Source organism: Dasypus novemcinctus, chromosome 6 (genome assembly GCF_030445035.2).
Source record: "Dasypus novemcinctus isolate mDasNov1 chromosome 6, mDasNov1.1.hap2, whole genome shotgun sequence".
In the NCBI taxonomy this organism is placed as follows: Eukaryota; Metazoa; Chordata; class Mammalia; order Cingulata; family Dasypodidae; genus Dasypus; species Dasypus novemcinctus.
Genome location: NC_080678.1, coordinates 18,323,270 through 18,394,600, shown reverse-complemented (window position 1 = coordinate 18,394,600; position 71,331 = coordinate 18,323,270). Strand labels below are relative to the sequence as shown.

The 71,331-nt window shown below is 47.1% G+C and overlaps 1 protein-coding gene across 2 annotated transcripts; it reads left to right on the top strand.

Annotated features, from left to right (window-relative positions):
• Positions 1-44,379: 44,379 nt before the first annotated feature.
• Positions 44,380-65,006, top strand: BAG3 (BAG cochaperone 3). 2 transcript variants are annotated; one of them, XM_004447720.5, is made up of 4 exons: positions 44,380-44,908; positions 58,643-58,972; positions 60,365-60,769; positions 63,645-65,006. In XM_004447720.5, the coding sequence occupies exons 1-4, from the start codon at positions 44,735-44,737 to the stop codon at positions 64,455-64,457; spliced, it is 1,722 nt and encodes a 573-aa protein (XP_004447777.2). In that variant the 5' UTR covers positions 44,380-44,734; the 3' UTR covers positions 64,458-65,006. The 2 variants fall into 2 exon arrangements, with proteins under 2 accessions (XP_004447777.2, XP_004447776.2); XM_004447719.5 differs by having other exon boundaries at positions 63,642-65,006.
• Positions 65,007-71,331: the final 6,325 nt, after the last annotated feature.

Below are 71,331 nucleotides of genomic sequence, written 5' to 3'. Positions count from 1 at the left end.
CCAACACCAACTACAATTCCAGTAAAGTAAGATGAAAGTCTTATGAAAAGAGATCCCATCTGAGTCCAGTTCCATCATGCAGAAACACCAGCTCCAAAGAAGGGCCATCTGACATGGCAGTGAACCCCGTCTGCCATGACCATAGAACCCATGGGTCTCTTTAGCCCTCAAAGGAACCAACACCTGGGGATTGCATCCACTCCATCTGTCTCCCAGACTCTGCTCAGCTGTGCACAGGGGCAATCCTTCTGACAGCCTCCAGACTCTTTTTTAGAGACTCGTAGCCACATAAACTCATTTCTGCTTTCCATTTCCCCCTTACATTAGGTCAAACAGCATTTTAAGGTCATGTTATTATATGTAGACAGGGATATTCTGCTGATCCGCATTGAATCTTTAATTCAAGGTCATTTTCTAGTTCCATCTTCAGCTGGTATTTGGTAGTGATCCCTCGGTGCCAGGGAGGCTCATCCCCGGGTGTCATGTCCCACGCTGGGGGGAATGCACTGCATCTACATGCTGAGTTTGGCTTCGAGACTGGCCACATTTGAGTAACATGAAGGCTGTCAGGAGGAAATTCCCAGGCACAGTGCTGCTCTAGGCTTTGTTCTTATTTCAGGCATATAGGCTCACAAGCATAGTCATTAGTATCATGCTCTCCCTGTTGGACCCTCATTCCTTCCTGGTCCTTACCGTTGCACCTGGGGGATTGCCGCTGTTCCCCTAGGGACCACAACAGAGCACCTCCGGCCAGGAACTCAGTACCCCCCCAGCTGTAGTTTTTAATTGTTGCCACGATGAGTATCTCCAAACATTACCATGCACCCTGGACATATGCCCTGTACAGCTCCCTGTCAGCCATATATCACCTGTCAATAGTATCCTATACCAGTATTCCTCCGCTGCCATTGTTGAATCACTTGTTCAGTGTCTTCTTGGTGTCATTTATCTCTTTAGCCATATTGTCTTTCAAATCATTAATTTGATTTTGGAAATTTGTGTGCATCTCACTAATTCTTTCAAGTTCTGCATCTCCTCTGAGACTTTGATATATTCCTTTTCCTGGACCATATCTTTTATTTTCTTAGTATGGCTTGTAATTTTTTGCTGATGTCTAGGCATCTGATTAGGATGTAATTTACTCATATACTCAATTTCTTCCTCCTTTGTAGGGATTTAGTGGCAGAAACTGTGTTACCACTGCTCTTTGATTCTTGGCTCAACCTGGATTGTTAGGATTGTCCCTGCTAGTTGCTCAAAACTGGGCTCTGGACCCAGTAATTGGTTGTAGACCTGCTTTCTAGGGCCTTCGTGAGGGAGGCTAGAGCCTGGAAAAAGCTTCTTTACTTATTTTTAATTTTCTCACATGCACTGCCTTAGTCTGCCAGCAGATGGCACTCTTTGACAGCCCTCTCATTTCAATGCCTGGTCAGGGTGTATTTGTTACTACACAGACTGGATCAATGTGGTAGAGCTTCCTGCCTGGAGGCTAAGAGCCTGGTAATTCAAACTTTCTCAGAGACAGTTGTCCAGCCTTCTCTGGCAGTTCCTTTGCCTTTCCCTTCCTGGTAGGAAATACCTTCACCCTGCTCTGAGTCCTCAACAATTAATCCAGGTCAGGAGAGGAGATGATTGGGAAGGTCAGATCTCTTTAACCCCTTGCCAGCTCAGAGGCTAACAATGGTGCTGCCCCACCCAGCCTGGAAGGGCTCCCCGGACACAGCAGACCAAATTTTGGTCAAAAGCTTAGCCAACCTTAGGCTGTGTCCCTCCCCTCCCCTTTCCTGGAGAGGTGTGTCCGCCACAACAGTCCCACCTAGAAGAGAGGGTGACAGTGAGCGTGGGATTTCTCCAGTCCTGGGCTGGTTTCCAGCACAAACCAGTGTGTGGTCCCACCCAGCCTGGAAGGGCTCCTGGGACACAGCAGACCAAATCTGTGGGTCAGAAGCTGAGTCAGCCTAGGCCGTGTCCCTCTCTCTCCCCATGCACCTTTGTCGGTAGCTGAGGCCCAGAGGCCTGAGAATTCTGAAGTGTCTTTAGTGTGGGGAGGGTGCCAGCAGCAGCAGTGACTGGTTTCAGCTCACTGTTCTGTTGTCACGATGCCCCTCCTTTGTCCCTCTGTCCTCTGGGTGTCCAGCCTTCGCCTGGTGCCCTAAACCCTAGAAGATCTTTTTCCAGACTGTTTCAGCCTGTCCTCTAACTTTTTCTGGAGGAGAAGGGAGTCCTTTGTCTTTCTAGTCTGCCATCTTCTGGAAGTTATGTGCTGCTTCGAGAAGGCTCATTGTTTTTCGCTCGTTGTCTGCTTGCTTCTTCTTTAGGAGGCATTGGAAACTCAACCCGGGACCTCCTTGGGGGAGGTGAGCACCCAACTGCTTGAGCCACATCTGCCCCCTGCACATTTTTTTTTGTTTTTGTTTGCCCATCTGCTTGTTTTGTCTGTTGTCTGCCCATTGTTTTTTCTTTGTTGTCTGCTCTGTTCTCCTCGTTGTTTGTTTATCTTCTTTAGGAGGCACCAGGAACCAAACCTGGGACCCCTCCATTTGGGAGGCAGGCACCCAACTGCCAGAGCCACATCTGCTCCCTAAACAATTTTTTCAAATCTCCATATGCTGGCAGTGAACCAGCCCAGCAAGCAGAGTGGCCACCTCTGCCCTGTGTAGTCAAAACTCAAGTTCCTCTGGCTAGAAGGTTGGTAGACATTCCCCAGGCAACAGGGCAGTGGAGCACTGGGTGCCTTATTGTCTCTAATAAATATTTTTTCCATGTAGCACCCAAACATCCCTCAAAACAACGAGGACATCAGATTCATCAGCCAGAGGCGTGGTTACCTGTGTGCCCAGCAGCGCTCTTGAGGTTTGCCTTCAGGTATGAAGGGAGCAGAGTTTTTGAGGCCAAATGAACCTGCATGGAAATATTTCTGGGCCTCATGTGGCACCTTCCTGTGGCTGCTCAGGAGGACAGCAAGGCAGGGAAGTCTCTGCCAATTAAGAAGGTCTCCTAAGGAGGCCAGCGCCTGAAGAGAGCCATGGACACCTCTCTGTGGGCCCCCGAACTCAGCCCCAAGAATCAGCCCCCGTCTCCTGCTGAGGCAGGCTAGAACAGGGACCTGAGGGGGAAAAAGTGTGCCCTGGGAGAGCACTAGGGCAGTGGGGGCAAGGCAGTGGGTTCACCCAAATGTGCCTGCACCTATCCCATGCTGTGAAGAGACAAAGAGTTACCAATAGGGTTGGAAAATCCCGCTCCCAGGGAAGGAGCCAATAGCCTGAAGACAATAGATAACGAGAAGCCCATTCCTACCCCCTCCCCTGACACCCACTTAGGCAGGCAGACAACAGAACCAATGAAAACGTTGTGTTTCCAATCCTTCTTTTGCATCCTCAGAGCCAGATGAGAAGGTTGCAACTCATAAGTCTTCATTTACAAGGGGGAAGGGCTCAGTAAGACCCCAGCCCCAGCGCTGCCTCCCCTTGAGCACGCCTGTGCTCCCGTCTCCAGTGTGTACCTTTGCTTTCCATTAAACTCTTCACTTGCTTGCTTGAACTGTGGCAGGTCCTTGAATTCTTTCTCGCCCTGGGGCTGAGGACCTGGAAGGCCTCCCGGCAACACTGCCCTGCAGTCGCCTCTGTTTGTGGAGCTCTGAAATTAGCTAACCAATGATTTAAAGGGTATTTCTGCAGTCATTCACCAGCCCCCTCCTCAGGGCGGTGATTGTATTTGAGGTTATTTAAAAATCTTATTTTATCTAAATAGAGTTTACATCAGCAGACAGCAGTGATGAGTAATGCTGCCATCCTTGGTGTTTCTAAATTGTGCTGTAAACTTCCTGGTGAGTTGTTAAAAACGGCTGCTCGGACAGCGAGTCTCTGCCCTCCGCTCGGAACAAGCAAGCCTCAGAGAGGGCAAGTGTTAAAAGCAACTTGTGGCTGGAAGCCCGGTTGACCTCTGGTTTAGAACAGACTGTTTTCAGAAGAGGTTCTCCTCTTCCCCAAATTAATTCCATGATTGGAAATAAAAGATATAATCAAGGGGAATTTGTAGCATGACCAGGAGCATGAGCAAAACAAACTGTACTTGTCACCTATTAAGCACCTTGGAAGACACATCGTCTACAGAACAGCACACAGCTCTGTTGAGTTGACTATTAACCAGAACTTTGACTTCTCTTTGTAAAGAAAATGTGTGATGTATTCTTGTAATGCGTCACTTATTCCCTGTTCCTACCACTGTGAAACTTAGAGGCACAAGGCACAATATGTATCTTAAATGTTAACCAGAGCAGAAAAATTAGAAAAGCTCCCCAAACCTCCTTCCAAGATGGCATGGCTGTGATTAATTTTTATTTTTCCAAATCAGGTCTATGATTAATTCTCTTTGTTTCAAACCTTATAAAAGCTGTAAAAACAAAACAAAAACAAAAACCTTGACGGGGACCAGATTTGAGATTGATTAGATCTCTGTCCTCTACTGGCTAATAAAGGCCCTTTTCCTCCCCCACACCTCAAAAAAAGGAGAGGTTCTCCTCTAATCAATCGCCATCTTGGGACATGAACTACCTCTTCCTTATCTTCACTTCAGAAGAAAATATTCAAACGCCAATCTTGGGCTGCCTTTCTTTCTCACCTTATTTGGAGACGTTAGATGGAGACAGTTAAAAGCATTGGGACGGCTTAATGAACCTCTCCAAGCCTCCATTGCTTTTTCTGTAAAATGGGGTTGATGTTTTAGTGCTCGCTTGTCAGGCAGCGTCCCAAGTGTTTTACAGGACTTAACGCAAGTTATCTTCCCCATGATTTGATGAGATTCTGTTATTAGGTACTATTCTCATCCTCATTTTTCAGGTCAGAAAACTGAGTCTCAAAGATGTTAATTAACTTCTCTAAGATCACATCCAGCCATGGGTGGGACCCAAATCCAGGAAACTGATTCCAGAACCTGAAGACTATTCTGCTTTTCTCCCCATAAGTTTGTTACTATAAAGATACAAAAAGGCTGTTAGTTATCTATTGCCGTGTAACATATTACCCCAAATTTTAGTGCCTTAAAACAAAGGCAGGGGGAATCAGATGTGGCTCAAACAATTGGGCTCCCATCTACTATATAGGAGGTCCAGGCTTTGATACCCAGGGCCTCCTGGTGAAAGGCAAAGCTAGCCCATGTGGCGAGCTAGCCCATGTAGAGTACTGGCCTGCATGGAGTGTTGGCCCACGCAGGAGTGCTGGCGCACATGGAGAGCTGACGCAGCAAGATGATGCAATAAAAAGAGACACAGAGGAGAGACAATAAGAGATGCAGCAGTTCAGGGAGCTGAGGTAGCACAAGAGAATGATCGCCTCTCTCCCACTCCAGAAGGTCTCAGGATCGGTTCCTGGAGCTGCCTAGTGAGAAGACAAGCAGACACAGAAGACCACACAGTGAATTGACACAGAGAGCAGACAAGGGAGGGGGGAAGAAATAAATAAACACATCTTTTAAAATAAAAAACAAAGGTAGGGGAGTGGGTGTAGCTCAGTGGTTGAGCGCCTGCTTCCCATGTAGAAGGTCCTGGGTTCAATCCCCAGTACCGCCTAAAAAAAAAGCAAAACAAAACAAAGGCAAACATTTATTACCTCACAAAGTTATGGTCAGGAATATGGGGTGGCCTAACCGGGTGGTTCGATCTCAGTCTCTCACGCACTTGAGATGGCAGCCAAGTCTGCGGTTATCCAAAGGCTTGAGCGGGGCTGCCGGATCCACTTCCATGCTGGCAAGTTGGTGCTGCTTGTTGGCAAGAGACCTCGGTTCCTCCCCACGTGAACCTGAGTGTCTTCACGATAGGGTGGCTCACTTCCCCCAGAGGGAGCAACGCCAGCAACCAAGACAGCATCTGCCACGCTTTCATGCTCTAACCTTGGAAGTCATATACTGTCATTTCTATAATAGCTAATTGGTCACACAGATCAGCGCTATCCACTGTGGGAGGGGACTCCACAGGGGTGCAAATACCAAGAGGCAAGCATCACAGGGGCCACCTGTAGACTGGCTCCCATGAAGGGGAAGTAGTTCTCAGAAATCAAGAGCAGTGGCCACAGCCCAAGCAGGCCTCTCAGAGACAAGAACCGGAGGCAACTCGGGAGCCAGCGGTGCTGGGCACTTCCACAGCAGCCGTCTTGGGTCTCCGCTCCTGTTCATCCTTTACGTGACTCAGCCACACCTGCCAGTTCTTCCCATGTTTACTGGTTCACACTCCTAAGAGCAGAGTCTGATTGCCCCAGGTCATCACAGGTCACTCACCAGCCTTTGGGTTGGCTTCCAAGGGTCCACCCCTAGCCCAGACACTAGGGAGAGGGCGAAGGGGAGGGACAGGTTCACATGGTGCAGACCATGGACACCTCAGCACACAACTGTGGTCAGGACGTCTCCCTAAGGCGAGACAGAAGGCGAGACAGAGCTTAGGAAGTGTAGCCTGTCCAACCTGGCTACTGCTCACCAGGATTGTGCTAGATGGAAGGTCCGCAGGCAGGAGAAGGAAGAAATATAAAGATAAATAAATTGATCCCTGCTCTTAAGGAGCTTGCAATTCAGAGAGAAAGACACCTGTGATATATGGAATTATGCAACCCAATTTAGACATATTTGTAATCTTAATCCACAGTCCTATGGGTGTGAACCCATTGTATTGAGGTTTTCAAATTCTTCCTTGTGCTCACTTAGTGTCTTCTTTATATCCTTTATCTCTTTAGCCAGACTCTCTTTCAACTCATGAATTTGATTTTGGAAATTTGTGTGAATCTCGTTGATTAGTTGTCTCAAATCCTGTGTCTCATCTAGGGCTTTGATATATTCCTTTGCTTGGGCCGTTTCTTCCACTTTCTTAATATGGCTTGTAATTTTTTGCTGATATCTAGGCATCTGATTAGGATGGTGAGTTTACTTTGATGCTCAATTTCTCTCTCTTTCATAGGGACTTAATGGTGGGAGGCTGTTACTGCCATTCTTTGATATTTTTTTAAATTTTTTTGTCTTTGTTTTTTTAATGTTACATTCAAAAAATTTGAGGTCCCCATATACCCCCTCACCCCCCTAACCCCACTCCTCCCCCCATAACAACAACCTCCTCCATCATCATGAGACATTTGTTGCATTTGGTGAATACATCTCTGAGCACTGCTGTACCTCATGGTCAATGGTCCACACCATAGCCCCCACACTCTCCCACAGTCCACCCAGTGGGCCATGGGAGGACATAAAATGTCCGGTAACTGTCCCTGCAGTACCACCCAGGACAACTCCAAGTCCCGAAAACGCCCCCACATCACATCTCTTCCTCCCACTCCCTACCCCCAGCAGCCACCATGGCCACTTTCTCCACACCAATGCCACATTTTCTTCAATTAATCACAATAGTTCATGAATAGAATATCAGTAAGTTCACTCTAATCCATACTCTATTCCTCCATCCTGTGGACCCTGGAATGGTTGTGTCCACTCCACATCTATAACAAGAAGGGGCTTAGATTCCACATGGATGCTGGATGCAGTCCTCCTGCTTTCAGTAGTAGGCACTCTTGGCTCCCTGGTGTGGTGGTTGACCTTCTTCACCTCCATGTTAGCTGAGTGGGATAAGTTCCATAAACCAGAGTGTAGGAATTATAAGTCTGTTGAGGCTCAGGGCCTGGCTGTCACATGGTCAGTCCAGAGATTCAGGTCCCCTGGGTATACGCTAAACCCCAGCACCAACTACAGTTCTGGTAAAAGTAACTGGAGAGGCTTGTGGACAAAGATCACATCTGAGTCCAGCTCCATCGCACAGAAACACAAACTCCAAAGTAGGGGCAACATACGAACATAGGAGATTGTCAGGTATTTGGTTGAGAGTATAATGCTGAGAAAACTTTTTCAAAAATATAATAAGGAAGGTTACCTGTTTAAGATGCTTAAAGGGGATAATCTGATGCAGGACAGGCTCCTAGGGAGTGTGTGAGTGCTCATTTTGCCATAGTGGCTTATATCATTGGATAGAGACCCATACAATGAGAGTGAAGGTATACCCACATCCTGGGGAAGACTGATGTTCTCAAATAGAGGGAATTGTATCTCTCAAGAGAAATGGTGGCTCCCAATGCATTAGGGCAGTTGAGTATGTCAAACCCTCAACACTGTTGCAAGTATCTGTGAACATGGCCCTTCAAGCAATGAAGATTGACTGTCACTGTGGGCCCTAAGGGGAGGGGGAAATAGATATTGAATAGATGGAACCAATGTAACTGTGTGGGCAATAGAAGGGTCCACAAGATTACGCAAGGAAGGATATAAGACATGTTAAATTACACCAAAAATGTATAGGGGCTGATAGGCTAAAATGTAAATCATAATGTAAAACATAAGCTAACCAAAATTTTAGAAAATTGTGTAGTCTAAAATATAAACCACAATGTAAACCCAAATGTTACCTTGTTTGAAAACTATTCTCTCAATATGTGTACATCAGTTTCAGTAAATATAGTATGAATATGTAAAAAGATTATTGTTGTGGAAGGGAAAAGGTTTTATGTTGGATATGTGGGAGTACTGTATATTGTATATATGAATTACTGTGATCTAAAACTTTTGTGAAGATAAGCTTAATAATTAGGAAAAAAAAAAAAAAGAAAGGACGCAGACATACTTTGATTCTTGATTCAGCCTCTTCTAGGTGTTGAGGATTGTCCCTGTTAGTTGCTCAAATCTGGGCCCTGGACCCAGTAATGGGTTCAATACCCACTTCCAAGGGCCTTGGGGAGGGAGGCTGGGAAGGCCAGGAAAAGCCTCTCAATTACTTCTCATTTCCCCACATGCACTTCCTTGGTCTGCCAGCAGATGGCTCTCCGCGGCAGGCCCCTCAGTTCAAAGCCTGGTGGTAGCGTGTTCACTGCGACGTGAACCAGATCAATGTGACAGAGGTTCCGGCCTGGAGACTGAGAGCCTCACAATTCAAACTTTCTACGAGGCTGTTCTCCAAACTTTGCTGGCAGCCTCCTCCCTTTTCCTGGGTAGGAAGCAATTCCACTCCCCTCTGCATCCTCAACAACCCGCCCGGTCAGTAGGGAGGGTGATTGAGAGGGCCCATCTCACAACCCCTCCCAGCCTGGAAGGGCTCCTGGGACACAGCACACCAAATTTGTGGGCCAAAAGCTGAGTCAGCCTTAGGCTGCGTCCCTCTCTCTCTGCTTTCCTGGGGGGGTCGGGTGGGGGGTGGGTAGATCTCTGTGGCCCCCTTTGTCTGTAGCCTCCAACCTGAGACCAGAGAATTCAAAATTGCCTGTTAGTAGGGTGGGGTAAGTGGCCGGCTGCTCCAGTTGCAGCTTCCACTCACAGTCCTTCAGTTGAGAATCTCTCCTGTGCCCCTCTCACTTCTGGGCAGTGTCCAGCCTTCCCTGGTGTCCTAATCCCTAGGAGATTTTTTTCCTGGTCGTTTCTTCCTGTCTCCTAGCTGTTTTTCTGTGAGAGAGTCTTGTCTTTCTAATCTGCCGTCTTCCTGGGAAGTTGGAACCCGCTGTAAAAAGGACTTCTTGAAGGTGCTATTTTTAGTTAGGGCATGGCCCAATTGAATGGGGGCAGGTCTTAATCTGGATTACTGGAAGTAACAGAAGCCAGAAAGGGGAGGACACCACCGTGTAGCGGGAGGCAGAGATACAAGCCAAGGTCCCCAAGGATTGGAGGCAGCACCAGAATACTTCTGTCTTCAGGAAGGAAGGAATCTTCCTTTTACTGATTTTGGGTTTCTTCTAGCCTCAAAACCATGAGCTCATTAATGCTTGTTGTTTAAATCAACCTTGTGCGGTATTCGTCACAGTAGCCTGGCAAACTGAGAAAACACACAGCCAAATAATTATAACTTGTACGTTAATGAAGCTATACTAGAAGCACACCCATGGCTCTTTGGGAGCACAGAGGTGAGGATGATTCTCTCTACCAGGGGCAGAGGGGGACAACTCTCCAAGAGGACACCTGCCAGGGTTTTGAAGGATGAGATGGGGTTTACCGGATGAAGACAAGAGGGAATGACATTTCCGGCAGGAAGGAACCTACGTAGGGTATTCAGGAGAAGAAGAGAAGCTACAGGGGCACTGGAGGGCAGGGCAGATAGAAAAACTGGCAGGGTGGGCTGGGTGACACTGTCCCGGGCTTGGTGGACTCAGCCAAGGAGTTTGGGCTCTTGCCAAGAGCAGCCTTGAAGGATCTGAAACAGGAATGAGGGCAGTGGGTGGCTCCAGGGATGGACCCAACAGACACTCGGGGTGGAGGCTGGGGATCGAGGCTCCCTTTGAAGGCTGTTTAAATCTCAAGCCTCCTTCTCCCTTCTGGTTCTAGTTCATGAGGGGTTGCTCGTGATTTGACGAAAGCCATCTTCTCCATTACAAAAGGACATCCGTGCTTTTGAGGAGTTGCTGACTCCTCCCCCCTGGCTTCCTCTTAATAGCAGTCCCTCCAGATATAATTCCACGGGCATCCAAATTGAGCAAAGCTTTATCAAGCACCGAGAAGGCCACATCTGTGTGTAATGAAAAGATTTAATTGGAAGGCTGAGAAAAACCTACCGACTCCTCATTAAGTAACTCCCCATTCTCCTACAAATAACCTCCCAACCAATTCAGAAAATAAGGTTGGGTAAAGAAACCCCTTTTTGCATTTCAGCTCCCAAGAAGCAGCCTGCAGCAGACTTGGGTTTCCAACAGAAGGGAGTGAAGTCAGAGTGTGCCAGCTTGTGGACTTTATTATTTTAATGACCTAGGGCCGATTTTGTGTCTCATTGGCCATGCTTATAGAGTGCCTTAAGAGGCAAAAGCAAGCTCCTGGCTTTTGCTCAGAGAAATGGGTGTCTCTGGTGAGGCCTGGTGTTCAGTGGGGAGACCATTAGGTTGAGAAGTCCCTGGTAGCTGCATGGTCTGCGGTTAGAAGTCTACCCTCTGCAGCCAGGCTACCTGGATTTATACGCTGGCTCTGACACTTCCTGCTGTGACCTTGGACCTTGAGAGCTTGTTTGGAGGTTCTAGCGGGCGATCACAGCTACTCGTGTACCCTTGACCAAACAACGGTCCTCCTCTGGCGGGGAAGGTCATCCTCTTCGACCGAGCACACAGCTTCAGGAGGGACACACACGGAACGGTGAGGGAGGAAGGGGACATCTGCCTAGCCAGCCAGATCAGCCGAATCGACCCTGGCCATCAATGGGGTGACAGATGTTGCAGCCGGCTCGCCCCCACATCCATCCTACTGTGACCTTGGGCAAGTACTTGAGCTCTCTGCACCTCTGCTCCCTTATCTGTGAAATGGGCATGATAACAATAGCACTTTCCCTCACAGGGTTTTTGTGAGGGTTAAGAATTAATACACATAATGCACTTAGAAGAGTGCCTGGCACAAAGAAAGCTCTGGGTGTGTGTTTGCTACTATTATTACTTTAGGGTAGATTGGTTGATTGGTTGATCTACAACTTTACTCTCATTAAGCTGCACTGAAACCAGGTTTTCATTTTAGGTTAGCTGTCCCAATCATAATAAGTGGCACCAGCCTCCCAGTTGGATGAAACCATCCAGTCTATCACGAGGGTTCTGGGGCTCCTCACTCCCAGGTACGTTTTGAGTCTAACTCCTTCTCTCCCGTCTAGGAGGTAAGTAAGCCTGTGGGCTTGGGACCCAAAGTCCCTGGGTTCAAATCCTGCCTCCCCCACTCACTACCTGGAATATCATCCCCTTTCGAGTCCCAGCCACCATCACCCTCACCTGTCTGTGCAAGCCTCTTCACTAGTCTTTTTACTTCCAATCTTGCCCTCTTGCAAGGCCTTCTCCATGCAGCAGGCCAACGATTTTCCCAAAACACAAATCCGATCATGTCACTCTCCGGCTTACACCTCTGCAGAGGATTCCCATCACTCTTGGGATAAAATCCCAAAGGCTGCACAAGCTTCCCTGGACCAGCCTACTTCGCCAGGCAGGGCCCTGACCACCGTTCTCCCTCCTCCCATCTCCGTAAAGATCCCTTCTCGCCTGCCACGCAAGGGTTTCTCCCCACGCCCTTCTGCTCACTGACTCCTACTCGGCTTATGTGATGTCTTCAAAGACACCTTCCCTGCTTTCGGGGCTGGGAGAGGTCCCTCCATGATTCATGTCTCAAAGCATTTTATACTCTTCTTTCTTGGTGTTAACAATTGAGATTAAATTCTTGTTGGAATAACTTGAATGTCTATGTAGGAACTGGTCTAGAGTCTGCATTGTTCACAGAATATCTCCAGAGGTTGGTATGACAGCCCACAATAGGCCCTCCGTGAATATGTAAAGAATGTGTAGATAAGTGAATGAAGGAATGAACAAATGAACAAATGAATAAATGAAGGACGAGATGTGGAACCCTTCTGGGAAACAGCCTCTGCTGCAAATGCAGCAAATGTTTCATTTACCTACCTCTGCTCTGTGGGGGCAGCAGTGGAGGCAAAAGGTGTGATGTTTACAACCCGGGAGACTGAGGATAGGCTGCCTCGGCCCAAAAAAAACAGAGCAGGAAGGCATTTTAGAGGCTGATCATCCAGTCCTCTTGCTGTTAACACCACCTGTGACGGGGAACTCACTCCTTATTGTTAGTATGATCTTCCCAATATCGGCCTTAATCCTGGCTCCTTAAAAATCCTCACCTATTGGTGAGATTTTTCTTTTGTGACTTCTATGCTATCCGTCTTTTAGAGAGTGCTTTTGTGATTGGAGAGAAAACAATGCATTTTAAAAAATTTTAGCCACGGAAGCCAGTTCTGCCCTTCATATAACTAGGAAGGAAAAGAGATTCAAACCTAATCACTGGCCTTGCCTCCAGCATTAAGCCGGTGACCGAGTCCAGCCCAAGCACATTTTTGCCTACAGTTTTCTTTAGGGTCTGCCTGTTATTTGGGTGGACAGTGAGCTGCCTGCCACTCGCCAGCAAATGCTTCTTCCCGATGACCAAAATGCCTCTTCCGCAGCCTGGTGTGTGGGCTCCCAGGAGGCCCCCAGGCCTGTGCTGGCGGGTGCAGGCTGCCTGTCCAGCTCGTGGGCAGGGGCAGAGAGCCGCCTGCTCCCATTCACAGCAGGCCTCAGCACCCTGTGGCCAGGCAGCCGCCCAGGGTGGCGGGAGGGGTGAGCCAGGCATTCAGCATGAGGTGAACCCGGGAAACAGAGGGGCTTTCAGATAAGATCCAGGGGTTCCTCAGGTGCAGGTGGGGTCAGCCCCAGACCTGGACCTTTTAAGCACAGCCCCGAAGAATGCAGAGGAAGGCCAAATGGAGACTTGTTGGGTGAAGGGCTTCGTTTAGACGTGTATTTAAAATTTAAAAGACATTTTCAAGAAAGGTTACACTTTATATTAATTTTTTATATATTTGAAAAGTATTAATATTAAGAAAATCCAAACGTAAACTAGAGAAGTGGTGCTGAAATTTTCCTCTCTACTTACTAAGAACAATGCTTCTTTTTATAAATGAGAAGTGATGAAACTAAACCAGTTTGGGCTATCAGGATGAATGCCCAGTAAAAGAAGGTGCTCCTTAAACAAAAACAACAGCCGAAAGAAACATTAACCTCAGAAGGCTGAGTTTCCAGAGGTATCTAAGGGAAGGAATGAACAGAGCCCTCCAAGTTTAACAACCCATTTTCTGTAAAGTGCAAATGGCTTCGGAGAAATGTTCTGAGAGGTTTGTTCACCACTGCCTTGGAAGGGGACAGCATAAAGCACATTCAAGCACAAAGACAACAAAAGATTGTGTGTCCAGCAGCCAAGAGGTGGCACAGAAATGCCAGAGCTGGGAAAAACTTTCTCTCATCAGCTAGTCACTTCCAGGAGTCAGGGACACCCTGTGTGGGTCTGGTTTACCTTTGTGCTTCAGTCCCTAATATGCTGGCTAACACACAGCAGGTGCTCAGGAAATAGGAAGGTAGATCTTGGTTCATGAGCAAAGAAATATCTGATAGCATGGCAATAATAACACATCATATTTTCAAAAACTTTTTTATTTTGAAATAATTTGAAACTTACAGGACAGTTGCAAAAATAACACAAACTCGATGCAGAGAACGCCAACATTCCCCCATTCTCCCAGATACCCAGATCCACCAATGCTAACATTTTGCCACCTTTGCTCTCCCTCCCTCTCTCTTTCCCTTCCTTCCATCCATATCCATCCATCTATCTATCTATCTATCTATCTATCTATCTATCTATCTATCTATCTATCTATCTATCTATCTATCTCCATCTATCTCTATCATCTATGTTTATCTATTTTGTGAACATTTGAGAGCATATTGCATACATCATACTCCTTGAACATGTAATACTTTCATGTACCTGTCCTCTAAACAAGGATATTCACTTATGTAGTCAATTTAAGTGATCAAGTTCAAGAAATTTTACATTAATCTAATGCTTACAGTTGACATTTCAATTTTTTTCTTATGTCCTAATAATGTCCTTTTGAACCTTTTCTCCTCTATTCTTAGTTCCCATCCAATATCATGCATTGCATTTAAGTATTTAATTGTCATCATTTTAGTTTCTCAGTACTTTTTAAATTGTGGAAACATGTGCATAAGAGAAATCTTCCCATCCCAATCTCTGCCAAGCATAATAGTCAGTGGGATTAATCACATTGACAATGTTGCAGTGCCCTCACCACCATCCATTACTAGAACTTTCCCTTCACCCCAAACAGAATTCCTATTCTTACTTTGCATTAAACTCCCCATTGCCCTTGCTTCCCACCTCTGGCGAGCTGCATTCTAGTTTCTGTCTCTATGAGTTTGTGTGTTTTCTATTATTTTCTTGGTGGTTATTATGGGGTTTAATTTAACATCCTAAATCTGTAATAATCGTGTTTGTTTTGATACCAATTTCAAAAGCATATGTAAAGGGAGCGCATGTAGCTCAAGTGATTGAGCACCTGCTTCCCACGTATGAGGTCCTCAGTTCAATCCCCAGTACCTCCTTTAAAAAGAGCATTTGTAAACTATGTTCCTATACTCTTTTGTCCCCCCACCTTACGTGGTTGTTGTCACTTTTATATTATTTTTTTAAAGATTAATTTTATTTATTCATTTCTCCCCACCCCCTTATTGTTTTTCACTTGCAGAGTCTGTTTCTGCCTTGTTTCTTTAGGAGGCACTGGGAGCCGAACCTGGAACCTCCCATGTTGCAGGGAGGTGCCTAATTGCTTGAGCCACCTCCATTCCCTGCTTTGTTGAGTCTTTCATTCTGTTTGTCCTCCCCATGTCTTTTGTTGTGTCATCTTGTTGCGTCAGCTCACTGTCTTCTTTAGGAGGCACCGGGAACCTCTGCTCCCTGCTTTGTTGTGTCTCCCATTATGTTCTTTTCTTCTCATGTCTCTTGTTGTGTCAGCTTTCTGTGCCTGCCTGTCGCATCAGCTCGCTGTCTTCTTAAGAGGCGCTGGGATTCAAAGCAGCGACCTCCCATGTGGTAGTCTCCTCCCAGTAGCCTGAGCCACATCCACATCCTTATTGTCACGCTTATATACTATGATTTCAAAACCACTGATTTATCATTACATTTTTTTTTAAGGGAGGTACCAGGGATTAAACACGGGACCTTGTACACAGGAAGCAGGTGCTCAGCCACTGGGCTACACCCATTCCCCTATCATTACATTTTGTGCATTTGCCTTTTAATCCTGGAGGAAATAAAAAGTGGAATTGCAAACTAAAAATACATTAGTACTGGTGTTTATATTGACCCACGTCCTTATCTTTTTCAGAGATCTTCATTTTTTCTGGTAAGAAAGGAAGCCATCCCTTCCTGTTTCTGTGTCTGTTTTATAATCTTTTGTTGAAACCTGAATATTTTGATTTTAATGTGTTATCACTAGAATTTGGACTCAAAGGCATCTAGTCCTGAATGCAAGCTAGTGTAATGATAGAGCTTTCCTTGAATGCTAGGAGCTAAGAAAAAAAAAAAAAACCCAAAAAACAAATACAAAACTTTCCTAGTCTTTGCAGACTCTCCTTCAGAACTTACCCAAACAATGAGTTTATAGAAGAGCTCCAGGCCAAAGTAGAGGGGCTTCCCTATACTTCCCTACACTTTCCATGCAGGCAACTTGTCTTGTGCCTGTGCGTTTGGTCCTAGAAATGAACATCCCCTCTTTCCTGTGAAACCATGTCCTCACAGTCCCAGGAAGCACTCGCTGTGTCTCACGGGCAGCAATCCCTTGCCCAGGCAGTCACCTGATGGCTCTCCCCCAGCGTTCTGGAAGAGACTCCATGTGCTCCTTCTGCACAGAGGGCAGGAACTGGGACGCAGGTTCCTCAGGCCACCGCCTCACAGATGGAGCAGACGTGCGTGCTCCCCGCATGTGCACGAGGGTGACTCTGCTCCCGCCGAACCAGGACCAGGAGCCACACTGGGACTGTAGCCTGCTCTGCGCTGAGCTGGTGATGGGTGATGGGGCAGTTTGAGATTATTTATGAACCCCCAGAAAAGGTAAGGATTATGCTTGTAAACTGGTCTGTTCCTTTGGGGATGATACCCATTGATTGTATTAGCTTCAGCTGAGATTTTTTTTCCTTTTATTTATTTATTTATTTATTTATTTATTTATTTATTTATTTATTTATTTATTTATTTCTCCCCCCTTCCCCCCCACCCCAGTTGTCTGTTCTCTGTGTCTATTTGCTGCATCTTCTTCTTTGTCCGCTTCTGTTTTTGTCAGCGGCATGGGAATCTGTTTCTTTTTGTTGCATCATCCTGTGTCAGCTCTCTGTGTGGGCGGCGCCATTCCTGGGCAAGCTGCACTTTCTTTGGCGCTGGGCGGCTCTCCTTAGGGGGCGCACTCCTTGTGTGCGGGGCTCCCCTATGCAGGGGACACCCCTGCATGGCAGGGCACTCCTTGCGCACATCAGCACTGCGCGTGGACCAGCTCCATACGGTCAAGGAGGCCCGGGGTTTAAACTGCGGACCTCCCGTGTGGTAGGCAGACTCTCTATCCATTGGGCCAAGTCTGAGTCCCTTGCTGAGGTGTTTTTGATGAAATTATATTAAGACTCGGGCTTGATTCAGCCATGTCAGTAGGGTGTAACTCAGTTTAAGTCCCCACCCCTTCGGTGGACTGATGTGAATGGACACTCACTGATGTGAATGGACACTCACTCAAGAAGACAGACTGAAGAGATTCACAGGAAGAAAGAGAGCTCCAGAGACACAGAAGAGGAGAGAACTTGGTCATTTTGGTCCTGCCATGTGTCAGAAAGAAGGCTTAAACAGCTAAAGCCCCGGGCAGAGAGATGAGCCGTGTGCCAGCCTACAGCTGAGGTTGGAAGAAGCTGGGCCCACGGAGCCTTAAGAGGAAGAACGAAGGCGAGACCAGGGAGAGACTCTCCGCCATCTTACTTCAACAAGTGGCAACAGGTTTGGTGAGAAAGTACCTCTGTGGTACCTTGAGTAGGACTCTTTAGGACCTTGTAACAGTCAGCTTTTACCCCCAAATAAATACCCTTTATAAAAGCCAACCAATTTCTGATACTTTGCCTCATCACCCCTTTGGCTGGGGAAGCTTACAGGTGGGGAAGAGGCCAGCCAGGGCACCCTGAGCTCCTGCAGCTTTTAAGTAGCCTTTTTCTTGATCCGCACTCACTCTATTACCGCAGCACTATAACTGTCTTCTGAAACTTTGAGAAAGATGTTTCTGCCAGTTGTTACCAGTTGTTCAAAGCTTCAGTGGGGGGATGGAGTTCTGAAATGTCTTACTCTGCCATTCTGATCTCAGTGGAGATAACACATCACATTTTACAGTTAACTGTGATTTAACATTATTTCACTCCTATCATCTCTGAGCAGTGGGACTAGAAATGTTCTATTTTACATTTTTCTGCATTGTTTGAACTGTTTATGAATTTCCAAAAGGAAAGTAATAAAAATATTTCCCCACTGGGAAAAAAAACAATTCTCATAACCATCGTCACCAATTTCTTATTTTGAAACCTCATTTTGGAACAAGGTAGGGAATTAATTCTGCCTAGATTATAATTCAATGGGAGGGCAAAGTGATGGTTCATTTGAATTCATTCATTCTGCAAGTATTTATTCAACAGGGAACATGGCTCAATTGAAAGACCATCCGCCTGCCATATGGGAGGTCCAGGGTTCAAACTGATGGCGTGCTGACCCATGTGGTGAGCTGGCGCACGCACAGCGCTGCCATGTGCAAGGAGTGCCATGCCATGCAGGGGTGTCCCCCACGTAGAGGAGCCCCACACGCAAGGAGTATACCCCATATTGAGCTGCCCCAGGCAACAAAAGCGCAGCCCACCCAGGAGTGGCGCCACACACACACGGAGAGCTGATGCAGCAAGATGATACAACAAAGAGACACAGATTCCCGGTGCCGCCAAGAATGCAAGCGGACACAGAAGAACATACCACGAATGGACATAGAGAGCAAACAACTGGGGGGAGAGGGGGGAGAGAAATAAATAAAATAAATCTTTAAAAAAAAGAAATTTATTCAACAGTGACTTGTACTAAGAGTGGAACTAGATAGGCTAGGGGGATAATTATATGCAAAACCCCAGCTTATGGGCTAGCAGGGGAGACAGGCATTGAACACATACTTCACTAACATGTGCCTGGTTGCTAAGAAGACAGCTGTCCCAGGCAGAGGAACCTGGCGCTAGAAACACCTGTGTCACCAAGGTGGGGTCTCTGCTCAGTCCTGGCTCCACATGTTTGTTCTTGACATTTCCCCACCCAGAAAGCTCTTCCTCCTTCCTCCACCTATTCAAACCTGCCCTTGCTTCAGAATCCGCTCAAGTCTCCAGTTTCTGCTCAAGGCCCCTCACTGCTGGGGCTCTCTCTTGCTCCCTCCTCTCAGCATCTCTCTGATCCTGGCCCTGTTGTCTCCAACCTGACAACTATGTACCTCTTTAGTAGTTGAGTCTCCCCAGCTGGAGCCTACCCTCTTGGAAGGCATGGATTAGATCTTCTATCTCTTTGAATCCCTCCACTGGGCCTCGCTCAGGCATTATTGTCAGGAGCTATTCCATAATCCCCGAAGGAGAGGACTAGAATAAGGACAGCTGACGGACCCTCTGGAAGCCACATTGTGAGCCTTCTGGAAAAAACAGGTGGCGTGACCAATAGTTGCTGAAGTCCCAGAGTGCGAACCACAGAGCAGCAAAGAGCCCCCAAAACAGAAGCCAGCTCCTGTCTCAGCCCCTGAAAACAACTCTTTGGCCATACTCACTCTTACCATCCAAAATAACAACAGATTTAGACAGAAAGGTCTGCCCATTTGGATTCAGACTCAGTGCAACCCTGGCCAGTGAGGAAAAGACAGAAGAACAATGCAGAAGAATACCGTGGCCTGGGGAGAAATCCCTGGCTGTGGTTTCTGATTACCTTTTTATGACTTAAGCACCTGTTTCAACCTTCATCTTTCTTCCAAGCCTACCACTAATTCATGCAACAAACTCCCACCTCCTATCCCCTCCCCTCGCACAACCCTAGAGATAAAGCAGGCTCAGAGGAGGGATCTACTGATTTCTCAGCCAATTCCACATTCCAAGTTCAGTTGTGCAATTCTAAACCCAGAATCTAATTTCCAGGCTTCCGCTTGGTTTCTGAACTGGCTGCTGCTCAGGCAGGAGGAGGAGGGGAAACCAGGTCAGAAAAGTTAGGCAGCCCAACGGAGGAGGCAGGTCCTTGGGCCATTTTTCAATGCCAGTCCCCATCTTCCTGTGCCCTGCAATTATCGGGTGCCTTTGTTTCATCCCCTCTTCTGCATCTGCAAAAAATTGTTTTCCCTCCTCCTCAGCACCAAGAGAAAAATGGGCAATGGAAAGGTACAGCCTGTTCATAGACAAGGGATTCCAAACATCTCTTAAACTCATGAAAAGATGCTCGTTATGATCATAATAGAAATGCAAATTAAAAGTACAAAGAGAAATGATCAGCTTGGCAAACATTAAGAAGTTAAATATCACTGTCTGGTGAGAGTGTGGGGAATGCGTTCAGAGCCTGCTGTACGAAGCTAACCTTCTCTGACCTCTTTGTAGAGGAATTTGGCAAAATATCTCAAATTTTAAAGTATACTGATGGAATGACCAAGCAATTCTGCTTCCAGGTAATCATAGATTTACTTATACTTTCATGCAAAATGATGTATGCACAAGAATATACACTGTAGATGTGCTTACAGTTGCAGAGGCCTGGGAATTATCTAAATGTCTATCAAATAGGGGACCAGTAAGTAAATCGCGGTACATTCCCACAGTAAAGTACTGTACAACCATTTAAAGGAGTAAGTAAGTTCTATATAGACTGATATGGAAAAGTTTGCAGATATATTTTTGTGTCAGTCAGTGAAATCCAGAGAAAAAGAGCCAATAGTTTAGGTATATATGTTAAGAGGAGTTGGCTCATGTGATCGAGGATGCTAGCAAGTCTGATATTTGTAGGGCAGGTTGGTGACCTGGAAACTGAAGCAGGATTTTTATGCTGTAGTCTTTTTTTTTTAAACAAATCAATTTTACGAATACATGTTGATAAAGCATCCGAAGTGTACAATCAATGGTATTTGATGTAATCACATAGTTGTGCACTCATCCCTTCAATCATTATTAGAGCATTTTCATTATTTCCATAATAATAATAATAAACAAAAAACAGACAAAAAAACAAAAAAGAAAATTCTTCACCTCTCAATCTCTCTATGCTTCCCCTGCTGTACATAGCTGCTATTTCTGGCTATTCTTGAACATTTATTTATTTTGTAAGCAGTTTTATTGAGATATACTCATATACCATACAATCTATCCAAAGTGTATAATCAATGGCTTTTAGTATAATCACAACATTCATTACGACAAAAAATTTTAGAACAATTTTATTACTCCAAAAAGAAAAACTCCACACCCTTAAAAGTCACCTCTCAATCCCTCTATCCGTCCTCAGCCCATATAACCACTAATCTAATTTCATCTTTATAAATTGATTTATATTTACATTTTGTATAAATGGAATCATATAATATGTAGTACTTTGTGTCTTGTTTCTTTCACTTAGCATAATTCTTTTTGTCTGATATTAACATCTTGTAGTATCATCATACATTTGTTCAGTTTCTAAGAAAAACAGCTTAATGTATGCTATTTTAACCATATTTCACAGTTTTACTATGCTATACAATTCCATGTTACATTTTTTAGCTTTGCTTTTAGTAATATATGTAACCTTAGACTTTCCCTTTAAACCACTTTCATACCCACATAATAATACTGCTAGTTAAAAACATTATGTTGGGCTTTTACCTTTTCTATTTATTTCCAAAGATTAATACACATCCTTTTTAACCAATTTGCACAAGTTACCCCTCAGCTTTCCATTATCTAATCTCATTCTATTTTATGGTGACTCATATTCAAGTTATTAACTCCATGATATTACACAATATATTTCGTTCATAATAGTGCAGTCATACATATTTGTCCTTTTGTGTCTGGCTTGCTTTGCTCATATGCTTTACAACTTCATTTTTTCTTACAGCTACATGATATTCATCATGTATATACACCACAGTTTTATTCATTCTTCAGGTGATGGACAACTGCGTTGTTTCCATCTTTTGGCAACTCTGAATAACACCGCTATGAACATTGGTGTGCAGATATCTGTTTGTGTCACTGCTCTCAGTTCTTCTGGGTATTTACCTGGTATTGCCAGGTCATGTGGCAAATCTATATTCAACTTCTTTAGGAACTGCCAAACAGTCCTCCAAAATGGTTGTACCATTCTACAACCAACAGTGAATAAGCGTTCCTTTCTCTCCACGTTCTCAATAACACTTTCAGTTTTCTGTCTTTTTTTTTTTTTTTTTAAAGATTTATTTATTTATTTAATTTCCCCCCCTCCCCTGGTTGTCTGTTTTTGGTGTCTGTTTGCTGCGTCTTGTTGCTTTGTCCGCTTCTGTTGTCGTCAGCGGCACGGGAAGTGTGGGTGGCGCCATTCCTGGGCAGGCTGCTCTTTCTTTTCACGCTGGGCGGCTTTTCCTCACGGGCGCACTCCGTGCGCGTGGGGCTCCCCTACACGGGGGACACCCTTGCGTGGCACGGCACTCCTTGCGCGCATCAGCACTGCGCATGGCCAGCTCCACACGGGTCAAGGAGGCCCGGGGCCTGAACCGCGGACCTCCCATGTGGTAGACGGACGCCCTAACCACTGGGCCAAAGTCCGTTTCCCAGTTTTCTGTCTTTTTAATAGCAGCCATTCTAATAGGCGTGACATGATATTTCATTGTAGCTTTGATTTGCATTTCCCTAATCACTAGTGATGTCAAACATTTTTTCATGTGTTTTTTTGCCATTCGAATTTCTTCTTTGGACATTTGTCTATTCAAGTCTTTTGCCTATTTTTAAATTGGGTCTTTTTTCTTTTTATTGTTGAGTTGATATTAAACTGTTATCGGATAGGTGATTTCCAAATATTTTCTCCCATTGAGTCAGCTGCCTTTTCACTCTTTTATTTTTTATTTTTTTAAAGATTTATTTATTTATTTATTTTTCTCCCCTCCCCCCCCACCCCGGTTGTCTGTTCTGTGTCCATTTGCTGTGTGTTGTTGTTTTTGTCTGCTTCTGTTCTTGTCAGTGGCATGGGAATCTGTGTTTCTTTTTGTTACGTCATCTTGCTGCGTCAGCTCTCCTGTGTGCAGTGCCATTCCTGGGTAGGCTGCACTTTCTTTCGCGCTGGGCAGCTCTCCTTACGGGGTACACTCCTTGCATGTGGGGCTCGCCCACATGGGGGACACCCCTGCGTGGCACGGCACTCCCTGCCTGCATCAGCACTGTGCATGGGCCAGCTGCACATGGGTCAAGGAGGCCCGGGGTTTGAACCGCAGACCTCCTATATGGTAGGCGGGCGCCCTAACCTCTGGGCCCAGTCCGCCACCCCTTTTCACTCTTTTGAAAAAGTACTTTGAGGTGTGAAAATGTTTAATTTAAGGAGGGCCCGTTTATCTCTTTTTCTTTTGTTGCTCATGCCTTGGGTGTAAAGTCCAAGAAACCACTACCTAACACAAGGTCTTTAAGATGTCTCCCCACATTTTCTTCTAGAAGCTTTATGGTCCTGGCTTTAACATTTAGGTCTTTGATCCATTTTGAGTTGGTTCTTGTACAGGGAGTGTGATAGGGGTTCTCTTTCTTTCTTTTGGTTATGGATATCCAGTTCTTCCCGCACCATTTGTTGAAAAAACTTGGTAGGTCTGTCAAAAATCAATTGGCCGTAGAGGTGAGGGTTCACTTCTGGTCTCTCATTTCTATTCCACTAATCAATGTGTCAGTCTTTAGGCCAGTACTATGCTGTTTTGACCACTGTAGCTTTGTAATATGTTTCAAGGTCAGGCAGTGAAATTCCTCCCATGTCCTCTTCTTTTTTAGAATGCTTTTGGTTATTCAGATGCACTTTCCCTTCTAAGTGAATTTGGTAATTGTCTCTTCTATTTCTGTAAAGTATGCTATTGGAATTTTGATTAGTATTGCAGTGAATCTGTAAATCAGTTTGGGTAGGTGTATTAGTCAGGGTTCTCTAGGGAAACAGAATCAATAAGAGATATCTGTCAATAGTATACGATTTTATGAGTCTCTCATGTAACTGTGGGGATGCACAAGTCCAGGTTCCACAGGCAGGCTGCAACCAGGGGCTCCGGTGAAAGTCCAGTGAAGGTTCTTGATGAGTTCTAGGAGACGATGGCTGTTCAAAGAGGAATTGGGAAATTCTCACTCAATGCTGGAATCACTTCCCCTTTTAAGGCATTCAACTGATTGGATAAAGCATCACTCATTGCTGATGGCAGTCTCCCTGATTGATGTCATTGTAACCAGCTGTCTATGATTTACCACTGCAGTAAAGTCAATGGTGACTAAGGTCCATAAATGCCCTTGTATTACAGTTAGCCCAGTGCTTGTTTGACCAAAAAACTGGGCACAATTATGTGGCCAAGTTGACACATTAGCCTAACCATCACAGTAGAATTGACATCTTCACAATATTTAGTCTTCCAATCCATGAACACGGAATGTCTTTCCATTTGTTTAGGTCTTCAGTGATTTCTTTTTTTTTTTTTTTTTTTGAAGATTTATTTATTTATTTATTTCCCCCCCCCCTCCCCTGGTTGTCTGTTCTTGGTGTCTATTTGCTGCGTCTTGTTTCTTTGTCCGCTTCTGTTGTTGTCAGCGGCTCAGCGGCACGGGAAGTGTGGGCGGCGCCATTCCTGGGCAGGCTGCTCTTTCTTTTCACGCTGGGCGGCTCTCCTTACGGGGCGCACTCCTTGCGCGTGGGGCTCCCTTACGCGGGGGACACCCTTGCGTGGCACGGCACTCCTTGCGCGCATCAGCGCTGCACATGGCCAGATCCACACGGGTCAAGGAGGCCCGGGGTTTGAACCGCGGACCTCCCATATGGTAGACGGACGCCCTAACCACTGGGCCAAAGTCCGTTTCCCCCCACAAGTTTTGATAAGTTGTTTTCCCCTCTTTATACATCTCAATGTATTTATGAATTTCTCTTACAATTTCTTCTTTGACCCACTGATTATTTAGGAGTGTGTTTTCAGATTCCACACATTTGTGAATTTCCCTCTTTCCTGTCTATTATTGATTTCTAGTACCATTTCATTATGATCTGAGAAGGTGCTTTGTATAATTTCAATCATTTTATATTTTTTGAAACCTGCCTTGTGACCTAACATGTGGTCTATCCTGGAGAAGGACATATGAGCACTTGAGAAGAAGGTACAATCTACTGAAATTGGGTGCAATGTTCTGTATATGTCTGTTAGATGTAGCTCATTTATTATATTGTTCAAGTTCTCTGTTTCCTTGTTGCTCTACTTTTTAGGGTTCCTAATGATGTGACTGGTATGTTGAAGTCTCCAACTATTATTGTAGAGACGTTTATTTCTCCCTTTACTTTTAGGAGGTACCAGGGACTGAACCCAGGACCTCGTACAGGGAAGCAGGCACTCAACCACTTGAGCTGCCTCAGCTCCCCTCTCCATTCAGTAACCCCCTCCATGGCTCCCCTTGCTCATTGCTTTTGCTCATTGTTTGTACTTATTGTCTACTCATCTTTTTTTTTTTCTTTAGGAAGCACAGGGAACAGAACCTGGGGCCTCCCACATGGGAGGCAGGTCCTCAACCTGCTTGAGCCACATCTACTCTCCCCCTTTCCCTTCAGTTTCACCAGAGTTTGCCTCATGTATTTTGGAGCATCTGGTTAGGTGCATAGATATTTATAACTACTATTTCTTCCTGGTGGACTGTTCCTTTTATTAATATATAATGGACTTTTGTATCTCGTAGCTTTTTTTCATTTAAATTCAAAGGTGTCTATAGGGTGGGGAAGGATGTCAGCAGTTGCAGCTGCAGCTTTTAACCCACAGTTTTGTCATTGCAATCTTTTCCTTTGCCTTATATCTTTTGGAGAGTGTCCAGCCTTCTCCTGGTGTCCTAAACCCTAGAAGATTTTTTTCCAGGCCATTTCTGCCTGTCCTCTATGTTCCTGGGAGAGGAGAGAGTCCCATGTCTTTCTAGTCTGCCATCTTCCTGGAAGTCACATGCTGTAATCTTTTTTTTTTTTTTTTAAGATTTATTTTATTTATTTCTTTCCCCTTCCCCCTTGTTGTCTGCTCTTGGGGTCCATTCTCTGTGTGTTCTTCTGTGCCTGCTTGCATTATCCAGAGGCACTGGGAAACTGCGTCTCTTTTTTGTTGCATCATCTTCCTGTGTCAGTTCTCCGTGTATGGCGCCACTCCTGGGTGGGCTGCGCTTTTTTCACATGGGGTGGCTCTCCTTGCAGGGCGCGCTTCTTGCACATGGGGCACCCCTACAAGGGGGCACCCCTGCGTGGCATGGCACTCCTTGTGCACAACAGCACTGTGTATGGGCCAGCTTATCACATGGGTCAGGAGGCCCTGGGGATCAAACCCTGGACCCTACATATGGTAGACAGACGCTCTATCAGTTGAGCCATGTCTGCTTCCTAATATGCTGTAATCTTAAGGCAATATTTCATCATCTCAGAGAAACTTCGAGTTTTGTTCTTTTTTTTTTAATTATTTATTTATTTTTAAAAATTACATTCAAAAAATATGAGGTCCCATTTAACCCCACCGCCCCCACCCCCCAGAGTTTTGTTCTTAAGGCTTTCATTTGATAAGTTGAAGCCCATCCATTTTATGGAGGATTATCTCCTTTACTTAAAGTCAAGTGATTTTAGATGTTAATCATGTCTATAAAATGCCTTCATGGAAACACCCTGACTAGTGTTTGGGCAAATAACTGGGCACCATAGCCTAGCCAAATTGACACACAAAATTAACCATCACAATTGTGAAGTGAAAAGAGGACGTTGGAGGACAGTGAGCTACCTATGCTACCACTTGTGACCAGGAAGACTCGGCCATAAATACTGATGAAAGCATAGAGGACCCCAGGAAAAACTCCCAGTGACCTAGGGATATTGGTTCCCTCTAGAGGAGGGAATTGGAGTCTGGAGAGCATCAGAAAGGGGGAGACTTAATTTTTACTAAGTTCCCTTTGGGCTCTCGAGTTCTGTATCACGTATTTATATGAACTACTTTAAAAAAAATCAAAACAGATGTCTCTTCCTCCCTGATGCCTTCCTCAATACACTGCTGAGTAAGCTGCTCTATCCTTTTGGCTCCCAAAGCATTTTATCTGTTTCTCTGCAATGGCGTTTACCTGGTTGTAATGCCATTAACTGTTCACAGGGTTCTCGCCTTCACAAAGGCATTAACTCCTGGGAGGCAGGGGCTGAGCCTCTGTTTCTGTCATCACTATAGTCCCAGAGCCTGGCCCTAAAGTGTTTGTTGGAGTGAATAAATAATTGGATCACTAGACATTTTTCATTCCCTTCCTACATTTCTGTCACTATTGTCCTAGTTTCCCAGGGCTGCTGTAACAAAGTACCACAGACTTGTTGGCTTAAAACAGCAGAAACAGGGAAGCAGACGTGGCTCAACTGGTTGGGCTCCCATCTACCATATAGGAGGTCCAGGGTTCAGTTCCCTGGGCCTCGAAGGTCAGCTGGCTGGTGTGGGAGCTGGTCCAAATGGAGAGCTGGCCCGCACAGAGTGCTGACCTTCATGGAGTGCTGGCGCAGCAAGATGATGCAACAGAGAGACACAGAGGAGAGACAATAAGAGACGCAGCAGACCAGGGAGCTGAGGTGGCATGAGAGATTGAATCCCTCTCTTGGAGACTCTGGAAGGTCCCAGGATTTGTTCCCAGTGCTGCCTAAAGAGAAGACAAGCAGACACAGAAGAACACACAGCGAATGGACATAGAGAGCAGGTAGAGAGTGCAAAAACAATAAGGGTGTAGAAATAAATAAATCTTAAAAAAAAACAACAGAAATAATCAGACAGGAAGGATTGTGGGAAGATGGCAGAGTAGGGAGCTCCAGGAATCAGTCCCTCCACTAGAACAATGATTGAACTAGAAGGAACTGTCTGAATCAACTATTTTGAAACTCTGGAGTCTAGCAGAACACTGTGCAGCATAAAGGGGGGAGTGGGAGGAAGAAACTAGTATATTGTGGTAAATAGCAGTGAGGTCTGTTCTCCCTACAGTGGTTAAGATTCCCCATCCTCCACTCTTGTGAAGAGCAGCAGTGGGTATGGCAGCTAGAGACCTAGTCTTCCAAACTCCAGGGCTGTGTGGTCTGATTACTGATAATTGCTTTTGATTAGCTATTTCTGACTGCTGGCCAGCTCTGAGGGCAGTCATTTTTCTAACCCTCCTTGGGCACATGTGGCAGAGGAATCTTAAAGACAGTAACCTTCCTTAAGTCGATGGAAAACAGTTAAAGGGCTGAAGTTGCAGGACAAGTACTGAATCAAGAAAAGGCAGCTTCAAAAGCCATAGCAGGGGAGTGGGTGTAGCTCAGTGGTTTGAGTACCCGCTTCCCATGTATGAGACCCCAGTTTCTATAAAACAAAAAACAAAACAAAAAAGCCATAGCAGAGCTCCTGATGCCTCTGTCGGCCCCTTCTTCATGTCCATGTCGGTGCTAATCTATTGGGTAGAAGGCTGAGGGTCTGAGCTGGGGAACCTGCCTCAGGCTCCACCCTCCAGAATTTGTCCTGAGGGCAGAGAAGCAGCTTGCAGACAGCCGGGACAGTGTGAAGAAGAATGAAGCCCAAGTGGCCTTTAAAATATTAAAATATTCAGTGTGTAATAAAAGATTACATGACAAACAAATAAATAGGAAGTGATGACCCACCCGTAGGAACCAGATAAAAATTCAGAAACCATTAATGAAGAGGACCAGACTTAGGACTTATTGGACAAAGATTTTTGAAAAATGATCCTCAGTATGCTCATGGAGATAAAGAGAAACACAGAGAAAGAACTAAAGAATATGAGGAAAATAATATGCTAATCGCTTTGAGATTCTCAAAAGGAAATACTGGAGTTGAAGAACGCAATCAGGGATCAGAGGCTGCTTAAGCAATTGGGCACCTCCCTCCCACATGGGAGGCCCTGGGTTTGGTTCCCAGCGCCTCCTGAAAGTACGGTGAGTAGACAGCAAAAAGAAGACAAGCAGACAGAGAGTGAAAACAATGAGGGAGGAGGGGAAAAATAACGAAAAATAAATCTTAAAAAAAACACAAAAATACGGTAACTAACATGGAAACTTTCCTAGATGGTTTCAACAGCAGATTGGAGTTAGCAGACAAAAGAACCAGGATCTCAAAGATAAGAAAAGTGAAATGATTCAGGCTAAGGAGCTAAATAAACAAACAAACAAATAAATAAATAAATAAATAAATAAATAAATAAAGTGAACAGAGCCTAAGAGACTGTAGGACACCATCAAATGCACTGCAATACATATGATGGGAGTCCTAGAGGGAGAAGAAAGAAAGAACGGTGCAGAAGGAATATTAAAAGAAATAATGGCAGAAAACTTCCCAAATTTAATGAACATACACACCCAAGAATCCCAAAGAACTCCAAACAGCATTAACTCAAAGAAAATCATGTCTAGACATATACTAGCCAAACTGTCCAATGCCAAGTATAGGGGAAAGTTCTGAAAGCTGCCAGAGAAAAGGAACAGGTTATGTACAATGGAATCCCAATGTGACTAAGTGCTGATTTCTCCTTAGAAACCATGCAGGCAAGGAGGCAGTAGTATGAAATATTTAAAGTGCTGAAAGAAAATAATTGCCAACTAAGAATTTTATATCTGGGAAAACTTTATTTCAAAAATTAGGAGAGATTCCAACATTCCAAGATGAACAAAAGCTAAGGAAGTTCATTACCACCAGCCTTCCTACAAGCAATGCTAAAAGGATTTCTTCAGACTGAAAGAAAAGGACACTAGACAGTAGATCAGAGCAGCATAAAGAAATAAAGACCTAGGGAAATGGACTTGGCCTAGTGGTTAGGGCGTCCGTCTACCACATGGGAGGTCCGTGGTTCAAACCCTGGGCCTCCTTGACCCGTGTGGAGCTGGCCCATGCACAGTGCTGATGTGCGCAAGGAGTGCCATGCCACACAGGGGTGTCCCTGCATAGGGGAGCCCCACGTGCAAGGAGTGCGCACCATAAGGAGAGCCGCCCAGCGCGAAAGAAAGTGCAGCCTGCCTAAGAATGGTGCCACACACATGGAGAGCTGACACAACAAGATGACGCAACAAAAAGAGACACAGATACCCATGAGGCTGACAACAACAGAAGCAGACAAAGAAACAAGATGCAGCAAATAGACACAGAGAACAGACAACAGGGGTGGGGGGAAGGGGAGATAAATAAATAAATAAATAAATCTTTTAAAAAAAGAAAAGAAAAGAAATAAAGACCTCAGGTAAAGGTAACCATTTGGGTAATTATAATGCAATTAAAGCACTATTGCTTTATATATTTTTTGGTATATAATTCCACTTCATACTTCTAATGTGCTAAAACACAAATGTATAAAAAGTAATGATAAATCTATGGTATGGACTTATAATGTACAAAGTTATAACTTGTAACAAGTAGTCACAAAAGGTGGTGGGATGGAGGTTTTAGGAAGAGTCTATGTGTATGCTATTGATGTTAAGTTGGTAGTAAATCAATTATAATTGTTATAGATTTCGGGTATTAAATTTTAACCCCATAGTAACCACAAAGAAAATATATTAAAACTACACTCAGAAAGAAGTGAAAAGTGGCTCAAAATGATGCAGTAAAAAATAAACATGAAAGTAGGCATTAACAGAAGAATTGAGGGTCAGAAATAGTATATGACTTACAAAGAGTAAAAATGAAATGACAGAAGAAAGTCCTGTGTTATCATAAGTTACTTGAAATATAAATGTATTAAACTCTCCAGACAAATGGCAGAGATTGGCAGAATGTATTTTTTAAAAAATAAAAGCAGGACCCATATAGTTAACAAAAGACTCATCTTAAACTCAAAGACATATGTAGGGTGAAAGTGAAAGGGTAAAAAAATATATCCCATGCAAGTCATAACCAAAAGAGAACTGGGGGGAAGTGGACTTGGCCCAGTGGTTAGGGCATCCGTCTACCACATGGGAGGTCCGTGGTTCAAACCCCGGGCCCCCTTGACCTGTGTGGAGCTGGCCCAGGCACAGTGTTGATGCGTGCAAGGAGTGCTGTGCCACGCAGGGGTGTCCCTGTGTAGGGGAGCCCCACATGCAAGGAGTACACCCCATAAGGAGAGCCGCCCAGTGCAAAAGAAAGTTCAGCTTGCCCAGGAATGGTGCTGTACACACGGAGAGCTGACACACAAGATGACACAACAAAAAGAAACACAGATTCCCGTGCTGCTGACAACAACAGAAGCGGACAAAGAACATGCAGCAAATAGACACAGAGAACAGACAACTGGGGCAGGGGGGAGAAGGGGAGAGAAGTAAATAAACAAATCTTTTAAAAAAGAGAGAGAGAGAACTGGGATAGTGTGGTGGTTTGAAACTGTATGTACCCCAGAAAAACATGTTTTTAAATTTATCAATAATCCAGGAAGCGAAATGGAAAGGAGAAATGAGTTTATATGGCTACGAGTTTCTAAAAAAGAGTCTGGAGGCTGGCAGAAGGATTGCCCTCATGCACAACTGAGCAGAGTCAGAGAGACAGATAAAGCAGATACAACCCCCAGATATTGGTTCCTTTGAGGGCTAAAGAGACCCATGGGAGTTATGGTCATGGCCGATGAGGTTAACTACCAGGTCAGATGGCCCCTCTTTGGAAATGGTGTTTATGTGTGATGAATCTGGACTCAGATGGGATCTCCCTTCATAAGACTTTCATGCTAATGTGCTGGAGGTGCAGTTAATGTTGGGGTTTAAGATATATTTAGGGGATTTGAATCTCTGGACTGACAATGTGATAGTCAGGTCCTGAGCCTCAACAGACTCCAGCACCTACAATCTGATCTATTGGACTTACCACACTCAGCTAAGATGGAGTTGAAGAAGGACAACCACCACACCATGGAGCCTAGAGTGATTACAACTGAAAATGGGAGGATTGCACCCAGCATCCATGTGGAATCTGAGCCTCCTCTTGACATAGAGGTGCAATGGACACAACCAATCCAATGTCCACATAGAAGAGGTGGCATTGGATTGGGAAAAGTGGACATGGTGGACGATGGGTATGGGGAAAAGCAGGAAGAGATGAGAGGTGGAGGCGTCTTTGGGACATGGAGCTGCCCTGGATGGTGCTTCAGAGGTAATCACCGGACACTGTAAATCCTCACAGGGCCCACTGGATGGAATGGAGGAGAGTATGGGCCATGATTTGAACCATTGTCTATGAGGTGCAGAGGTGCCCAAAGATGTACTTACCAAATCCAATGGATGTGTCATGATGATGGGAACGAGTGTTCTTGGGGGGGGGAGAGGGGGGGTGGGGGGGTGGGGTTGAATGGGACCTCACATATATATTTTTAATGTAATATTATTACAAAGTCAATTAAAAAAAAAAGGAATAAAAAAATATATATTAAATAGAAAGGGGATTCGAGCTTTGTCCTCAGCATCTTTCCAGAGTTTGAAAAATTATTGAGAACCACAAGTAGGTGTTCTTTTATGTTTGCTTTATCTATTGATGGTCACTGTAATATACATTAAAACTGAGAAAATGTATCTTACATTATTTAGTAAGTGATAAATCTAAGAAATATTTATTGTGATCAATGCACTGAATATTGCATAGTTATTTTCAATTTTGTCTTTGAAACTTTCTGTAATTTCTTCTATTGAGTAATAAAAGTATATTATGCAGAGCTAAAAAAAAATAAAAATAATCCAGGAAGCAGGTGTAGCTCAGTGGTTGAGCACCTGCTTCACATGTATAAAGTCCTGGGTTCAATCCCTGGTACCTCCTAAAAACTTTTTTTAATCCATTCCTGTGGGTGTAAACCCATTGTAAGAAGGAATGTTTGATGAGCTTACTTCAGCTAAGGATGGATCGTAATCCTATTACTGGAGTCCTTTATAAAAGAATGAAATTCAGACAGAGAGAAAGCCACAGAAGCAAGAAGCTGAAATCAATGAAACCTAAAAAAGGAGGAAGAGGCCAGAAGACACTGCTATGTGTCTTGACATGTGACAGAGGAGCCACGGATTGCCAGCAGCTGGTTTTTGGGGAAAAAAGCATTACCTTGATGATGCCTTGATTTGGATATTTTCACAGCCTCAAAACCAGGAGCAAATAAATTCCCGTTTTTTAACCCAACCCATTTAATGTTACTTGCTTTGAGCAGCCTAAGAAACTAAAACAGGTAGCTATACATATCAGACAAAATAGTCTTCAGACTTTAAGTAAAAACTATTACAAGGGACAAAGTAGGTCAATATATACTGACAAAGGGATCAATTACACAAGAAGACACAACAATTTGAAATATATGTGTACCTACTAGTAGAGCCCAAAATATATGAAGCAAATATTGACCAATTTGAAGGGAGAAAGAGATGATTCAACATTAATAGTAGGAGACTTCAATACACATCTTTCAACAATGAATAGAAAATCTAGACAGAAGATCAATAAGGAGATAGAAGACTCAAATGATATTTTAAGCCAACTATACCTAACAGAAAAATGTAGAACATTTCACCCAATAGCAGCAGAATACATATTCTTCTCTAGTGCACATGGATCATTCTCCAGGATAAACCATATGTTAGATCAAAAAAACAAGTCTCGATAGATTCAAAGGTGTTGAAATCATACAATGAATCTTCTCTGACCACAATGGAAAGAAGCTAGAAATCAATAACAGAGTGAAAAATGGCAGATTCACAAATATGTGGAAATTAAACAATGTACTCTTAAACATCCAATGTGTCAAAGAAGAAATCACAAGGGAAATTAGGAAATACCTTGAAGCAAATCAAAATGAAAACACAGGAAAGTGGATGTGGTTCAAGTGATAGAGCTTCCGCCTACCATACAGGAGGACCTGGATTTGATCCCTGGGGCCTCCTGGTGAAAAAGAAGAGAAAGCATGCCTGCGTGGCAAGCCAGTGCCCACATGAGTGCCTGCACAGTGAGCCAATGCCCAATGCATGTGAGTCACGCAGCAAGATGATGACGCATCAAAAGAGAGACAAGGGGAAAGTCAAGGTGAAGTGCAGCGGAGACCAGGAACTGAGGTGGCACAATTGACAGGGAACCTCTCTCACTATCAGAGGTCTCCAGGATCGAATCCTGGTGAATCCTAGAGGAAAAAAGATGAGAAGAGAAGACAACACAGACAGCAAAAACAGCAGGGTGGGAGGAGGGGAAGGGTGAAAAATAAATAAACCTTAAAAAAAGAAAAGAAAACACAATATACCAAAACTTACTGGAAGTAATAAAGGCAGTGCTGAGAGGGAATTTTATAGCTCTAAACGTCTACATTAAAAAAGAAGATCAGATGTTGGGGAGCAGATGTGGCTTAAGCAGTTGGTTACCTGCCTCCCACATGGTAGGTCCCAAGTTCTTTTCCCAGTGCCTCCTAAAGAAGACGAGCAGACACAACAAGCAGGGAGCCTAACCAGGCTAATGTGTCAACTCAGCCAGGTAACTATGCCCAGCTGTTCGGTCAAGCAAGCACTGGGCTAATTGTAATGTAAGGACATTTACGAACTTTAGTCATCAGTGAGTTTACAGCATAGAGGGCTGATTACATCTACAATCAACCAGGGAGATTGCTATCAACAATGAGTGATGTTTTATCCAATCAGTTGAATGTCTTAAAAGGGGAAGTGATTTCAACATTTAGGGAGAATTTCCCAGCTTATCTTTGGAGAGCCAACATCTCCCAGAAACTCACTAAGGACCTTCACTGGACTTTCATCAGAGCCCGTGGTTTCCAGCTTGCCTGTGGAATCTGAAATTGTGCATCCCCATGGTCACATGAGAGAATTTTATAAAATCTCATACTACTAACAGATATCTCCTGTTGATTCAGTTTCCCTAGAGAAACCTGACTAATACAGAGTGGATGGGGGCTCAAGCAGTTGGGCACCCACCTCCCACACAGGAGGTTCTGGGTTCAGTTCTCAGTGCCTCCTAAAGAAGACAAGCAGATAATGAGTGGACACAACAAGCAGAGACAATGAGCAGAGACAACAAGCAAACAATGAGCAGACAGATGAGGACGCCATCTCGGGTGGTGGTGAAATAAATAAATAAACAGTTTTTTAAAAAGAGGAAAGATTTCAAATCAGAGACCTAATCTCAAAACTGGAGGATATAGAAAAAGAAGAGCAAACTAAACCCAAAGCAAGTAGAAGGAAGGAAAATTGAAGATTAGACTGACTATAAATGGAATAGAGAATTTTTTAAAAAACCACAATAGACAGAACGAACAAACCAAAATTTGGTTTTTTTGAAAGGATAAATAAAATCATCAGACGTTTAGCTAGATGGACAAAGACAAAAAAAGAGGAGGCAAATAACTAAAATTTCATAAATGAAAAGGGGGACATTACTACTGACACCACAGAAATAAAAAGAATTATAAGAAGATACTATGAACAATTGTACACCAACAAATTAGACAAACTTGAATAGATGACTTCTTAGAATTACACAAACTACCTACAATGAATAGTGGCTAGTAAAAAGATTGAATTAGGCAAAGAAAATTTCAGGACCAGATAGATGGCTTTACACGTGAATTTCACCAAACATTCCAAGAAGAATTAGCACCCATCCTCCTCAAACTTTAAAAAAAATGGAAGAGTCCAGAAATAGACCCACACATTTAAGGTCAACTGATTTTTGGCAAGATTCCTAAATCTATTCAATTGAGAAAAAATAGTCTCTTCAACAAATGTTGCGGTGGAAATTGGATCTCCATATGCAAAAGAATGAAAATGGATCCCCACTTCACACAATATACAAAAGTCAAATCAAAATGGATCAAAGTCCTAAAGATAAGGACCAGAATTGTAAAACTTCTAGAGGAAAACATAGGAATGCATGTTAGGTAACATTTTCTTAGATTTTACACCCAAAGCACAAGCAACACACTAAAAAACAGATAAATGGGACCTCATCAAAAGGACTTTTATGAAAGTGAAAAGTAAACCTGCTCAATGAGAGAAAATATTTGGAAACCACTCATCTGATAAGGGTTTAATACCCAGAATATATAAAATAACCCTGCAACTGTAAGGACAAACAACCCAATTTAAAAATGGACAAAGGACCTGAATAGACATTTCCCCAAAGAAGATACACAAATGGACAATAGCACATGAAAAGATGCTCGACATCATTAGTCATTAGGAAAGCACAAATCAAAACCTGTGAGATACCATTTCATACCTATTAGAATGGCTACTATTTTAAAAATGGAAAATTACAAGTGTTGGAAAGGATGTGGAGAAGCAGGGACACTCATTCACTGCTGTTGGCAATTAAAATGGTGTAGCCATTGTGGAAGAAAATATGATGGTTCCTCAGAAAGTTAAATAGAGAATTACCATACAGACCTAGCAATCTCACCCAAAAGAATTGAAAGCAGGGCCTCAAACAGATTTTTTATTTTTAAGATTTATTTTTTATTTATTTCTCCATCCCCCCCTCCCCCCAGTTGTCTGCTCTCTGTATCCATTCGCTGCATGTTCTTCTATGACCACTTCTATCCGTATCAGCAGCACCGGGAATCTGTGTTTCTTTTTGTTGCATTATCTTGTTGTGTCAGCTCTCCGTGTGTGCGGTGCCATTCATGGGCAGGCTGCACTTTCTTTCGCGCTGGGCAGCTCTCTCCTTACAGGGCACACTTCTTGCGCGTGGAGCTCCCCTACACAGGGGACACCCCCACATGGCAGGGCATTCCTTGCATGCATCAGCACTGCGCATGGGCCAGTTCCACACGGGTCAAGGAGGCCCGGGGCTTGAACTGCAGGCCTCCCATGTGATAGGCGGATACCCTATCCACTGGACCAAGTCCACTTCCCTCAAACAGATATTTACACACCAAAGGTCATAGCAGCATTATTCACAATTGCCAAAAGATGGAGACAACTTAAGTGCCCATCAAAAGATGAATTGATAAATAAAATGTGATATGTAAATACAATGAAATATCATCCAGCAGTAAAAAGGAATGAAGTTCTGATACATGCAGCAACATGGATGAACCTTGAAGACATCATGTTGAGCAAAGTAAGCAAGATACAAAAGGACAAATACTGTATGATCTAACCAGCATGAAATAATTAGAATAAGCAAACTCATAGCATTAGGAACTAGAATATAGGTTACCTGGTGACATGGTGAGGATAGGGAATGGGGAGTTAATGCTTAAATTGTCCAGAGTTTCTATTTGGTTTGATGGAACAATTTTAGTAATGGATGGTGGTAATGGTAGCACAACATTGGGAATTTAATTACAGCACTGAATGATATATTTGAATGTGGCTAAAAGGGGAAATTTCCAAAGTTGTGTATATGTTACTAGAATAAAATTTTTTAAAAAACATACATAGGACTGTACAGCTGAAACAGTGAAGCCTAACATAAACCATGGACTATAGTTAATAGTACAATTATAATGTTCTTTCATCAGTTGTAACAAATGTACCACACTAATACAAGGTGTTATTAATAGGGAGGAAGGGTGCATGGGAACCTGTTAAGTGCATGATTTTTCTGTAAACCTACTTCTCTAATAAAAATTAATTTAAAAGTAGAAAATAGAAACACGGAAATTTATTCTCTCTTAGATCTGGAGACTAGAATTCTTAAATCAAGGTGTTGGTAGGTCATGTTCCTTCTGAAAGCTTTAAGGGATGATCCTCCTTTGTCTCAGCTTCTGGTCGTTGCTGTTAATTTTTGGCATTTCTTGGCCTATGGATACACCAGTCCGATCTCTGCCTTAGTTGTCCCCTGGTGTTCTCCTTGTGTGTCCCTTTGTTGGTGTCCAAATTTCTCTCTTATAAGAACACCAGTTATATTGGATTTAGGGCCCACTCTAATCCAGTATGCCCTCATCTTAACTTGATTATATCGGAAAAGGCCCTATTACCAATGAAGGTCACACTTACAAGTTCTAGGGGCGCTACTATTCAACTAATACAACTATGTATTTGTGATTTACTCGATAAATGACCACTTATGTTGAGTTAGAATGACATGACTGAAACCCGACCCTAAGACTTGGAGGATATCAGTGGGTTGAAGTAATATATATATATATAAGTCATTTAAAAACACATTGAATGGGAAGCGGACGTGGCCCAGTGGTTAGGGCATCCACCTATCACATGGGAGGTCCGTGGTTCAAACCCCAGGCCTCCATGACCTGTGTGTAGCTGGCCCACATGCAGTGCTGATGTGTGCAAGGAGTACCGTGCCACGCAGGGGTGTCCCCTGTGTAGGGGAGCCCCACGCGCAAGGAATGCGCCCCGTAAGGAGAGCCACCCAGCGCGAAAGAAAGCGCAGCCTGCCCAGGAGTGGCACCACACACACGGAGAGCTGACACAACAAGATGATGCAACAAAAGGAAACACAGATTCCTGTGCCGCTGACAACAACAGAAGCGGACAAAGAAGAACAAGCAGCAAATAGACACAGAGAACAGACAACTGGGGTGGGAGGGGAGAAGGGGAGAGAAATAAATAAAATAAATAAATCTTTAAAAAAACACACACACACATTGAAGGGACGTGGACTTGGCCCAATGGATAGGGTGTCTGCCTACCACATGGGAGGTCCATGGTTCAAACCCTGGGCCTCCTTGACCGGTGTGGAGCTGGCCCATGCGCAGTGCTGATGCATGCAAGGAGTGCCCTGCCATGCAGGGGTGTCCCCCCTGTAAGGAGAGCCGTCCAGCGGGAAAGAAGACACAGCCTGCCCAGGAATGGAGCAACACACATGGAGAGCTGACACAACAAGATGACGCAACAAAAAGAAACACAGATTCCCGGTGCTGCTGATAACGATAGAAGCAGTCACAGAAGAACACGCAGTGAATGGACACAGAGGGTAGACAACTTGGGGGGGGGGGGGGACAGTTAAGGGGAGAGAAATAAAGAAAAAATAAATCTTAAAAAAAAAACAGGGAAACGGACTTTGGCCCAGTGGTTAGGGCGTCCGTCTACCACATGGGAGGTCCGCGGTTCAAGCCCTGGGCCTCCTTGACCCGTGTGGAGCTGGCCATGCGCAGTGCTGATGCGCGCAAGGAGTGCCGTGCTACACAGGGGTGTCCCCCGCGTAGGGGAGCCCCATGCGCAAGGAGAGCCGCCCAGCGCGAAGGAGGGAGCAGCCTGCTGAGGAATGGCGCCGCCCACACTTCCCGTGCAGCTGACGACAACAGAAGCTGACAAAAGAAAACAAGACGCAGCAAAAAGACACAGAAAACAGACAACCAGGGGAAGGGAGGGGAATTAAATAAATAAAAGTAAATCTTTAAAAAAAAAAAAAAACACACACACACTGAAGAGTTTCGCGTAAATGAGTTGAGTGTTTAGTACTTTTCATGGACCAACAGGATGAAGTCAAGAAAGTTTCCCTCTGCTGGACTGCTTTGCTTGTTAAGGGCCAAATGAGGCAATCTGTGTTGAAGCAGTTCCCAGGAAGCATACTCCAAAGGGAGGTTCTCACCCTGGATTCCAGAAGCAGCATCTGCATTAGACTGCCCGGCCAGGGCTTGCCAGGACTGAGAAGCAGCGAAATCAGAGGGGTGCTCAGCCTGGTAGGTAAGCACAAGTTGTGCAATCAGACAGGCCTGTTTTCATGTCCTGGTTCTACCTGCTGGTCAGCTACTGAACTTGGGCAAGTTACTCAACATCTCTGAGCTCGCTTCTCATCCACGAAACGGGTTTAACAAAAGCCCGTGCCACCTAGGCTCATGAGTGGAATAAACGAGATCAGGTCTTAATGTGCCTAGCAGCGTGCCTGATATATTTTTTTAATTAGCCTTTTAATGCTGATTCCCTCCTCCCTCTATCCTGCCATCCTCTCAGGGAATAACATAAACAGTTAAATATTCCTACAAGGGAGTTTCTGATTAAAGGCCCAGATGCCTGGTACAGGATGTACCTGCCATGGGAGGTCAGAGCGCACTGGGCTGCTGAGCTGAGCAGGCTCCCACGTTAACTTTTAATAACAAACAGATGCAAAGTGAGAGCTGCTATCTGAAACTCTGCAGCTAAGTCGTATTGATTTTTCCCTTCCACCTCCACCAGGGCGTATTTATAGAGCTTATCATGGAAGTCTCCACGGCATAATCAGACTAGAGACCTGTTCATTCTCTACTCTAACCCTCTACTGCATGGGGTCTCTCGCTCCAGATGCACTTGATCATCAGGACATCCAAGAGAGGCCAGTGCTTCCACCCAGCTGGCCCTGGCTTCCCCTTGTCCAGGCTGCCCAGGGTAGAAAGTCCGCCCCCAAGGTGGGTGTGGCTGCATGTGCCATGTCCGATACCGTCCCAAAGTGGGGGAAAAAACACGACTTGGGATGATTAGCATATTTGCACAGATTGGAGAGAACTGACTGATCTCACAAGCCAGCTCATGTTCCATTAGAAATCATCCAGACAATGAAATCTTTTGGGTGACATTTTCATTTAAAACTCACCACTGTCTCTGGGCAGGAGTCTCCCTTCTGTGACCTGTGCTGTGACTCAGCCAGGCTCGTCTACATCATCAGAGGGCTGATTTGTCATCTCCCACGACAGCCTGCTGCTGCCCGGATTTCCAATCAGCATTGAGAAAACTCATGTGTGCAAAGCTTTGTGTCTACATCATAGCTCTTGAAATTTTTCCCTTTGATTAAAGGGACAAAACAATGAATTCACTAATATTTATTGAGTACCTGGTTCCTAATATGGGCTCTAGAGTCAGATTGCCTAAATTCAAATCCCACTTCCACAAATCACGAGCTGTATAACTTTCAGCAAGTTACTTAGCTTCTCTGAACCTCAGTCATTTCATCTGTAAAAAGAGAATCATAACAATTCCTGCCTTGTAAGGTTGTTGAGTGGGTTGTCCTAAGTTTGGCTGCCGGGGAAGCAGACTGAGGCACTAGTTAGCAGGCAGGACGTTTATTATGGAATGATCTTCAGAGCAACACCTGAGGGCAGGAAGCAGGCTTGGGGCAGAAGGAGAAGCTGAGCTGCAATGCGGGCCCAAAGAAAGCATCAGTGAATCCCAGTGAGAGCTCTGGAGCTGCGAGAACCCTTTAGAGCTTTCCTGAGCTGGGACAAAAGGTCTGGGCCTTATACAGAACCCTCCATACACCAGCCATTGGATGGGGGTAGCTCCTGGAAGGAGGCGTGACCTCGGGCAAGGCAGTTTCCTTCAGCTGAGCCCGTCCTCACCAGGGAGTGACAGCTCAGAGTGGTCTTCCTGCGCATTCTCGCCAGCTGAGTAATAAGACCCTCCTGCCTGAAAGGGGATCTGGCTGTTCCAGGTGGGAGATGAGGGTGACCTGGACCAGGCCAGCGGCAACGAAGAGAGAAGAGTAATATTTAGGAGATGGAACCTACAGACTTGTCGGTGATGGGATGGTAGGAGAGAAGGAATCCAGGGTGACGCTCAGACTTCTGGCCTGGGTAAATGCACTTCAGAAGGCCTGGGGAATGAGCACCAACCATAAGACCTGGAGAAGTTGCTACTTTGATTTTTAAAATTATATATAAACACAATACATACTATATAAGGTATACTACATAATATATAATACACAGATACACATACACAAGGGTAGACTGTAAGTTTCCTAAAGGGCAGAGACCATGGTACGTATTCAATAAAAAGTAAAATGGCTTGCTAGTTATCCAGATTACCAAGTTTCGAATACTGAAAAATATCCCAAACTACTTTGAACTCAACTTTGCCTTTTCTGATGGGTCTGAAGCTACTTCGGGTTCATCTCTGTAGATATTAACGTGTCTCACGTGGCTTTATAAATGTAGACGACTAAGTTAAATTAGGGCTGACGCCAAGGCATACACTGGAAGTGTTTTTTTAAAATTATCAACTGCTATCAGCTCATTATGCCATTCACTTACACATTTATTAAGCACCTTTTATATGCCAGGTACTAGGTGCTGATGATACCAAAATGAGTAAAAGCCGATTTCAGCCCAGTGCAGAAGTCACTGATAAGGAAAACAATTCCAAACCTTTTAACAGACATCAGAGGAGGGCCATCCAGGGTGCTCCCAGGAGGGCAGCCACCTCAGACTGCTGACATCAGGCTGGTTTGTTTGTTTATTTGTTTCCACAAAATAGAGGAAGAAATTCTAGTTACTCAAGCTTTGGAGTTAGTTGATTTGATATGCAATCCCTGAGATTATTCCAGACAACAAAGTTACTGCTATTCCCCCCTCCTCTCTTCCTGTAAAATTATTTATCAAGAACACAGAGGCTGGTAAACAACGCAGTGAATTCTTCTAGGAGGGCCTGGATGGAACGTAGAACTCTCTTGTCTCATTTGGTGGCAAGAAATCCTCTAACCAAGACTCCCTGTGTTTGTAGAGGTCGTCTGGTTACATCTTTCTGGCCTCAGAACAGTGGCGAAGGCTCATGGGAAAGTCCGAGCAAAAATCAGTACTCACTGTCAGGAACTCTGAGGAGAAATGCCCAAGTTTTAGCTGGTCTTTGATTCTGAGGCCTCCCCTTGAGGCTCTGTCACAAGCTTCTGGACAAAGACTAAGGCTATTCTACCAGTGAGGAATTCTAGGAGGAATCTAATAAAGCCACTAAGAACAGACACACTACTCATTCATTCAGCTCTCCAAGACTCGGCTCTGTTTTAGAAAAACTCACAAGTCCCTTGAAGAGCACAATCCTCAGAAGCAATTAGGTTATCCCAGAGAAATCTGCTTCCTCCCTGCTTCTGCCTAGCAAAAAAAAAAAAAAAAAAAAAATCAGCAAAGAATGCTCTCAGTAGTTAAACTGTCATTGTAATGGAAAGCAAATTGAAAAAAAGGAAGATAGAAATAAAAATTCAAGCAGTTGAGCACCTACCTCCCACATGGGAGGTTCTGGGTTTGGTTCCTGGTGCCTCCTAAAGAAGACAAACAAGAAGCAGACAACAAGTAGACATCAAGCAAAAACACATACACACAGAACAATGAGCAGACAACGAGCAAAAGCAAATGAGCAGGGAACAGATGTGGCTCAAGCAGGTAAGTGCCTGCCTCCCACATGGGAGATCCCGGGTTTGGTTATTGATGCCTTCTAAAGAAAAGAAAAAAAAAAGCAGAAAATGAGCACAAACAAGCAGAAAAAACCCACAACAACAAGCAAACAGATGAGGCAGGCTTCTGGAGGAGGGAAGGGAAGAAGTTCAAAGCTGGAGGACAACATTTAAAATTTTTTTTCACTTTGGATTTTATCTTCAATATACATCAATATTTATTGAATATGGATTATGGACCCATCCCTGGGCTCAGGGCTTCAGATATGAAGAAGCAGAAGATACCCACTACTGAACTTGAGGGTACAGTTCTTTCAGTAATAATATTTCTTGTGGTAAATCAGTGCACTGGCATTCAGGTTTATACATTAGACTCTTGTGTGTTTGGTGAGCTGAGTCTGTCCTTGCAGGCTAATCACCTCCTTGTTTTCACAAAACTGAGTTTTTGGACTTCAAAGGTGATAAAGTAAACTTTGTAATTCGGAATCGTTCCATTGGTAAACTGAGGGCAAAGAGAGACAAGTGGTCTCTGAGAGTTCTAGGATATTCTCTGAATTGAAACTGGAAAATTAGGCCCAATATTAGCCCAAAGAAGCTTCCCCAACTGTTCTGGAAAAGGAAATGGCTTATTAGTTATCCAGATTACTAACAGATTACTAATGAGCTGGCATGCCTAAGGATCTAAAATGGAACTTTCCAAACGTTCTCTCTTCTGGGGCACAGAGCTCCCAGGGGAATCAGGGTGCTCAGTTGAGATTACAAGTGATACTGCCTTTGAATCAACCAACAAAATATTTTACTGGTAGGGTTTGGTCTCTGCTTCCCAAATGAAGGTCACAATTTACCATTTTACCTTTCATTCTGGTAGCAGGAACCAACCTCAACCATAAAAAAAGAGATGAACTCCCAAGAGTAGATTAGAGGGGCTCAAGGAAAGGGAGGGGCATTTAAATGGGTACAGAGTTTCTGCATGGGGCGGTGGAAAGGTTTTGGCAATGGATGGTGGTGACGGCAGCACGACAGTGTGAATACAATTAACACCACCAAATTATATACTTGAAAGTGATTAAAATGGGAAATGTTGTGTACATGTTGCCACAAAGAAAAATTTTTATGTGATTTTTCTTTAAAGTTGTTCACTACAATTAAAGTTTCTGTATTTCCTATATAAAGTTCAAGGAGAGTAAAATCATCAGCTTATGCGATCTTTTTTCCTTCTCTAGGTTTCAAAAGGAAGACACAGGTGAATTACATTTTCTCCCTGGCTTTGTGAATGGTGTCAGAGGAACCTTCCAGAACTCCTCCCTTAACAGCCCTTGAGCCCCAGGAAAGAATGTGATTAAACACTGCGATGCTAATATCAGTGTCCTGGGGAGGAGGTTGCGACAGGAAAGCGAAACGAGCTTAAAACCACTTTAAAAGGACCGCAGCCAAAAGGTGCAAAGTGCGTGGGGCGGGTCTGAAAACCTAAACCGGCCCAGGGGACCTTGGAGGACGCCCCCTAGTGGGGCTCGCTCGCCCAACTGACCACCAGCAGGCGGACCCCAAGGGAGCACCGCCGCTCACCCCGGGGACCGCCTCTGCGGGGCAGGTCCTGGGAGGGAGGGGGAAGGTAAGGGGGCGCCGGGTGGGGGAGGGGCTGGCGCGCAGACCCCGCCCCAAGCCCCGCCCCGAGCCCCGCCCCGCCGCGCCACGATTATAGCCAATGACTCAGGGCGGAGCTCCGGCTCCAGCCCGCGGCGCCGCCAACTTCTCTGGATGGGACCAGAAGTTTCTACCCGGCCAGTTGCTGCCTCCCTTTATCTCCTCTTTCCTCTTTGGCGGTGAGGAGGCTATTTCCAGACACTTCCATCCCTCTCGGGCCACGTCACCCCCTCCTTTAATTCATAAAGGTGCCCGGCGCCGGCTTCCCGGACACGTCGGCGGCGGCGAGGTGCCCCAGCGGCGGCCCAGCGACTCGGCGCCCAGGAGGCCCGCACCCCGCGCCCCGGCACCCCAGCACCCGGCGCCCCGGCACCCCGCGCTCGGCAGCCGCCGCCCCGGGCCCACCGCGCGCGCAGCATGAGCGCAGCCACCCACTCGCCCGTGGTGCAGATGGCGTCCGGCGACCGCGACCCGCTGCCCCCCGGCTGGGAGATCAAGATCGACCCGCAGACCGGCTGGCCCTTCTTCGTGGACCACAACAGCCGCACCACGACGTGGAACGACCCGCGCGTGCCCCCCGAGGGCCCCAAGGTGAGCCGGGCCCCGCGCCCCCACCTCGCCAGGGGAGCGCGAGGCGACCGCAGCCCCCACGTCCCTCCTCCGGGTCGGTGCGCCCCACCCCGAGCTCGGCCCGCTGCGCCTCGGCGAGGCCTTACGGGACGTCGGGGCGAGCGGTTCCCCCGGAGGGGTCCGTCCTCATCGGGCCACCCTTGAGTTTTGGGGGGCGGTGAAGTGCGACCCGTGACCGGGCGGAGGCTCGGGGGTCGAGCGCTGGCCCTGAGCTCGGGACGGGCGGCCGGCCTGGCCAGCGGGAGGCCTGGGCCTCGGCCTGCCCGGCTCTGCTTGGCGCCCTGGGAGCCTCCTTACTCGAACATTCGAGCACCAGCCGAGCCGCGTGGGTGGTCGTCTTGAACGAGTTTTACCTCTCACTTTACTTCTGCCCAACTTGGTGGAGGGGGTATCTTGATCATGCTCTCCCGGCTTGGGGACAGAGTGACTCAGGAGGATGCTGATGGAAATTTTAATTTTCTTTTCTGTACTTAAAATTGCGATTGTATCACTGTTGGAGAATTTTGTCAGTAAGAATGTATTTTAGTGTGACTTATTAAAAACAAGATGCTCTTCTCCCAGGCAGTTGGCCCTTGCCAGAAGACATTGCCTTACACTGGAGAGAAAGAGAATGATGATTTTTTGGTTTGTTTTAATGGCATACATTCCCTTCCTTGTTATGGCATTAAAATATTTAGGATTTGTTTCCATACGCCAATAACTAAGTCTTATTACTCTTGTACAGCAGAAATCCCCCTCATTTGCTTACATGCAAGGGTATTGACTTAAACTTTTAGAACAGGATTCCTTAACCAGGGGTCTGTGGAAAGATTTCAGGGGGTCGGTGAGCTTGAATTGAAAAAATCATCTTTATTTTCTATGAGCTCTAACTGAAATCCACCATTTCCTTCACTTATGAATGTATGCAGTAAGTAAATTACAGTAGTATTCATTTCACCTGAATGGCACAGGGGTCCATGGAACAAAAAAGGATATGAACCCCTGCTTTAGGAGCAGGAAATTTTGAAAATATACATTCGAAATGTGTCTGGTAATTTTAAAAATATAAATAATTGTACTATAATTTCCATTAAATAAAAATTTTCCAAAAGGAAACATTTGGAAAAATAGTGTACTTAAAGAAAGGGTAACAATACTGTCTGGCAAAATAAAAGCAATAAAAACTGGCAAATTATTTGGAAGATAGAAGAAAGATCTGGATTATTCACCTTTTTTCCTTAAAAGATAAAATTTGTGCCTGAAAGTGAGCTATTGTACACTCAGCAATTTACATTTACAAGGGATTAATTGTATATTTATTTCTGAAAATTAGATCTAGAAGCTGTAATTAGTTTGGACAGACATAATTATATATACTTTTTTATGTGTCCTCCCTGTTGAGACGGGCCTGTCAGAATCTGCTGGCCCCCTTTGTTTTCAGTGAAGATCAAGTTTAAACATACCCTGTGAGTCTGTGTAAGACCCAGATTGCCGGAGCTTTGTTTTCAACATGAAACTCTCCCAGCCAGTTGGATTGCTTGCTGCTTTGCTTCCTGTACTTGCCTGGTGAATGGGTTAGGATGTGGTTTCACATAGCTTCTTAAGGAGAAGAAACAGGCCGAATTAGGATTATCATTTCAAAAAAAGAGAGAAAATAACTCCTAAATCAGAAGTCTGACCCTGGACAAGATTAAATTCAATGTAAAATTCTCCAGTATTATTTTACATTAGAAATTGGTTTCTTAATGCACAATGAGAAAAGGGCCCTGATATAAAACACAGGAGAGTTTTGAGAGGGCTGAGCTAAGAGGACCCTCCAAGTATCCTCACTTTTAAGAGGAAATGTTGCCAATCAGTTAAAAACTGTCCGTTGAGCTTCTTCAATCTGGGGTGCACCCTTCCTGGGGGGACTCAGCTTCAGGATGTTCGCAGTCTAACCATGTTGGTAAAGAGATGGCTCTCATGGAAGGAAAAGACTAGAATTTGTGTTTTCTTTTATACTCCGTCATCTCATAGTTGGCCTTCTCACCTTCCCCTGAAGTGATTAGAGCAGTTGTTTTACCCTCATTTTTCAGAGGAGGTAGGCAGAGGCCAGTGTCTTACCCTTTAGTGCAGAGCCAGGAAGGTTCTAGAAGCCAAGGCACTGGGCTTTACCCAGCTCCATTCTGAGCAGCTGCACCTCCCCACCTACAGTCTTCTGGATTTCGATTTTCTTTGCACGTGGCCTTCCCACTAACCTGTCAAGTTCCTACCAGTCCAGACCCCTTCCCTGGCAGACCGGCATTTGCTTTGGAATCAGGAAATACTGGATTCTGGTGCACCCATTCCTGCCTGAATAAAACAGGCTGGATGTTTTGGAGTACTGTGCACAAACCTCCCTGGGGTGAAAGGGGACCCCTGCCCTCTCAAGGACCAGAGCTGTGAATCTCAGGTTATCAACACTGATTTCCCAGCCTGGCCACGTCCAGGGGAGCCTTTTAAGAACACAGATGGCCAGCTGCGTCATCCACCCAGCCTCACCCCCATCCCTCCAGCGGGTTGAATCTGAATCGCTCGGGGTGGGGCCCAGCTTCCCTGAGGATTCTGATTTGCCAGTCTGGCATTTGGGAGCCCCTGAAGGACTGTGATCCTCGTTTGGTAGAGGGGAGCTGTGCCTCTTGCTGTGCTCCTGCGCGCTGGCCCCTGCGATCCTCCGTGAGCTGTCCCTGCTTGACATCCCACCTGCACAGCCTTGGCCTGGCCCCGTTTTTCTTCTTGTTGATACTTGCCCAGTGCCTGGCATCAGATTCTGGGATTTGGGGGTGTGAGTATGGGGGAGGCATGGGAAAGGAGGGGAGACAGCCCACTGCAGAGTCAGGCAAGGCAGCAGTGCTGGGCGTGGGGAGGTGATCAGATTGCGGGGTTGTCGCAAGACCCTCCTATAGCCCAGGAAGAAGTGAGCCCTGGGTGTTTCCTTCCTGTCTGGTTCTCCCCACCGAATCATACCATAATAATTTGACAGGTTATTTTTCAGGCAGGGTGAGAGATGGAAACAGTCTTGCAGAGGAAATTGGAAATGTTTCAAATTATGGTGGAAGTAGATAGAACCATTTATTCTGCTACAGGTTCAACAGAGCCTCCTGAATTTATTCCTAAAGATGAGATCATCTTGCTCTTTCCAAATCAATTACAGAACCAGAGACAGTCAGGAAATGAGTGGCCGTTCTTTCCTTCGCTCCTTCTGACTGCCTGCAAGATACAGTTGGGGCTCCAGCAGATTCCTTCGCAGCTGAGTGAACAGTGATTTGTTGGGGGGGCTGTTAAAGAGCAAGGCCAGAATGCCTTGGTGTTCAGCTCATCCGAGACCTTCATTTTCTCCATGTTTGGCTCACGCAAGAACTGGCTGCCTCTCTGAGGATATGCTGTGTCCCCTGTTTTGTAGAGTAGATTTGCCCTTTACGAGCATAGAGTCTGTTCAGAGGAACTCTGGCGGCATTTGACGTTAGCCAGGGCTGGGAAGGCTTAGCTGTTTGATGCTGTTGGGTCATTGTGAGTCAGAAAGCTTCATACCACCCATGAGCCTTGAATAGCGCCGTCCTCGTTTCTGGACCGACACACGAGTGCCTTATGTAAATTGCTACCTGTTTATCATTTTTTATTGACATTTAAAAGTGACATTCTGCTGTTTTGTCATAAAAAATAGGAGACTCCCCCAATTCTCAGACCAGGAAGGTAAGTTTGAGCTTGCTTCCTGTCTCCTTGCCAGTTGACCTTGCAATAAAACTTTCTTTTCTCAAAAAAATAAATATAAGGAAACTGTACGTAATGCAAACACATTCTTTTTCTTTCAGTTTTTTGCTGTTTTAATATGGCTCTTAAAAAAAGAATTAAGAGACCTTTGTTAGAAAAACTGGGAGATTAAGACTGAGGCCTTGCTTGCTGGGAAGCTCTGACTTCTCCTCTGGTGTTGATGAATGCAGGCGAACCCTCCTCCAGTATGCTTGACTGGATTGTTTTCCAGCTCCTTCCTGGCTCCTTGCTCCCTGAATCAAGTCCACACCCTGTGGAACTCCGACTGGGTTGTGGCTTCGCGTCTAGGCTCAGAACCCCCTCATTTTGCAGATGCAGAAGTTGAGTTGTGTCTGCCTTTAACACTTGTGATGCTATGTGAGATATCTGGTATTGTTAATTTTTCACATATTTCTGTTAGGCTTCTTTAAAGCTTTGGCAGCATTTCAGGAAGCAAGGCAGCTTGCAAGAAACTTAATCAGAAAGAATTTCTTTAGGAAGGAATGAACTTAATATTTTTTTGTCTGTCAGCAAATTTATAAGTGTGTACCAGACACTGGTGAGTGCTTTTATAAACCTTATCTCTTTAAACCCTTAGAACAGCTCCCTGAGATGGGAACAATTGGGTTTGTTTTAGGCAGGAGAAAACAGACTTGGAGAGGGCCTGTGCCTGGCCTAAGGCCTTCAGCTATGGCAGAATGGGGCCATAGGTTGCCCCTGCCTGAATTCTAGAAGGGGTGACAGATTATCCCCAAAGGGCCTGGCTGTTTCTAGAAACTCCTTCATCCTCAGAGCTCATCCCCAGGCAAAGCCAGGGTAATAAAAAGCCTTGAAAGTCAATCTTTGTACCAGTTGATCAGAAATGTTGGCTCATTTCCTCAGCCTGGACTCAGGAAGGAGATGGGCCCAAGTTTTGACTCATCATTCAGTCTGTCAGAAATTTACGGAGTACCTGCTCTGTGCCAGGCACAAATGCCCCATCGAGGACAACTTCTGCACGCACCATCTCCTGCTTCTCTCCGGTTGGAAGCAGCCTGTTCCTTCTCTGAAGTCCACATTTTAAAAATTTGAATCTTTCCTCCAAAAGTCACCACTGTCGAGAGCTCCTGGGGCAGAGTTGCTTCTGTTTCCTTTCCTGCCTCGCGGGACCTGACGAGGTCTCCATGCACAGTGAAAATTGAATGGGTGATTGGGCATGGAGAAGAGGCAAGCCTGGGCCTGGGGCGGCTAGAGAAAAGCTGCCTGCCCGTGGTAAGGTGCAAACCCATACCGGACGGAGGACCGTGCCTGTTGCCCAAAGCAAGGACCACAGTGTCGGATGGATGGCCCGGAGCCTACCCGGGCTCCCAAATGCCCCGGAGGCCCACTGCTTTTGTATTTTTATTTTAATAACATTCTGAATGGCCTTTTCTCCAGGAAGGAGTTCAGTATTGATTCCTGAAGCTCGTCCTTAGGGGTCTGGAGGAGACACGGGTTGTTCCAGCGGCAGCGTCATGGAGCAGGCCTGCTGGGGCAGCTCCCACCAGGCACCACTAGCCCATCCCTGCGCAGAGGGCAGCCCCTGACGCCGGAAAAGAGCCCCTTTTAATTGTAATGTTGTGGCTGGCAGTAAGGTCAGACACCGTGTCCGGAAGCTCCTTATTCACTGTCAATTCAGGATAAGTGCAGAGTTAGAGACGGCCTGCTGCCTTCCTCCTCCAGGAGCTGTGCCCCCAGCAAACTGAGGTCGGACTTCCTGCTGAAGATTCCTTAGCCTCCTGTTGGAAAACAAACACTTCCTCCTTTGAAATAACTTCCTCAGTGTTCCCTAGAGTAGAATTACAGCTTTCCTCAGTTACTTTTTTCTAATTCTTCTTGGGCACTGAATGAGTGAGTGAATGAATGAATGAATGGTTTGACGCTAAACAGCAGGAGGACAGAGCATGTGCCTGTGCAGAAAGGGCAGCCACTTCTCTTTCTGGGTCTTTCGGATTCATCCTAGAGACCCCGAGCTTCAGCGGGGAGCTGGCTCTCCTGTCCGGCTTGAACTGGGCCTTCTCCCTCCGAGGCCCGGGCTCTTGGGCGCGTGTGGGGTCCTGGGTCTGTGGTGACTCAGAGCGGAGCCGGGTGCTGTCTTTGCTCGCCCTGCCTGGGCTGGGCTGATGACTCAGCACGGAGCGGCGGCTCCCTAGCCCAAAGCACACTTGAACTGAATGTTCCAGGTCTGAGCCTCAGCCCAGCTCAGCCGGGCGCACTGAAACGCTCCACTCCTGCTGCGTTTAACCCCGGGAAGGTGAAGTGTTTGTGGTCATTGGCCCCCAACTGTTAGCCTCGCACAGAGACCAGGCCTCAGCATCAAACCCGGGTTCCAGTGACCTTGGATAAATCACTTACCCTCCCTGAGCCTCAGTGTCCTCTTCTGTGAAACATGGTCCAGGTGTGTGAGCCCCATGGGCATGCTCCCAGCCTCCACTGTCACGTGGGTCTCCGTGGTAGGTGTCTGGCCTCTGCAGACACTTGACAGCTGTGGCTGTGCTTGGTCTTTCGGCTCCCGAGTAGGCCTCCAGTCCTGCTTCTCAGAAGCAAGGCCTCCTGTTAGCGCCCTGGAGCCTCGTCACTGCCTTCCTGTGCTCCTGAGAGTGGGGCAGGGGGGCAGTAACCCAGCCAGGGGGCATAGGGTCAGAGGGAGGCCCTGCAGCCTGGCCCCCCCCCCCCCCCCCCCCCCCCCCCCCGTCAGCTGAGATGACCAGGTAGAATTGTTTACCCGCAAGATGACGCAGGGAGCACTGCCTCCCCCCAGCCCCAGCCACTTGAGGGGCGGGATCTCCCTCTGAAGTGGAGCCTCGCTAATGAGGGGCCAGCCACCTGCTGTTCCGGACTCAGCTCTGAAAGGCACAGATGTCACCGTGGATGGAAGGAGGGGACGGGGGTTTCCACTTGCCACCGCCCTCTGGGAATATGGGTGGACTGGGCAGGATGCTTTGAGAAAGCTACTTAGGTGGGAGGAGACTCCCGCCCAGGAATTTGTTCCAAGGCTGCCAACATTGGTCAGAAGAAGGCCTCCCCTTCCCCCAGCTGTAGTTGATGAACTGGGGAGTTTTTCCTTTGGACAATTGTATTTTGCACAAGTGATGCCTGGTGATGCCATCACACAGATACCTAACAAGCACTTGCATGGTTGGTGTCTAGTAGATGGAATTAGCTAAATGATTGCCCAGTGTTTTTGCTTTTAGTAGAAGGCAGGTTCTTGAAATTCCATGGAAATGTGCCAGGGGAGAAGAGTGTCATTTCCTGGTCTCTTTGCTTCTTGAGCTGGAAAATTCAGGTACTTTTCCATCTGTGATTTGCAGCTTTAGATTGGTTAAAGCAGGAGACCCAGTGTTTTTTTCCTGAAGGAGGTACTTTTTGTGTCCCACCAGTTCAGGCCTGGCTCTGCACTGACTTCCTGTGTGACCTTGGGCCATGTCCCAGTTCCCACGTGGGAGCCTGGGGAGATGGGATGCCGCCTGAGCGGTGAGCACTACCGCCCGCAGGGGCGTCATCGGGGCAGTGGCCTGGCTTCTGGGGGGGCTATGAGACACTGAGGAGACCCCGCGTTCCTGCTGATCTGGTTTTTTCTCCCCTCATATGCAGGGAGCCAGCTTAGTTATTCTTTCCTTCAGTTGGGTTTTGACTCTGGGTAGTACATTTTCGCTATATGGCCTCCGCAGAGCCCCATGGGGCCTCTTTGGGAGAGGGGAGCTGAGGGCCTGCGACCCCCAGAGTTGTGCTTTTGCTTCCAGACTGTGAAATCTTAGTTCTCAGCTAGAAAAGGGCATCCTTGCTAATTAGTGCATTTAAAGGCTTTTAGTCCTCAGACTCTGAGATGAAAGGAACTTCCAACTCCAACAAGCTTGTTTGCACCTTGGTGAGAACCACGGAGGAAGGAGGCTGAGGAGGCAGTGGGTCACGCACTGGATTGCTGGAGGAAAGCTGTGTCCATCAGTAACGGTGGAATGAAGGCACATGATTGTGTGCAACCATGAGGCTAAGAGATTCCAAAGACTTCCTCCTGCCTTATCACTTAAATCTTACAAAAATTTCCCTAGGAAGCATAGGTGTCCACGTTTTACAGTTGGGGAAGCCGAGTGTTGGTAGCTCGGAACCTGTCCAGGGCCACTCAGCTGGTGAGCGGCAGGCTGGGCCTGGAGCCTAGAGTGCCATCCCCAAGACCAGACTGGCCCAGCTGCCCGTGTCCAAGCTGGACAGTGTTGCAAAGCAATGCAATGTTGAGTTTCAACATTTAAAGTTTTCCCCAGTAGAGGCACATACACATACGCATCTCATTAACCCTGGGAGGGGGGGATATTTTCTAATGACAGGCATATCAGATAAAGCCACCGATAACCTGTGACTGGTGATTCAGGCTTACCGAGCTTTTGGTCAGCACAGGGCTCCTGTCTTGGTGGAATGAGTGTCTCGGGACAAAACCCAGCTCCTCCACTGTACAGGAGATGGGCTTTGGTGGAAGGTGGGATTTAGCTGCTTGTTCAGAATTTGTCCATGGTGCTGGGGGTGGTGGGAGAGACCCTGGATCCCACCGCAAGGGGAACAGAAGGAATAGTTCGGCTGCAGGGATGCAAATGACTGCTCCTATTCCAGGTTGACGTTAATACTTAATTCGTTTATACAGCCTGTAAGAACAAATGGAAAGTTTTGGTAAGATGTTGACGCTCATTGCTCTATTTGTGCTTTAAAAGCGTTTTCCTTTTGTTTTGTTTCCTGCCTGGTAGAGGTGAGCCAAGCCATTTAATTTTGATGCAGAGCCTAACTCTATGGGGAGTTTGAGGGTCACTGTTTCCCTCTTTTTTTTTTCCCTTTAAGAAACTTTGAAGTGTGATTGGTAAAAAGTCAACACCTGACCCACGTGAAGGCTTTTCTGGCCTAAAAACCCAGTTTATAAAATCTGCCCTACTTAAGACTCCAGTGCTATCAAGGGCGGAAGTGCTACTGGGCAGCCCAAAGAATGATCTTTGTTATTATTACCTTGAATTCAGACAGCTGTGGGAGCTGTCGTTGGGAGGTGTTGAGCGCTCGGCCATGGATTGGGGTTCACAGAGGGACCTCATTTCAGGGTTCAGAGGCCACTCATTAGATGTGGACAGGTAAAGGCACACCCTTCTGCACTAGGTCAAGATTGTGTGACCCCCTGCACGGGGTTGCCTGTACGGAGCAGGTACCCAAGACCTGTTGATCTGTCCTGCTTTCAAGGCCCAAGGACCCCTGGTGTGTGTGTGCGCACGCGCGCCCACGGCTTCCTCTGCGTTTTGGGGCAGTTAAAAGTGGTCATTTTTAGATTTCCCTGATAGTAACGTTTCCTTGTTTTTGAGCTATATGTAGATGTTTAGAGCTAGGAGGAACCTTGGAAATCTGAGGCCATGAGATGTTGAAGCCAGAAGGAACCTCTGATCGGTGTTTCTCGGTGCAGTCCCTGGGCTCCCTGCCTAAGAAGGACATGGGGGCCTCCTGATCCCGCCTGCGCCCTGCCACATGCCTACCAGATCCAGCTTTCCTGGGCTTGGCCTTCTTGTCTGCATTTATTTATTTTTATTCCGTTTGCTTCTGACACTCCCTAGGGTTTAAGAACCACTAGCTTTTCAGCACATTTCTGGGCTTCCCCTCATTTCACAGCTGAGGTCAAGAGACACAGTGTGGGCTGCTTGTGTCACACAGGATTTGGACCAGGTGTAAGCTCTTTCCAGGTCTCCCTTATGCTTGTGTTACTGTTACTGAAAATCAGCGAAGTTCAGACGAGCTCTTGGGTAAACAAGCCCAGCTGCTCACCCAAGCTCAGAACGGACGCTAGGCTGTCTCTAATGAAACCATTTATGTTTTCACGTTTTGTTTTGTGGTAAAATATACATAATGTAAAATGATTTTACCTAATATACACAATGGTGCAAATTTTGGCTCATCTGGGGTAATTTTTTTATGCTTTGTTTCCTGGAGTTTATCATGGAGTTGTTTGGCATCCTAAGACTAGTTGTAGGGGATTTTAATCCAGTACACAAACAAGTTGGAAGAATTAACCAATTCGTTTTATAAACTAGTGTAGCGAGATAAGCAATGAGAGTCAGGATCCTACCCTCTGGGCCTTTGTTTCCTAATTGGACTTTGTAAGTATTTATTCCTGATATCTTTACCCAGAGTTAATGAGCTGAGCTGTGCTGGAAAATAATTCCTGCAATGCCACAGTAATCCTTAAGCTAACCCAGCAGGCCAGGCGAGGAGGCGAGGATGGGCACGCACCTGCCTCCACTGTCGTGGCACCCTGGCCCTCTCACGGGCACACCAAGCACATCCTGACCCAGTGGATTCAGAGCAGCCATCCCAGGTCTGCAATGATCAGAAGGATGCTGCTGAAGTACGCTTTTTCTGGCCTAGCACTTGAACTTGAGGACACTTTCTCCAGAACTGAAGAGACACATTTTAGTTATATTCTAGGGGAATCATAGTGAATTTTTTTTTAATGCATCTTTTTTTTTTTACTAGAACGTGATGAAAACAGCATAGAGGCTAGAAGTGACAGTTTGCCTCCTTCAGGTGGTGGTTTTGGGAAGTAATGAATTAGTAAAAACTGAAGCATGGATGACTGCATTTGCTAGGGGTAGGGTTGTAAAGAGGGTAGAAAACGTCAGAGGCTGGTGCCAGCATTCTCAGTGCAGCTTATCTTGTGGGCCAGCGTTTCACATTTGGTTTAAGTTATTTATTCATTTATGTAGGAATGTTTTAATTTTCTGTTCTGCAAAGTTGATGTGTTTTTTAACATACCTAAAGCAGTCCTTTTCAAAACGAAACCCCACCAGAGGGGAAGCGGGGAAGCAGGGAGGCTGGCACTCCTTTTAGATGCGAGGCTTGTGAAGAGACATGTATGTTTTACTAAACAGCATAAGTGGGCCATTAACCCACCCGGAACCAGGAATGCAGACCTTGGGACTGTTGGGAAAGCAGTCTCCAGGCCATCTGTAACCATCCCTGCCCGCCCACCTTGGGCCAGGGGACAGCCGCCTTGTTCAGACTAGCTCAAGGTCAAGACGTGAGTCTTCACGACGGCCTCTTTCCCTCACTGCTCCTCACTGCCCGGGTCCTGCCAGCCCAGGAGGCCCTTCCATTCCTCCCCCTTCCCCCCCCCCACCTCCCCCTCCTCGCCGTCCTGGGTGGCCCCTGGGTTTCCCCTCCACTGCTTTAACCTCACCTCCCTGCCCTCATCCCCGACTCCTTCCCTCCCTTCCTAACACATAGCTTCTCCTTTTCAGTGCCTGCTGTCATCTAAGCCTCTTTTGTTGTGATAGCTCCCAGGACAGTGGACGCAGGTCTTTGCTTCCAGCTCACACTCCCGGGCCTCTGGCCTTATCACTTCTTTCAGCTCAGCACTCATCTTCAAGCACCACCCGCCTTTCCAACTTCTGCTCTACCCCCCTCCCCACAGTGACCGCCTCCTTAGCTTCACTGACCTGTGCGCGCCACGTCGTATCTTTCAAGGCCCAGGTCGAATATTGGCCTCTGTTGTCCCAGCCACTGAGGCAGGCAGGTTTGCCCTCCCGCTCACCCATCCTCTCTTTCAGCTGAGGTACAGAACATATTCATTGAGGTGCATAAAAAGTGCAGCTCCCGGCGGGCCAGCTCCAGTGTCTTCTGGGTCAGGATTCTAGGCCCTGGGAGGGCCCAGCAGGGACACAGCCTGCAGCAGGCTGCGGGGGGGGCTCCACCCCTCACTTGTTAAAATTGGTGATAGCATGGGTGGTGGATGGCATGGGTGGCAAGTATGAGGACTCCAGGGAAGTGGATAGTTAGAGCAGTTTTCACATAAGTGTATGTCTGTATTGCCACCACCTAGAAAAAGAGAATTTCTCCATCTCCTGAAATGGTGTCTCATTGACCTTTCGCAGTCATTACCATTTCCTCCAGAGGCAACCCCATTCTGGCTTCTGTCACCATCAAGTAGTTTCTTCCATCAGTTTGGTCCAAATAGCACAACCTTGTGCCTACTTAGGAGGGGAACTAGCACTTGTTGAGGGCCTACTGGGTGTCCTCCTCAGTGGGCTCTGGAAAACCCCACAACAGCCCAGCAGGGCAGGTGCTGCTCAGTAAGGAAATTAAGGCTCACAGAGGTTGAGGGAATTACCCATGATCACAGAAGTGTTAGCTCAGAGAGATGAGAATGGAACTTGGATCCTATCTAGATCCAAAGCCCATGGGCTCCCCATATGACAAAGGGATTTGCCTTCTTTTTATTTCATGCCTCTTAAGACTTTTCTGTAAGCCCCTTGATGGCAGGGATGGTGCCTTGCTGGTTTGGTAGCCCCGGAGTACCCAGCAACCCTGTGGCCGGGGGTGTCAGCAGGTGAGGGCCTGCTAACTGCTCAGATCCATGGTGGGAGGCTTGGCTGGGCAGAAACGGCGAGCCCCTGCACCAGCAAAGGTGACGGCCCAGGGCTTGTCCCAACATCGGATTTGGAGGGTGCCCCAGTGAGGGGCCAGAATGCCCAGAAGGCTGCTGTGAGTGGACGCTGAGCGGCAGGGCTTTCTTCAGCGCCTCTCGTTGGCTCCCATCTAGTGCCTGTTGCACGGCAGGAGTTCAGTTCTGAACGTGTGTGGCCTGGACCCACTCCCTGCTCCTGGGTGAACCAAGAGCTAAGCAGGCAAAAATAATGCCACTGCCCTGAGCATGTGGGTATTCTAATCTGAGCATGCCTGTCAGCCACTGTCCCCAAGGACACGGTGCCACCCTTGCCTTTTCTGTGTACTGGGGGTGCTCCACAGAGCAGGGTCTCTGGAATCTCGGGGTCAGCCACCGGTGGGCACATCTGCACCCAAATACAGAAACAGTGCACGATCAAAGTGATTGTGCACGCTGAATGCAAGGCAGCCCCCAGGGTCTTTCCGTACTGTCCCCCGGCTTTGCAGCGGCAGAAATGATCCCCTGCAAACTCACAGAGTCCCAGCTTTGGCCTTTGCAGTTAGAGAGATGCCTTCCTGAGGACGGACCCCGCTTTGGCTGGGTGACCACTTGGATGTGTATCAGTGACGCAGCCCCTTCCCCTGCAAAGGAACCTCAGTGCCCAGGGCACAGTTAGGGCCTTGGGGACCCTGACTTGCGTTGCCCTGCGTCTGCCTGCTGAAAACTGGCCTTGCCCATTGCCCAGAGAGTGGCTGGCCAGCCCTGTTGTCTGAAATAAGATCTTTCCCTATGGTACATCTGGAACTTGGCCCTCTCAAGGGTCCCAAAATAGCCAGGCCACTGAAGCGAGAACTTGATGAGAGGACAAGAGAGAGACCCCCAACCTCCTTGCCCCAGCAGGCTCCTTTGGCACCACAAAGCAGCACAATTAATCCCCGGGTTTTGTTCTCGTCCTGTGTGGCTTCTGCAGGCCTTGTGTATCCCTTTCCTGCAGCCGGTTCTGAGATGTTCTTCAGAAGCTGGCCTGCTTTCACAGATTTCCAGACTGTGTTCTGTGTTTCGGGCCTCTTCAAACGCTATTGCTGGGCAATTCAAGGACCTTATTTTGAAGCAGAGAAATGTGCTGTTATTCAGTGAGTTCAACCTGAGTCCCCATTCCTGTGGGATCTGATCTGGATCTCTGAAGATTTGGGAGCCAGTCAGTGGCTCTCCTGCATACACTGCTGCCTGGTTTCACCCAGAAAACAAACCTGTCTTACCAGTTTGGAAAGTTGACTCTGTCTTGCTTAACAGATACTGGAGTCAGCCCGGGTGCTTTTACACTCTGGCCACACAGCAGCCTCTGTCGGGGAAGGGCGGAGGGAGGCTTTGGTAGACACGAGGCTGTGGAGCAGCCGCCTGGCTGAGCTCGGGCATCCCCTCGGCACCGCAGGGCCCCTCATCCCTCCATGGGACACTGGCGTGCTGAGCATCAAGCTGTTTGCTTCCCTGCTTCTCACCAGCCTGTGTTTCTCCGCTTTGTATTTTAGGAAACTCCAGCCTCTGCAAATGGCCCTTCCCGAGAGGGCTCCAGGCCGCTGCCCAGTAGGGAAGGCCACCCTGTGTACCCCCAGCTCCGGCCAGGCTACATCCCCATTCCCGTCCTCCATGAAGGTGCAGAGAGCCGGCAGCCGTACCCTCTCTTTGTCTACCCCCAGCCTGGCCCGCAGCGATTCCGAACGGAGGCTGCAGCGGCTGCAGCTCCTCAGAGGTCCCAGTCACCTCTGCGGGGCGTGGCGGAAGCCACCCAGCTGGATAAACAGTGTGGGCAGGCGGCAGCGGCTGCGGCGGCCCAGCCCCCCGCCTCCCTTGGACCCGAGGTAAGGAGGAGCCTGGCTCAGGCTGCGGGAGCTGAGCCGCAGGGCCTCTGGGGCCGGGCCCTAGGCTCCTGTGGAGAAGCAGGGATTCTGGGCCTGGCCCAGTGTCAGAAGTCACCCAACCAAGACGGCCCCGCAATCCCTGCGCCCACCCCCACTCGCTTCATGAATGGGCAGGGCAGGGGTCGGGTGGCTTATTTTTGTCAAGAGTCAGGGCTCAGAAGGGCAGATTGCGTAGGCACCCTGTGTACAGCTGGAAGGGACTGAGTTGAGACTGGTCGCCGGGTTTTCCGGCTGGTAACCCGTTGCTCCGCAGCCACACCAGGATTCTAATTCAGACGCACAGGTGGCTACGCGTTTCATTCACTTCAACTTATGGATAAATATGATCTACTTGGAGCACTGTTGATAGAAAAACAGGACACCAGACCTGCCTTCTAGTTGCTCACATCATCCCCCAGTTTAAAAGGAAATCCACAATAAGGAGCCAGGAAGGCAGCTGCTCTCAGATGGGGTTTTGAGCCAGAACGGCTTGCTGCGGGGGTACGTTGGTGGATCCATTCCTACCCTGGCCTGCGGGCCCTCCTGGGATTGACGCAGTGAGCCCGCTTCCTGCTGCAGAGCCTCCAGCTCTGTCCACCGGCCTTGTTCCTGAGCACAGATTCTCGTTTCCTGTCCACACCCAGTCAGGAGTGCCTCCCTTGGCTTATTCTGAACCTCTTGAGCTTCAGTCCCTGCTTGGGTGTGAACAGTTACAGTAGTGCAGGGTACACGGGGCTCTTTCCTTTCTCAGACAAGCATTACCTATTTTTGTAAGGTTTTTGTTGTAAATCAAAAGTGACGCATCAAGCGCTGACATACCAGAGAAATCTTAAAGTAAGCCAGCAGGGGTCTTAGAAGCCAACTGGGGAACCCCCTTTTTTATTTTCTAGGTGATCCAGAGGGATAGGGACCTCCTAGGGCACAGTTGCCAGGACCTCACCTCAGTTCTCTAGATGATTAAAGAAAGGAGTGAAGAGAGAGGAAGTGAAACTGCAAGTAATAACAGCAGACAAAGTGCATATTGTGCTTCCTCTGTCCGGACTTCGGCTAAGGCACAGCCGCAGATTATTTGACTTAGTCTTCACGCTAGCCCTATGAGGGAGGGAGGTATTCTTTTCCTTGTTTTTCAGATGAGGCTCTGAAAGCTCTTAAGGTAGGAAGAATTTAAACCCGCCATTCCTGGTTTCCATGCTACGTTTTGAGCACTGAAACATTTCCAGCTGGGGAGTCTCATTAAACAGTCAGGCGTGATGCAAGCCCCTGCTCCTCCCCAGCCCCGCTCACTTGTGGTTGGAGCTTCAGGACAGAGGGATTGCTCATGGGGCCCTGCCCTTTCCGCTTCGTGCCTTGCAGCGGTCCCAGTCTCCGGTGGCGTCCGACTCCTCGTCCTCGTCCTCAGCCAGCCTGCCCTCCTCTTCCGGTGGAAGGAGCAGCCTGGGCAGTCACCAGCTGCCCCGGGGCTATATCCCCATCCCTGTGATCCACGAGCAGAACATCACCCGGCCAGCAGCCCAGCCCTCCTTCCACCAAGCCCAGAAGACCCACTACCCGGCCCAGCAGGGGGAGTTCCAGACCCACCAGCCCGTGTACCACAAGATCCAGGGGGACGAGTGGGAGCCCCGGCCCCTGCGGGCAGCGTCCCCGTTCAGGTCACCTGTCCGGAGTACGTCAAGCCGCGAGGGCTCGCCCGCCAGAAGCAGTACGCCGGTGCCCTCGCCATCGCCCATTCGCGTGCACACCGTGGTCGACCGGCCTCAGGTATGGGGGGAGAGCCCGGCCAGGGCAGCCACCCCTCCAGGGGCTGGAGAGCCTCTCTGTACAGGTGCCCTGGATTTCCCTGGCAGCTCTTCCTGGTTACAGGTGTAACACCAAAAGGTGCCATTCCAGAAATAGCTGGTCATCCACAGACATGCAGGGCAAGGGCTGTGAACAGGAGCACTTTTAACAGCTTTTGCTTGGCTGGTCATTTTTCCCCTGTAGCTGCCTTAGGGTCAGCCCTCCAGCCTCTGTGATGGACGCCAGCCAGGCAGGACCCGTGCTGTCCCTGACACTCCAGGGCTCCCTTTTGCCCTCCACCCCTGGCTGCCTGCCTTGCAGGGCCCTTAAGCTCCCCCTGCACATACCCAGCCCCAGCCTGGTCTCTAGTCATTGTAGGTGGCTGTTCTCTGTCTTTGCTGCTCTCTCTCTCCCATTCTTTTTTTTTTTTTTTTTTAAAGATTTATTTATTTAATTCCTCCCCACCCCCACCCCGGTTGTCTGCTTTCTGTGTCTTTTTGCTGCATCTTGTTTCTTTGTCCGCTTCTGTTGTCGTCAGCGGCACGGGAAGTGTGGGCAGCGCCATTCCTGGGCAGGCTGCACTTTCTTGCGCGCTGGGCGGCTCTCCTTACGGGCGCAAGGGGCGCACTCCTTGTGCGTGGGGCTCCCCTGCGCGGGGGACACCCCTGTGTGGCAGGGCACTCCTTGCGCGCATCAGCACTGCACATGGGCCAGCTCCACACGGGTCAAGGAGGCCCGGGGTTTGAACCACGGACCTCCCATGTGGTAGGCGGATGCCCTAACCACTGGGCCAAGTCCGTTTCCCTCTCTCCCATTCTGCATGCCCACCCTGCCCACCCCTGTCTCTATGCCTGTACTTGTGCTGGACCCCTCCACAAAATGCCTTCGCACCAGGTTCTCCCCATCCTGCCCGGGATGAGCAGTCTCACCTCTCCATCGGTTCATCTTTCATGGCACCTTTTAGGAAGACCTTGCCGTTCAGTGTGTGGTTATTCTGTGCATTTCAGAAGGGGCCATCTTATCTCTTTAGCACAGCTGTGAGCTCAGCCACAAGGTCCGTGTACTGTGCCCTTCTCCTCTCTCTGCAGCAGAGGACCATGTTGCCTGGCTGAATCTCTGGCTGCGGAGGATGGGAAACCAGCCCAGCCCCGTGAAAGCTATTGGTGCAGGCCTGCGGGTCCAGGCCTGGGTCACTGGTTCCTGGAGGGAGGCGGTCATCGAGTTTAGCAGCTTACAGCTTGCTGCACCCCATGTTTTTTTTCTTAAACATCTTTTTAATTTGGAAATAACTTCGAACTTAACAGAAGAGCTGCACATATTCAAAGAAGCCCCATATTCATTGTTAAAATACGGCTGTTTGCTTTGTCATTTCTTTTCACTCTCTTTGTATTATATGTATTTTTGAACCATTTGAGAGTTAGTTACAGATCTCATGTCCCTTTACCTTTAAATACTTCAAGTATTTCCTAAGAAAAAGACCTTTTCATTCATAACTGTAGTAGAACACTCAGGTTCAGGAAGTTTAACATTGCTTTACAATACTATTATCTAACACACAGTCCCCATGTTGAAATCTCATTTACAGCAGCTTTGTTCCCCTGTTCCAGGAGCAAATCCAAGATCACAAGCACTGCATTTAGATGCCCTCTTTCATCTCCTGCAGCTTGGAACAGTTCCTCGGCCTTTCCTTGCTTTGATGACCTTGGCATTTTTAAAGAGTACAGGCCAAAGAGCAACCTCTTTAAGTGTTCCTAAAGTCGTTTCTTCTTACACAGCCATTGTTTTTAAAACCCAAAGTGGGGGTACATGAGTAGTAAGAACCAATATTGAGGACATATGGTTGGCAAAAGACTTTTGGTAGAAAAGGAGGTTGCTGGTGTTAGCAGCTAAGTCTTTTGTCAGATCCCTACCTCGTCGGGCTCATTAATCCTAGGAAAAGAGCACCTGTTTATAGAGAGATTGATCTTTTCCCACATAATTGGTGAAACAATGTTTAATCTCATTTTCACACCCTTTACATTGTTTTTGGTGACCTCCCTTTTATAGATTTGCTCAGAGATCCCCTCTTGGAAGCTTGCCAGGATTTGATCTAACTGAACATTAAAGTAAAATTTTAAATTTTAAATTGTAAGTCCTTTCGAAATGATCGCATGTAGCTCTTATTTTCCCAGTTGATGAAATTAGTGTGTGTGAGATTTTTAAGGGTTTTTAGGGCCTGTATGCTGGAAAAGCCAGGATATTTCTGTTTTTAAATTATGTGGTGTAGATAGAGTGTACAAGGCATGGGACCACGAGGTTGTTATAGGTGGTTGTGTTTTTGTTTGTTTTTTTGTTTGTTTTTTTAAATAAGTAAAAAGATTATATCCTGAAACAGGAGATGGGAAGGTTATGCCTTGGACAGAGATGGTCTCTAGAATGTAAGGAAGGAACACAAATGGCAGTTACCACACAGCTCTACTCCCTGAGAGGCTCAGTCACCCAGTCTTTGCTTTGAGCTGTGGGGACTAAACTAGCTCAGCAATCAGCATGAGTTTTTGAAATTTTCAATTTTGAACATTCTCTTGGCTTTCTTTTCTTTTCATTGCCATAAGAATACCATCTACAGAGAAATTCATTGAGAGGTAACAGATAGACCAAGGTCAAAAGAGGTAGCATAACAAACGGTTTGGTCATGTACTTGATGAAGGTCATTTTTTAAATTTTGTACCAGGTCTTGACTGACTTTGAAAATCTCTTTTTTTGCAGTTTAAAAAACGCTATTTCCAAGTTTTCTTTCTAATTGATACTAGCTGCAAACAATGGCCTCTCAGCCAGCTGTTAAAAATGTCTTTGTGTCCTCTCCACTTCTTCCCAGCAGCCAATGGTCCATCAAGAACCTTCACCCAGTCCCCAACCTGAAAGCAAACCAGAAAGTAAGCCAGCACCAGCTGGACCAGATGTCCCACCTGGACACATCCCAATTCAAGTGATCCGCAAGGACACGGATTCTAAACCTGTTTTCCAGAAGCCCCTGGCTCCCTCCGAGAAGGTGGAAGTGAAGATCCCCTCTGCTGCAGTTCCTGGTCCTCCTAGCCCTGGCCCTTCTGCTGTCCCCTCTTCCCCTAAGAATGTGGCTGCAGAAGAGAGGGCAGCCCCCAGCCCTGTCCCTGCAGAAGCCACTCCCCCAAAGCCAGGAGAAGTTGAGGCTCCCCCGAAACATCCAGGGGTGCTGAAAGTGGAAGCCATCCTGGAGAAGGTGCAAGGGCTGGAGCAGGCAGTAGACAACTTCGAAGGCAAGAAAACCGACAAAAAGTACCTGATGATAGAAGAGTATTTGACCAAAGAGCTACTGGCTCTGGATTCGGTGGACCCTGAGGGACGAGCCGACGTGCGTCAGGCCAGGAGGGACGGCGTCAGGAAGGTTCAGACCATCTTGGAAAAGCTTGAACAGAAAGCAATCGATGTCCCTGGTCAAGTCCAGGTTTATGAACTGCAGCCCAGCTCCCTTGAAACCGATCGGCCACTGCAGGAAATCATGGAGATGGGTGCCATGGCAGAAGACAAGAGTAAGAAAAGCTCCGGCAACAAAGAAGGCCTGCACGCTGAAGCACCGCAGTCAGAAGCCAAAGAAGCAGTGGCAGCAGTCCCCACCAGCACGACAGACACAGCTGGGAACCCAGCAGCACCGTAGTCCTTGCTCGATAAAAATCAGACCCGAAGACTTGGAACTGATTGTATACTTTAAGAGAATTTTAAGTTGCATGCATTTCAGGGACTTTAAATCCATTGGTTTTTACTATTCGTAGCCGCTTGGTATGCAGTAACAAGTGGGGTGGAGGAAAAAAAACACTATTAAAAGGGCTAAAAAGGAAAGTGACGCTCTTCTTCAGTATTCTTATTCTGTACAAATAAAGAAGTTGCTTGTTGTTTCAAAAGTTACCCCTTGCTTGTCGTTCTGGGGCCCTCTTTGCCTGGGCCCCACATGTTAGCAGCTGTAGCTGAGAACTCTCTTCTTGTAGCTCTGGACGGACAGTGTTGGGGGCTTAGATGAGGGGTCAGTTTCCCATCACGTAAGTTACCAAAAGTGTTGCCGGTTTAATGGGATGATTTTCTTCATCTCAGGTAAAAAACCTAACTTCAGATGGAGTAAAACATGTAAGGAGCTATGGGGATGTCTGTTATGTTTGATGACTTTAATGCTACATTTAAAAAAAGGAAAATAAAGTAATAATATAACTCATGTTCCTTGTGGTCTCTCGAACTTTGAAAAGCATGGCTGCTTCAGGATCATCTGTCACTGATTTCCATCAAAATTAAATGACTCCCATCAAGATTCAATGGCAGGTGCATTTACAAGCCTGCTGTGGGATTGCCAACCTCTCCTCTTGCCCCACTCACAAGAGAATGAGTCCTAGTCATTTTTGAATCTCAGGTTGCAGCTGAAACCCAGGGAGGCTAAGGCTGTGAGCTCAGGGAATCGGAACGTGCTGGCCACACCCCTTCAGACAGCCCCAGCCAGTAGCCACCTGGACAGCTCCACCCACCTGGCCTCAGGCCACCCTCAAGCTGTACCAAGGGACTAAGGGTTCAAAAAGCACACCTGAAAGCCAGTTCCCATATTACCCAAGGCTGGCCAAAGCGGTCTGTGGCATCCAGGACGCTGAGGTTGGGAATGTGCGCTCTGGGAGTCTCCAGGTTGTCTTCCTGTGCTAGCCCTGAGGCACACACCAACCCAGGACTAGCTTCATCCTCTCAGAGTGGGTTCCTGGGAGCTGTGTGTATGAGGGCCAGAGGCATTCCTAAGCTGCTGGTGGAAGTCTTTGGGGGCCAGTGCTTTTTAAAACCGTGGGAAAGACCACAGCCCCAGAATTGGGAGATGGGCTAGATTCTGGTTTTTTAACTGCTTGCTACATAAACCGGAAAAATGAAAAGGGAGAGAAGGTTGGGCCTGAGACCAGAGAACTCCCAGAGAGCACCCTTAAGAGCCCCGAGCTGACGTCTTGTGACTGCATCGGGTTTAATATCGGGGCCTGACGCCGCTGCCCAAAAATACACCCTGGTGTCCTCGCCGCTCCCAGCGTGCCGAGCAGGGCTGACGTCATCCTGGTGGGCGTCTGCCAGCCCATTCCTGGGTGAACTCGTCGGGGAGCACAGGCCGGCTGCTAGAGACCTGCCGCTGGTTCTAGAAGTGCAAACATGTAACTAGAAAAGAAGCCCACCGAACTCTTTTAAAAATGAACCAAAGATTTTTTTAAACTTGTGACCGTTTCTCTTTGGGACTTGGGCATCTACTGTCTATGAAAACCATACTGAGGCTCCTTCAGTGGTGACTGAATTGAGCTGATGTCATTTTTATCACTGAACATCATCATAGGCAGCTGTTTCATGTATTAGAACGTTCTCCCATCATCCAAGTTAGGTGGAGCTCGGGCACCTGGACGGGTTAACGGGCCTCTCCGTGTCTGTGGTCCCTGGCGGCCCTGGTCAGGCATAGAGCTGGCTGGAGGATCCTAACTAAGGGACGGTCTGGGCCCCTGTAGGGGAGAGAGGACGGTATCTGCCGCGGGTCAGGGGCTTCGGCGAATGTAATCATCCCAGCGTCCTTGGGAGAACCTCAGAGTTGAGAGCACAGGCTTGAATCTGAACCCCTGGGTTCACATCCAGCCTCACCTTAGTCATGATACTGGGCAAATCCCATAGCCTTTCCCTTCCTGCCGTCCTCATTTGAGGGACAAAGAATGGTTAAATGCAATCAGACGTGAAGCGCTGCAAGCAGTGCCTGGCGTGGGGCAGAAGTCTGTTTTGTTTTTTTTTTTAGATGTGTTTTTTATTTCTTTCCCCTTCCCCCCTGCTGTTGTCTGTTCTCTATGTCCATTCGCTGTGTGTTCTTCTGTGTCCACTTATATTCTTGTCACCAGCACCTGGAATCTGTCTCTTTTTTTTGTTGCGTCATCTTGCTGCGTCAGCTCTCCAAGTGTGTGGCATCACTCCTGGGCAGGCTACACTTTTTTTGTGCTGGGTGGCTCTCCTTACGGGGCGTACTACTTGCACATGGGGCTCCCCTACACAGGGGACACCGCTGCGTGGCACAGCACTCCTTACACACATCAGCACTGCATGTGGGCCAGCTCATTACATGGGTCAGGAGGCCCTGGGTTTGAACCCTGGACCTCCCATGTAGTAGGTAGATGCTCTATCCATTGAGCCAAATCCTTTTCCAAGAAGTCTGCTATTAACATCCTAGTTCACAGGGAGGAAACGGAGCCAGGAGCAGAGTCAGAATTTGAATCCAGGTCCATGGGCCATCAGAGGCCACATGGTGCTCACACTGCACCAGGAGGCCCACGGTGGCCAGGAGGGAAGGGACCAAGTGCCCAGGACTTTGAGTAAACCTCTTCCCAGCTCAGAGAGCCCTGGATTTTTGTTGTGTTAAAATTCTATGAGGGAAGCAGATTTGGCTCAACTGATAAGAGCGTCCACCTACCACATAGGAGATCCAGGGTTCAAACCCAGGGCCTCCTTGACCCGTGTGGAGCTGACCCATGCCCAGTGCTGATGCACGCAAGGAGTGCCCTGCCACGGGTGTCCCCCGTGTAGGGGAGCCCCATGAGCAAGGAGTGTGCCCCATAAGGAGAGCTGCCCAGCACAAAAAAAGCGCAGCCTGCCCAGGAATGGTGCCGCACACACAGATTGCTACGCAGCAAGATCACACAATAATAAAAAGGACAGATTCCCAGTGCCACTGACAGGAATACAAGTGGACACAGAAGAACACACAGCAAATGGACACAGAAAGCAGTCAATGGGGCAGGGGGGGAAGGGAGGAGGAAATAAAATTTAAAAATAAATAAGATTCTATGAGAGTGTTGTTCCCACTTCCCAGATGAAGCAAGCGACTGGGAACTGGAACTGCAGGCCACGGGCGGCCCGGACCCTGGGCTTGTTCTCCCAGCTCTCCCCGCCCGCTCCTGCCTTCGTCCTCCTGTCCTCCCCCCGCCCCCTCACCTCCTCTTCACATCTGGCCCAGCTGAGCCCCAGCTTTTGTGAAGCCTTCCCCAGCTGGATGGTACGCCCCTTCCCGTGCCCTGGCTCCCATCACCCTGTGGTCGACATCACAGGGCCTGGTGGTGGTCTGGGTCTTCTCCCCCACCCCCCACCTTTCGGCTGCGGTAAATAATGCCGCTACATACATTTATATACAGCTATCTATCCAAGTGCCTGTTTTCAGTTCCCTAGAAGTGGGATTGCAGGGTCATGTGATAATTCTGTACTTAACTTTCTAAGGAGTCACCAAACTCCTCCACAGTGGCTGCACCATTTTACATTCCTGCCGGCAATGCAGGAGGGTTCCAATTTCTCCATAGCCTCGCCAACACCCATTGTTTTCTATGTTTTTAAGTAATAGTCCTCTTAACAGGTGTGAAGTGGAAGCCTAATTGTGGTTTTGATTTGCATTTCCCTCATGGCTAGTGATGTTGGACATGTGCTTTTTGGCCATTTGTATATCTTCTTTGGAGAAATGTTTATTCAAGTCCTTTGCCCATTTTTAAATTGGGTTGCTTGTCTTTTTGTTGTTGAGTTTGTAGCAGTCAGTTCTTTATATATTCTGAATATTAAACCTTTATCACAGATGTGGTTTCTAAATATTTCTTCCCATTCTTAGGTTTTCTTCACTTTCTTGGAAATAGCTTTTTTTCTTTCTCTTTTTGAGGTACCAGGGCCTGAGATTGACCCTGGGACCTTGTGTGTGAGAAGCTGGTGCTCAGCCACTGCGCCACCTCAGCTCCCCGTGAGTTGTTTTTTTTCTGTTGTCTGCTTGTTGTTTGCTTTTGGTTTTTAGGACGCTCTGGGAACTGAACCCGGGAAGTAGGTGCTCAACTGCTTGAGTCACATCTGCTCCCTTGATAATACCTTTTGATGCAGGAAGGTGGTGTTTTTTTTTTAATTTTGATAAAATCCATTTTATCTTTTTTTCTTTTGTTGCCTCTCGCTCTTTTGAGGTCTTCTGTCTTTTCCTCAACAAAACTAAGACTCCCGCGTCCAGCTCTGACACCTGCTTATCCCTGTGGAAGCAGGCTGGGTGGCCAGGAGGCCCTTAAAGTCCCTCAGCCTGAAGAACTTATGAGTCCAGGGCTAAATTAATGTTTCTTCAGAAACATCAGTTGATGAGAGTTTAGGGCCCAACCCTCCCACCAACTTCCCAGATAGGTAATTTGGGCCAATTGTTTCCTCTCTCTGGGCCTTGTTTTCCCTATCTATAAAAGGTGGCATTGACCAAGCCTTCATGCGGTGTTCTGGGTGATTCTGTTAAGTCCACACTGCTTGTTTTTGTGGTCTGAGCCCTTGGTATTTCCTCATGACCAGCCCACCCATAGCGTGGCTCTCCATTACGGGCTGTGCATTCCTGCGAGCGCCCGGTGAATGTGGACGGTTTGTCCGTTGTTCTGTAACATTAGACGACTGTAATCATGCCAGCGGCCAGGATCCAGGGTTGTAGTTATTTTGGGATGTGCAGGAGCCTGTGGGAAAATACTGGAACAAGTCTGAGTCACTCGGGCAAATACCTTTCTTTCCGTGTTCCAACATGTTTTGAGCTTTTAGGCAGCTCCAAAAAAAAAGCTCCAGCAGGCACCTACCCCCTGTGATGTGGCCGTGCCCGTCCTGAGCGGCGTCCTGCTTCTTTGCGTTTGCCGGCACATCCTCTGGGCTTGGAGCAGTTTGAGTGCCTGGGGTGAGAGGCAGGTCTGAGCCGCTGCCAGCTCTGGATCAAGCTTTCGGAGGGCCTAAGCATGGAAAAGATCGTGGTGCCTCCCCCCAAAATTAATGCAAAATAAACAGAACTGCTACCCCAAAAGAAGTATAAGAAGGGTCTGACTTTCCTGTGTTATACTTTGTTGTCATCTCCCTCCAGGGACGCGTGTGCTTGAGTCTGCCTCCAGCCTGCCATGGTGCAGCACTGCCCAGAAGCACCAGTGGAGGCCAGCCGGCGCCACTCTGTCCCAGGAGAGGGTGCTGAGCAGGCGAGGAGGGACCAGGACCGCGAGCAGCGGAGGCCAGCTTGGGAGCTCAGAACAAGTGGGGCCAGGTCTCCAACTGGAACTGGAAGTAGCCCAGGGCTGTGAGGAGTGGGCAGGAAAAAGCACTCTGGTGGAAGGAGCCTTTAGCTAGAAGAAGTCTTTCCTCTCCTTGCCGAGCTAACCTGGGTTTGCCACCGCTTTCCCCCACAGCTCTGTTCGAGGAAGTTTTCCTTTAGTCCAAAGGAAATCCTACTTCCAGCGCCTCGCTTGCTCTTAAAGTTTTCTCTCCATCTCAACTGCCTTCACCTTTCCTCTGAGCCTACAAAAAGCACAGATCAAAAGGAAACATTTTCTTTCATTCTCCCACCAAAAAGAAACGTCTCCCATTGCTTTCTCTTCATTATCAATATCTTGAAAGAGCCACCCAACGTCACCACTTTTACTGCTCTGTCCACCACAGTCTGCTCCCCCAATCCCATGCTTCCACCGACGTCTTCTTGGGACTTGCTCCCATTTCTCCTCCCCGTCACACTTCCTGACTCACCCTCTTCCCCTGCTCAGTCAAGCACTGGGTCCCCGAGCTCCCTTCCTCTACACTGCTCTTCTCACACTGAGCCACCCACTTCTGCTTCCCTAGATCCCATCACCTCCTTGTCTACATATCTGGCACCCTCTTTCTCCTGAGCCCCAAGCGTGTGTGCTCAGTTGCCTCCAGGACACTCGTGAAGGTGGACAGTCACCTGGCAGCCTCCAGGAACCTTATGTTCAGATTCCGGGGTTCCCTCAGGGTTCCCCCAGCACCAAGCCAGCTCCTTCACAGCTCCAGCCATCCACGTGGAGCACTCTCCAACACCCACAGAGGCCAGCCCAGTGAGGAGGGACAGAGCCCACTGTCCTAAGTGGGAGTGGAGTGGGAGGCGGGCACTGCCATGCAGGACCTGGGTCCAGGGCTGTAAGAGGTTTCCATTTTTCAGGAAAGGCCAGAGATCTGTTTATGTGAAATCTCTCCATTTTAAAGTATTTTTTAAATGTTTAAAAAACTCAGGCCCAACAAAACCCATCTGCAGGCCAGATTTGGTGTTAGGGCTGCCAGTAGGCAAGTTGCGAGCCTCGCTGTGCTGTAAATATTTAATACTGCCTCCGTTCCCTCCTGCCCTTCCCTTTATCCCTTGCGAGTGTCGAGGGGCAAGGACTGTGGCATGGGATCCTTTGACTCTATTACGCTCCATGTGGGGTGGAATAAATGAATGGGGGAAATGGCAGCAGAAAAACAGGAATTGTCTTCCTCCTCCCTTTGGCTCCATCATGCTAAAATCATTTTTTATCCCTATCACCACCCGCTGGTGACACTTTCATTCTGTCATTCAAAAGTTTGCCCTTGGAGCAGCAGCACCCTGTTGCATCCAGTTGGGTTAGTCTGACCTTCAAGAGCTCCCAGCCCCCTAAAGAAGCCAGCTGGCTGCTTCCAGGATCTGCTTGTGTAAACAAAACTCACATCCAAACTCACCCATTATCTTTTCACTGGCCTGCACCGTTCAATGTGGGTAT

Excerpts from the sequence above, each read along its gene's own strand:
- BAG3 (XM_004447719.5), top strand. The coding sequence starts at position 44,735 with ATGAGCGCAGCCACCCACTCGCCCGTGGTGCAGATGGCGTCCGGCGAC. Across the intron at positions 58,973-60,364 it reads CCGCCTCCCTTGGACCCGAG|CGGTCCCAGTCTCCGGTGGC; the intron begins GTAAGGAGGAGC and ends CGTGCCTTGCAG. Across the intron at positions 60,770-63,641 it reads CCGTGGTCGACCGGCCTCAG|CAGCCAATGGTCCATCAAGA; the intron begins GTATGGGGGGAG and ends ACTTCTTCCCAG.